Source organism: Muscardinus avellanarius (assembly GCF_963383645.1).
Source record: "Muscardinus avellanarius genome assembly, chromosome: 1".
Classification (NCBI taxonomy): Eukaryota; Metazoa; Chordata; class Mammalia; order Rodentia; family Gliridae; genus Muscardinus; species Muscardinus avellanarius.
This window is the reverse complement of record NC_137786.1, coordinates 223,931,150-224,001,760: the sequence shown is the minus strand read 5'-3', so window position 1 is coordinate 224,001,760 and position 70,611 is coordinate 223,931,150. Positions and strand designations below refer to the sequence as shown.

At 51.4% G+C, this 70,611-nt stretch overlaps 2 protein-coding genes across 2 annotated transcripts in view; one reads left to right on the top strand and one right to left on the bottom strand.

Moving 5' to 3' along the window:
• Window positions 1-10,269, bottom strand: part of RTN4RL2 (reticulon 4 receptor like 2) — a gene marked incomplete at both ends in the record, with an annotated part of 15,743 nt that extends 5,474 nt beyond the window's left edge. Inside the window, 2 exons of the mRNA XM_080712656.1 lie at window positions 4,025-4,506; window positions 10,239-10,269. Of these exons, the coding sequence (XP_080568782.1) occupies window positions 4,025-4,506; window positions 10,239-10,269 (513 nt within the window). The remainder of the gene's footprint in view (window positions 1-4,024; window positions 4,507-10,238) is intronic.
• Window positions 10,270-44,289: 34,020 nt separating this feature from the next.
• Window positions 44,290-66,499, top strand: SLC43A3 (solute carrier family 43 member 3; the record flags this gene model as incomplete). Its single annotated transcript, XM_080691451.1, has 12 exons — window positions 44,290-44,482; window positions 45,020-45,149; window positions 47,081-47,127; window positions 50,615-50,697; window positions 50,869-50,961; window positions 52,949-53,088; window positions 55,405-55,502; window positions 56,790-56,963; window positions 57,154-57,273; window positions 63,303-63,489; window positions 64,061-64,184; window positions 66,395-66,499. 12 exons carry the CDS (start codon window positions 44,290-44,292, stop codon window positions 66,497-66,499), a joined length of 1,494 nt encoding a protein of 497 aa, XP_080547577.1.
• Window positions 66,500-70,611: the final 4,112 nt, after the last annotated feature.

Sequence of the window (70,611 nt, the reverse complement as noted above, 5' to 3'; positions counted from 1 at the left end):
GCCCTGGGCCATTCATGCCAGGGGGTGGGTGCTGAAAAAACACTTTGCGTCCCAGAAGACCCTAGCATCCACCTGAGCTCTCCTCTTTCCAGGCCCTTGCTGACCCCAGACCCTGAGAGTAGATGAAAGACCAGAACTTAGTAACATAATTCATATAGTGCTAATGTACTTTTTTGTGTGTGGTACTGGGGATGGAGCCCAGGCACATTCTACCTCTGAGCTACACCCCGAGACTTGATTTTCATTCTTTATTTTGAAACAGAGTCTCACTGAGTTGTAAAGGGCCTCACTAAGTAGCTGAGGCTGTCCGCAAACCCTGATCCTCCTGTCTCAGCCTCCCAAATGCTGGGATTACAAGCGTGCGCCACCACGCCTATCTTAAACTCAGAGCTTTATGCATACTGACTTGCTCACTGCTGACAGCCACTCTTGGTGGAAGGCATTCTTTTTTATTACTCCCAGTCTACAGATGGGGAACTGAGGTTCAGAGAGGGAAGACAGCTTGCCTAAAGTTACATAATGAACAACTGTTTGGCCACTGACACGGCGGATCAAGAGCTCAGTGGCAGTAGTAATAAAGAATACGCAGGGTGAGTGTCCCTCACCCAAACACCTGAAATCAGAAACACTCCCAAGTCTGAAACTTTTACAGCACCCACATGATGCAAGGAGTGGAAAATTCCACACTGTGAAACTCAGTATCGCGCAAGGGATCGTTTAAAATGTATAAAATTACCTTCGGCCTATGTGTATAGATATATACGAAATAGAAATGAATTTTGGGCATATGTAGATGTAAAGATTCCCCAATCCAAAAATGTCTGAAATCTGAAACACTTCTGGTCCCCATGCATCTTGGATAAGGGCCACTCAGCCCGGAATGGCAATTCCAGCGCCCTGGAGTATGGCGTTCCCTTTTAGCCCTTAGGAAATGTCGTAGCTAAGTAGTAGTATTAAGTACCGTCACAACTGCCAACTTAAAGAGGGGAACGGAGGAGGAGGCAGGTGAAGGGGTTTGTCCAAGGTCACACAGGAGCCAGGATTTGGACATAGGTCTGGCTGACTCTGAAGTTTATGCTTTCCAATAGAAGCCCGCTCCACTGTACTTTGGGGTCCGGTCCCCCCGAAGTGTGGTCAGACTCCGCAGGCTCCAGGGCCAGCTCGCCAGCCTGTGTGGCCTCGGGAACTTTGTGTCCAAGCCCCTGTTGTTCCCACTGTCCCTGCAAGCACGCTGCGTGAGGGTTAGTGTGCGGGGAGAACACCGTGCCGCAGTCACAAGGGCGGTGGTCTAAGGCACTGATGCTCAGAGGTCCTCTGCAGAGTCTTGGGGACCCCAGCCTCTCTTTCATGGTTAAGGAGGAGGTGAAAATAGCTTCAGGCAGGGCTGCGGGTGTGAGGCAAGGTGTGCTTAAGCTAACGCAAATAATTTTTTTTTTTTTTTTTTGCAGTTTGCTGGTCGTGAACCACAGTTCTCCTGCCTCAGCCTCCCAAGTACTGCAATTACAAGGCCAAGAAAATTCAAGAAGAAAGAAAGGGAGGTGGAATCCTTGAAGTTGACCTCAGTCTATAGCACCAGGTTCACATTGGGGCACTTTACCAAAACCAGTGTTAAATAAGGCTGTTTCTTCTCCCCTCCTCCTCCTCCTGCTCCTTCTCCTCCTTCTTCTTTTTGTGGTGCTGGGGTATTCTACTTCTTACCTATACCCCCAGCCCAATTTTTAAAATTCTTTTCCTGTTTGTTTTTGTGGTGCTGGGGATTGAGCCCAGGGGCATTCTACCACCGAGCTACACCCCCAGCCCTATTATTTATTTATTTATTTATTTATTTATTTATTTATTTTTGCGGTACTGGGGATGGAACCCAGGGGCATTCTACCTCCGAGCTACACCACCAGCCCTATATTTTAGTCTTTTTTTGTTGTTGGTGGTGGTACTGGGGTTCCTGGAAGGCCTTCTACCTCCGGGCTACACTCCCAAACCTATTTTATATGTATTTTTTATTTGGAAACAGGGTCTCTTAAGCCAGCGAGTCTGGCTTCGAACCTGCGGGATCCTCCTGTCTCCGCCTCCCAAGCGCGGGGATTACAAGCGTGCGCCACCACGCCCGGCCCTTATTCTTTTATTTTGAAACAGGGTTTCACTGAGTAGCAAGGAACCTCCCTAAGTAGCTGAGGCTGTCCGCAAACCACAATCCTCCTGTCTCAGCCTCCCAAATGCTGGGATTACAAGCGTGCGCCACCACACCCGGCTTATTTTTTATTTTGAAACAGGGTCTCACTAAGTTGCGGAGGGCTTCACTGAGTAGCAGAGGCTGGCTGCAAACCTGCGGTCCTCCTGTCTTAGCTTCCCAAGTACTGGGATTACAAGTGTACACCACCATGCCTAGTTCCTTCTCTCTCTCTTTTAAAATAGCATCTTAACAGACATTTATAGAGCGCTTACTGTATGCCAAGCACTATTCTAAGTGCTTTACAAATTATTCATGTGCTTAATTCTTATAAAATCCCTAGGAGGTGGGTGCTCTTACTACTCCTGTTTTGCAGATGGGGAAAACCGAGGCCTAGCTTAAAAACTGTCACACACTTTTAAGTGGCAGGGTTGAGACCAGTAAATTGCTAAGTGCAGCCTGTGCCGACAAGTGCTTGTGGCTGCTATGATTATGAGGATTACTTATGCAATAATAACATAAGACATTTTCCTAGCACTCTGTGCCCTTTCTCGCCCCATAAGAATACCATCTCCGTGAAGGCAGGGAGTGTGTTGTCCAGTACTCTATTTTGAGCATCTAGCACATCGTGGCTGCTCAATAAATGTTGGTCAAAGCCAGGCGTGGTGGCGCACGCCTGTAATCCCAGTATGTGGGAGGCTGAGATAGGAGGACCACAGGTTCGAGACCAGCCTCAGCAACTTAGGCCCTCTGCAACTCAGCGAGACCCCGTTTCTAAATAAAAAATAAAATTGGTCTGCTGGTGTAGCTCCCCTGGGTTCAATCCCCAGTGCCACAGAAAAGAAGAATTGCTGGTTAAATTCTTATTGGCATTGTTATTATCAGGAGCATCGTCAACGTGGCCCTGATTTTCCAGCCAGGAGGTTGGTGACTAGTGGGCGCCAGCCAGGGATGGAAAGGAGGAGGCGCCTTGGAGGTGTAGGTGGGAGAGGAGCATTAGGACGCTCCTGGCCCCTTCCAGCCAGAGGCTGTGTAGCCAAGGAAGGCTTTCTCTCAGGCGGTTTGGAGGGTGTGTTATTACTTCCTGGGGAAATGGAATGGGAAGATCTGACTGTCAGACAGTCAGCATAACAACAATAATAAACAATAATTAGATCAATAATAATAACAATAAATAACAATTACTGTTACTTCTTCCGTTTCTCAGAGCCTCCGTTCACTAGCTGGGAAACAGAGTCTTACCCGTCCTTCCTTCGTCCCTGGCACCAAGAGGTGAGGTTCAGGAACGGGGCTGTAGAAGGAGCAGGGCCTTTCCCTCTCCCATCCCACCGCGAGTTGGAAAGACTGGGGCCTTTTAGGGGACCCTAGTGGCTTGCCTGTGACGTGGGAGGACCCGGGGGTGGATGCGAAAGGTCTTGGCGCCTGGGGAAAGGCAGAGTCCCCTGAAGGCAAGCACGGGGAAAGCAGAGATCACAGAAAAAGACACGTACGCACACCCAGGCAGACGAGGGGGAGTGTGCGGAGTGGGTGTGTGAAGGGAGACAGACAGAAGAGGCAGAGGGAGACAGATGGGGGAGGCAGGCTAGGGGAGGGGCAGAGAGGAATGGGAAGGGACAGACAGACAGACAGGCAGAGGCAGATGAAGGTTGGGGGAAGAGAGAGAGACAGACAGACAGGCAGACAGGGGCCCAAACTGAGATAGACAGACAGACGGAAGAGACAAGGAAACGGCCTTAGAGAATGTGAACCGGATGGAAACTTGGAAATAAAGGACTGAGGGAGGGGGAGAGGGAGTTGCTGGGGCAGGAGGAGGGCCTGGGGGTCAAGGGCCAGGAGAGAGGGGGGCGCGGGGCTCACCTGGAGGTGGAGCAGGCTGTTCTCCTGAAGGTAGAGGTACTGCAGACTGACCAGGCCGCGGAAGATATTGCCGGGCAGGCTGCTGAGCTGGCAGCGGTACAGATGCAGCGACTGCAGCCGCTCCAGGCCCTGGAAGGTGTCGGGCTCCAGGGAGCGCAGGTGCCGGTTGTCCCCCAGGTCCAGCTCCTCCAGGGCTTGCAGGTGGCGGAAGGTGCCCGGGTAGATGGTGGAGAGGTTGTTGGAGAAGAGCCACAGGGTGAGCAGGTTGGGCCCGAAGGTGCCCGGCCGCAGCGTGCGGATGAGGTTGTTCTGCAAGAACAGCCGCTGCGTGCTGGGCGGCAGGGACAGTGGCACGGAGGAGAAGTTGTTGGCCTGGCAGCTCACGGTGGGCGGGGACGAGTAGCAGGTGCAGAGCATGGGGCAGCTGGGGGCCGCGGGGGGCAGGGCCAGGAGCATCAGCAGGAGGCTGGCCGAGGCGGGACCTGCGGGCACAAGGGCGGCAAGATGGGCTGGGCTGTGCCGGGGTGGGGGGCGCCGACTCTGTGCTCTGGGGGCTTCTGGGTGCAATCTCGGGGCCTTGAGAGGCCTGGCCACTTCCTCCCCACCTTGAAACTCCTTTGAGGTTGGCAAACCTTGCTTTTTGAGGTCTATTAAAAAAGAATTCCGAGAGGACACTGGAGAAAGCCCATGCTACATTTCAAGTTATTTGGTGAATGAATCGCTTCTCATGCTGTTGTCGCCGGTGCACGTTTGACCTTGTTAAGCGATAAATGTCAAAAGACTGTCGAGGCGGCGCTGCCTGCTGCGGGCTCCCTGTCGTGGGGGCAGCCCTATATAGGGTGTTCAGCAGCTCTGAATTCTACCCACCAGGTGCCAGCAGCACCCTGCCCCCAGTTGTGACAACTCAAATGTCTCCAGACATTGCCAAAATGTCCCCCGGGGGAGCAAAGCCAACGCACTTGAGAGTGACGGGAACCGGGGGCCCTTTGTGAATCCAAGGCCCGTGTGAGCCAGCTCCTTGGGTGTCCCCAGGCCCAGCCTGGGAGCCCACCAGTGACAGCGTCCTCCGCTTGGAAGAACCCTGGCCTCTGCATTCCTGGAGGGGGCGTAGTGACCGGGGGCAGGGGGTAACTGAGGCCACCAGCCACGTGCAGAAGGACCAGGTGCCCTCCCCCACCCACTCCAAGAGTGCTGCTCCTCCCGTGCCCCCATGCAGGCAGTATTACTGAGTGTGGAGAGTCTGAGAAGGGGGATTGTAGATCTCAAGCTCTTCTCAGGCACAGTCAGTTAAAACCGTTTTTATTTCCTTTTTTCTTTTGCAAAATAACTTTTGAAGCCGGGTGTGGTGGCACACTTGTAATCCCAGTACTTGGGAGGCTGAGACGGGAGGAGCCGGGTTCCTCGGCCAGCCTCAGCTACTTAGTGAGGCCCTTCACAAATCATTGAGACCCTATTTCAAAATAAAGAATAAAAAATAGAGCTGGGGATTAGCTTGGAGGTATAATGCCCCTGGGTTCCATCCCCAGCAACACACACAAACACACACATACACACACATAAAATAAAATAAGAAATAAAATAATTTTTTTGTGTGGTACTGGGGATGGAGCCCAGGGGCATTCTACTTCCAGGCTATACCCCCAGCCCTATTTTATAATTTATTTGGAAATGGTCTCACTAAGTTGCTGAGAGCCTCACTAAGTAGCTGAGGCTGGCTTCGAACCTGTATGATCCTCCTGTCTCAGCCTCCCAAGTGCGGGGATTACAAGCGTGTGCTACCATGCACAGCTTAAAATAACTTTTGAAGACTGGATGTGGTCCATTTGTCTTAGGATAGAGATAGGGCAGCGGGTGCCGGCAGGCGCAAGGACCAAGGGTCAAGGGCTGATGCCTGTGCTCTGTGCCACAGGCTCCTAGGCCCCGGCCCCCAGTGCAGCAGAGAAAAGTCCTGTCTGGGAGGCTTGACCCCTAGCTTGACCCCCACTCTCTGTCCTGCTTCCCAGAGGACTCCTGGGATCAGTCACTGCTTTGCCTGCAGAGAGGGGAGCCCGCACCCCAGATAGCATCTCCTGGGCTCTCAGTGATGGAGCATCCTGGGCTTCAGGTGGGGGCTAGGCCTGGGAGGGCGGAGGGGCTGAGGCCTGGCTCTTGGACCCCAGGCTCTCCGTGGATCTGGGGTCCCGGGAAAAGCTCAGGCGGGCCCTGTGGGCGGGGCCTCCGGGGCTGTGAATGGCTGTTTCGTGTGGACGCGAGGTGACTGCGTGTGTGAATGAGCCCGTGCGTGTGTGATCTGGGGTAACAGTGAGAGCCAGGTGCTTACTACAGGAGCTGCTGTGGGCCAGGTGTTCACACAGGGCCCTGGTGGCCGGGAACATGGCGCTGCCGTGGCAGATGCTCCCGCCTGGCTCCGGGGGACCCCCATCCCCACGCCCACCCCGGCCCACAGGGTGCGTCGCCCGCCCCTCCCGTGCCGCGAGCTGGCGTGTGCTGGCCGCCCTCCGCGTGTGTGTGAGCGCCGGCCCCGTGCGTGTGTAGGCTGGGTGTGATGTAATAGTGACATTCGTTCACACCACCTCCGCCTTTCTCGGCCCTTCTCACCCCTCCCCCGTGCGGTGTTTCACGATTACTTTCTCCTCCCGGAGTTTTTCAAAGCCACGTGGGGTGCAGGAGCATGGCTCTCGGCCCTCATCTGCACCAGGCAGCGGTGGGGTGGGGGACCCGATGGGTCTCCTGAGCACTGCGGTGTAGGGACATTTCGGAGCTGTGAAAGTCCTCCAGTTTCATCTGGCTCAGGCATCTGTTCTACAGGCGGTGACAGCTGGGGTTCAGAGAAGGCAAACGACTCGTCCAAGGTCACACAGCAAGGCGGTACAGGGCGAGGACCACAGAAGGGCTCCCGAGACCCAGCCTGGGGCACTACCCTTCCTGTTAGGAGTCACCCTCTGAGCTCCATCTCCCCAAGGACTTGGGACCAAAGGAAGCCAAATCCTCCTCTTGAGCCCTAATCCCACCTCTTATCCACAAGCTTACAAGAGTGAGCTCTGATAGCTGCCAGCCCCCTGGAGGATTAGGGAGCTCTTCCTCCAGCCAGCCCAGGAGGGACAGAGGGAAGGAGAGCCCATAGGGCCGGAGGTCAGGGCCCACCGCTCCCAGCACCAGGAGCCTGCTAGCTAGGGGCTGGCTAGGGCCTCCATCCCACCTCTTACCAGGCTCCCTGAGAGTCCCCACCTGCTCCCAGCATTTGGTGCTCCTGGGCCTCCTCACCTGCTGGCCAGGGTGCTCCCTGAAGGCCTTAGAGGAGGGACCCTGACCGGGGGCCTCCTGACAGCTGCTAAGTAGCAGTGACTGTTGCCATTTCTGGCCCTTGCTGCGTGCACAGCAGCTGTAACCCAAGGAGCCTCATCCATAATTCAGGCTGCGGCTCTCGCTGGAGGCAGGGCGGGAGGCGGGGGCTCCAGGCTTCTCTGCCCCTTGGGGGCTGGCTGCAGCGGGGCCTCCCGGGCAGAGGGGCTGGGAAGAGGGCCCCTGTCCTCTCCCACCCGTGGGGGTTTTCCTCCCCACACACCCCTCCCCATCCGGTCCTGACACTTCAACTCCTTCCTGGCCCGGCCTCCTGGGCCTGCCACCCCTGCCTCCCATGACCACAGAGCCACTGCTGGCCTTAGATCTGTGGGTTTCTGGTAGAGACTGGAGCAAGAGGCACGGAATGTCAGCCTGGAAGGGGGGATCCCCCACGGCCACTGGGAGCCACGACCGCCAAGAACTGGGAGGGGAAGGGTCAGTTTCAGAGTGAGCCACCAAGGCCCTTCCAACCCGGTGTCTCCCAGAAGCCTTTAGTCTGTTCCTCCACCACCTTTTGGGCAGAGCAAGACCCCTTCTGCAGCCTCGCTGGCTCCCCCTCTCCCCACCCTCCTGCCTTTGAAGCCAGTGGGTGAGCCTGCTCTTGCAGGGTAGAGAAGGGAGGAAGCCTTATGATAAGAAACTGCTTGTGCCAGGCACTGACCGCTAGCACATGCTAACTTCTTTACCCAGAGGACAGGACGTGACACAACCCCCACCCTCGGGGTGGGGGGGGGAGCAGCACTCTAGTGGCTCCCAGCTTGCAGAGGATGGAGAGGGCTCAAAGATGGGAACCAGCTGCCTCTTGGTCATGCAGCCGGGCGAGGTGGGGCCCAGACGGCAAAGCAGGGGGTGCCTGGCCCTTGTCAGGAGACTCTCTGCCCTCCTGTGGGAGCCCTCCCCCTCATTCACAGAAACCACCTGGAGGTGAGAAAGGCTGTCCTTGAGGCACAGGGAGGACAGACAGACACCGGGCCCAGGTGCCCAGGGCTGCCTGGCCAGGCAGGAGCCCAGGCTCTCCTTGAAGCTTCCCTTTCTAGGGCTCCCGGCTATGGTGGCTCTAGGGAACAGCACCTTTAGGAATCAGGAAGACAGGACTGTGTCCAGCGGCCACAACCGTCCAGAGAGGGGAGTGGAGAGAGGCCAAAATGTGGTATTGATCCCGGAAGGCTGAGGTGACCGGAGCCGAAAAGTATCCGTTCACTGAGGGACCACTCAAGGACTCCAGGCTGTTAGGACTCGAGGACCAAGCCGAGTCCAAGGTCTCAGCCCATAGCACCCTTTGGGCCAGAGGTTCAGTGGGAGAAGGAACTTAAGGTGCAAGCAGGTGGATCAGAGTGCGGGCAGGAGCTTGTGTGTGCCAATGCACGGGGCAGAGCCGCTGGTGCCCGGTGGTCCAGGAACGAGAGGCAGGCCTCTGGCTCTGGAAGGAAGGGCGCAGGGCCCTGGGCACAGGCTGCATCAGGGCCTGCCAGGTAGATGCTGAGGGGACAGGGTCCGAGCAGGGGGCTTGGAGTGGCCATGGCGGCAGTACCAGTGACGCAGGGGGCCGGGGAGGCACTGACGCGGGCGGGCTGGAGGCTCGAAGCTGCTGCGAACAGCTTCGCACTCTGCCAGAATGTAACACCCCAAAATAAGCAGCTACGGTCGGGCGGGTGGCAGGATCCGACGACGGGGCTCAGAGATATAAATGGCAGCACTGAGCCAGCCGGGGTGCCCACCCCGAGAGGCTGCCGCCCACTGGAGAGTCCTTCCCCTCTCCCTCACAGCTGCCCCAGGCCCAGAGCTCAGAGACCCAGGTCTGGCCCATCAGCCACTCCCTGAGACCAGGGATGAGGCGGGCGGGCAGGCGCTTTGGGAATAGAGGGCTTCTCACGTGGAAGTGGTTACCAGAAGCCTCTTTGTCTCATCTCTGGGCGGCTACCCCTCCCGGTCTCCCCTCCTCCGGCCCCCCAGCCCCATCCCATCCCAGCCCCTCTCCCATTTCTGGTATCTTGTCCCCAACCCCGGCTCATCCTTGACCGTGCCTCTTCCTATTTCTGACCTCCTGTCTCTGTCCACCTCCTCCAGCCTTCCCTGGTTTCTCCATTCCCATGCTGGTCTGCGGGGCCCTGGTCCCCATTTTCTTTCCGTTATCTCTAGCGCCGATTTGAGGAGCCTATCCACCCCCGGCTCTGGTGTCCCCTCTCCTGGTCTTCCTCTGGATTTCCCTTTCTTGCGAAGCTTTCCCGTCTAACCTTTATTCCTCCTTCTCCCCTCCCCCATCTCTTATCTCTCTCTGCTGGCTCCCCCAACCCCTCTCTCCATCTTTGACTTCCCTCCTCGGCCCCCCCCCCCGGGGCCCCTTCCCCACCCCGCCCTCGATCTCTGGCCCACACCCTTGCCTGCCACTCAACCTCGGAACCATCCTCTTTCTAGCCCCTCCATCTGTCCTACCAGGGCGGACTCTTTGGATTCCCCACTGCGCCCTGCCTGCCCAGACAGCCCCCTACCCACAACCGCTCGTCCTCCCGGGCGACTGCAAAGTGCTGAGGCGCCGGGCACGAGTTGCTGAGTCGGCGCTTCCCCAGCCGGCCCGAGTCCGAGCGCTCCCGGAGCAGGTGGACAGCGGAACCCGAGCCTCCCTGCCCGCCCCGGGTCCCGTCCGCTGGCCCTCAGTCACGAGCTCCCGTTGCGTGCTCCGGGTGCCCTCCTCCTGTGGGCAGCCCTGGGGGCGGAGGCGCGCCCTCCCCCCGCCCCCGCCCCAAGCTCGTCCCCTCCCAAGCCACCCCACTCGCTCAGCTGCCCCACCCTCTTGCCCGGGAGAGGGGCGCCCCGGGCGCTCCCCAATCGCCTCTCCAGGACGCCCTCCGCCCCCCCGCCGCTGGGTGCCTACCTTGCAGCAGGCGCCTGAGCCCGGGCAGCATCTTGTCTCGACGCTCGGGGGAGGGGGCGGCGGGGGGAGGGCGCTCCCACTCTCTCCCTTAGCCCGCCGCCGGACGGACGGCGGGGACTCCGCGGGGCTCCGGGAGGGCCCGGGAGTCCCCGGACTGCGCGATCCGGCCGCGGCGCTCTACCCTGCGCCCCCCGGGCTGCGGGCCTCGGGAGGAGCCATCGGCCCCGACGGGACAGGGCGGGGCAGGACGGGATGGGGAGGGCTGGGGCTGGCCCTCGACGCCCAGCGCCCGCGCCCCCCCAGCAGCGCGCCGCGCGCCGGAGTCCGTCTGTCCGCGCGTCCGTGCGCCCCGGCTGCCTGCCGAGGGAGAGTGGGGACAGCGAGGCAGCGCCTCCCAACCACCCCCCCTCCTTCCCGCACTCGCTGGCTCCTCCCTCGCTTCCTAGGCCGACTTAACCCTTTCCTGGCCACTAGGAGGCGGGAGCGGCTTTCTAGACCACTCCATCCCCGCCCCCTCCCAACCTTGGGGGGTCCGGAGGGCTGGGCTGGGTCGCCCTCGCGGCGCCGCGGGGTCTAGAGAACTCCTTTCTCGAGGGGGTGCGGTAGCGTTAGGGAACCCCATGGATTTGTCCGGTTCCCCCCCTTCCAGCTTTCCCGGAGGAGATGGGTTTCTGGGTCATTCATTCACCGGTTTCCCTCGCCTCCCCCCACCTCCGGCCCCCCGCGTCCCTCGTGGGACCTTTCTCTCCACTGCGCGGGCTCCCCAAGCCCAGAGTGTGCAACTTTTAGAACAGTGTCTGCGGGACTTTGTGTGTGCAAGGTCGAGTGCACCGGAGCGCGGTGCGGGTCCCGGGGAGGGGCCGTGGGTGGGCGCCCCGACGAGCCCGGAGTGCCCGCCAGCCTCGGGTCCGCGCTGGTGGGAAACACGCCGCTGTGTTGGATTTTGCGCGAAAGCTTGGGATGGGCGGCCAGGGTGTGCGCGCGCGTGTGCGCGCGTGTGCCCCTCACAGCGTTTACGAGAGGATGCAAGTTTGAGCGCGCGTGCGAATTCGTGCGTGTGTATGTGGCCACGCCGCGTGTCCGAGAGGGGATATCTCCGCTCACGCGAGCGGACTGGGGAGGGCCCGCCGCTGGGGAGGAGTCTCTTGGCTTGGCGCGAACTTCTGCCCTCTTTTATAGAGGGGTGGATGCGGGTCTCGCCCGGGCCCCTCGACCCCTGATCCCCGAGTGGCCTCGTTCTTGGGGAATCAGCCAGTGTGTGACCTAAGCGCCCCCTTACGAAGGCCAGCGTGCCACTCGCGCTAGTCTAGACCGAGCCCAAGGTACTTAGCATCCGGTCCTCGAGAGCCACCCCGGCAAAGGATAGGGGGGCACTCGGTTTGGCGAGGTGGAGGGGGGCCCTTTGGGGACGGTCGCCAAGCAGCGCGGGCGGGGGGGAGCGTGCGGCGGGCGCCGAGGCCATCCGCGCGCAGCAGGGGAGCCCCTGGCCCCGAGCCTCCCTCCTCGGCCCCAGCTCTCCGATCGGGCATACAGTCGGCGCCGCATACATGCCGGCCTCGTCCTTCCCATTCATCCCTGGCTCCTTCTCTCATCTGCCATTCTTCCCTCGTCGTCGTTCGATTTCTCATTTTCTCCCCCCACCACTCTTATTCATATTTTATGATCCCGTCTCTGTTCTCTCCCTCCCTCCCTCCTTTCTTCCTTCCCTCCCTCCCTCCCGTCCTCTCCTCCCGTCCTCTCCTCCCTCTGTCCATCTGCGCCTTTGTCACGGTCTCCTCTTGCTCTGCCTCTTCTCGGGGGTCCCCCTCTGTCTCCCCATCTCCGTGTCTTTTTGTCTCCCCCCCTCCCTGCCCTCTCCATCCGCTTCCCGCGCCGGCCGCTCTGCACCTCGCGCTCTGGCGCCCCCTGCTGGTCCCCACCTCTGCCCTTCGGGGCTCCGGGCCTCTCCCGGCCCCTCCGTTTCCTCTCGGACCCCTCTGGTCCTCAGGTCGGGTAGAAGGAGAAAGGGGCGCCCCTGAGGCTCCGGTCCCCTTCCGAGCTCCCTAAGCCAGGGCAGCGTCCCGTTTCCCCGGGACGCACCCTGCGGCCGCGCCTCGGGTGGGGGAGAGCCGGGTGGGGGCGGCGGGGAGGGAGTGCGGGGGGCTGGGTGGGATTTGGCGTCCTTCCCCGGAATGAGCCGCGGCACAATCTGTCGCTGGGTTTGTTTGCCGAGCTGCCTCCGGAGCGCAGTGGGGCCGGCTCCCGGGGAGCGAAATATCACAAGATGCGGAGACAGACGCTGAGGGGCGGGTGGGCGGCGGGCTGACTCAGGTGTGCCGTCATCGCTCCCCGGGCCCCGCTCTTCTGGGAGGGGTGGGCGGGGACCCCCGGCCCCCGAAGCGTGGTAGGGGAGCCCCCATCCCGGGAGGAGCTGCAGGGAAGGGAGTGCTCCTCCCAGTCCTCCTCGGCCAGCTTTGGGTATTCCCTACACAGCCCCATCCCCTCGGGACGCGCCCTACCTTACAGGTGTCGCCGTTCCCGCTAATTGTCTGCGGACCCCCGCCTCCCCGCACTGGACCGCCAGAGTTTTGAGTGCCAAGGAACTCTCTCACTGCGTGTCCAGCCCCAACAGGTGCTCAGTGGACACTTCTGGACGGCTTGCGGGGGTGTGTGAGGGGTGAAGGCTAGTCCCAGGAAATGCCCCAATGTCTTTGGCGCTCCTTCTAGAGTATGCTGACCCCCTGCTCCCCCTCTGCAACCCCCACACCTCCATCCCCCCACAGGCGGGAACGGAAAACAGCTCCTCCTGGAGTCTGAGCGTCAAGTCTGTAGGTGACCCTAAACAATTGGCTTCCCTGCCTTGCGCCTCAGTTTCCCCCATTTGTACAGTAAGAGTACACCTCCCACTCACAAGGCAGCACTAAGCCTCCCGCCACTGGAGCTATGTTGAAAAGTGGTAGGAGGGCGTGCGTGGGGACAGCTGGTGCCATGACTGTTGGGTGGCCGTCCTCTGGTGGCGAGGGATAGCGCAGTGGGCAGACGCCACTTCCGGCGAGCTGGGCTTCTGGGGTTGAATGTTTGAGATCTGCGGGAGTGGGCTGATGGCGAGTGCAGTGGAGGACTCCGCCCTAGGGCGTGTAGGCCCATCTCTGGCTGGACCCTTGGCTGGGCCGGGGCACTTGGTCCTCGGGCCTTGGCTGCAGAGCCGGCCTGCCCTCTGGTGGCTGTGGGTGGATCTGCAGCCCCGCCAGAAGCCAGCGATCTGTAGAAATGGGTTGATGGACCATGGACTTTTCCGGAGAAGAGGGAAGACCCGCTGGAGACTAGTGAGCTCTGGAAAGGAGATTGTATAGCCGAAGCAAGATATTGGCACACATTAAGCTAGTGTCATTGTTATTCTTCTTGTTCTGGTACTGGGGATTGAGCCCAGAGGCATTCAACTTCAAGATACACCCCTAGCCCTTTTATTTATTTATTTTTAAAATAAGGTCTCATAAATTGCTGACAGTTTTGCTGAATTGTTGAGACTGGCCTCAAACTAGGGACCTTCCTGTCTCAGCCTCTCAAGTACTAGGGTTACAGACAGGCAGGTGCCATCGCACCCAGCTTTACCTGAGTCTTTCTCTCCCGTATGAGTTCCCACTGATTAACAGCACCGCTCTACCCCTTGGCTTCCGCGGCCCCTATTCCCTCTGGTGGCCCCATCTACGGAGGCCTCGGAGGTCCTTGACTCTTTCGGTCACCTGCACTTCACTGTGCAGGACGCGTGGCAGCTGGTGTATAAGGTGGGGTGGCCGGGTGGTCAAAGGCTCACATCTCAGCCCTGCAGCCCCCGGCTGTCTAGAAGACCTCAGCCCAGCGGCCTGGCTTTCCTAAGCCCCTGGTTTTCTCATCTAGTAAACGAGAGAGGGGGGCAATACTAATCCCCGACTCACGGGGTTGTTTGAGAATTCACTGATAGAAACCACGAAAGAACCTAACAGGGTATCGAACCCTGTGCTCAGCAATGCTACTAGTGCTGTTTTGACATCTGCCTTTAGCTTAGCCATGGCCTAGAGAATCTTCATTGCAGTCTGGTGGCAAAGAGCAAAGTTGTGACCTGAGGTCTCATCAGGAGGGAGTGACAGAGCCCATTTTGGAAATCGGCCCCTTGTTATGACATCCTCCTCCCCACCTGGCTGGCCTGGACGTCTCCACTCTCCCCAGGGCTGCCCAGCAGTGGTGACAGGCCCTGGCCCAAGTTAGACGTTCCAGCTGGACTCTGCCTTTGAAGGCTGCGAGGCCAGGGACAGCCTGTCTGGACGTCAGATTCCCCGTTACCAACAGCAGCATCTTGGCCTCAGGGTTCTTCTATGGCTTCGTGACACCTTCATTTCTTGGTGAATTCCCAGCTGGAAGCTGCAGAAATGGAGCCCGTCAGCTGGATCTCGCGCTGCCCCCACCTTCCCACCTCGGAGGAATGAAGGCCAGCCTCAGCGACTTCACGAGACCCTCAGTGGGCTGGGGGCGCTTCTCGGAGGTAAAATGCCCCAGGTTCAATTTCCAGTGTGTACACACACACACACACACACACACACACACACACACACACACTGTAGGAAGCTGCAGAGATCTAATTCCAGGTCCACATGAATCTTTCTTTCACGAGGCTCCAAGCCGGTTTTGATCACCATCAGGATTTTGACGGGGTAGAAAGTTGGCTGCGTAGAAAGTTGGGTCCCGTTGTTTCTGCCAGAGTTTCCCTTTAGATGAACTTTTTCTTTTTCTTTTTCTTTTTTTCTTTTTTTTTTTTTTTCAGGTCTGGGGATGGAACCCAGGGGTATTTGACCTCCGAGCTACGCCCCATGCCCTATTTTTTATTCTTTATTTTGAAACCGGGTCTCACTGAGTTGCGGAGGGCCTCACTAAGTAGCCGAGGCTGTCCGCGAACCGCGATCCAACAGGTCTCAGCCTCCCGAATGCTGGGATTACAAGCGTGCGCCACCACGCCCGGCTGAACTTTTTCTTTTTAGATTCTAGGTTGAGAACTCACTGAGGGCAGTGTCCACCTTATCTTTGACTCCTATTTATTTTGTCCACTTGGCACCGCCATGGTGGATAGCAGCACTCCGCAGAAGTCACTGAGCCGTCAGATGTCAGACACGTAGTCTGCCAGGGGAGCTCCTGGTGCAGGCGTTAGGGGGCACGTTGATGCTCTCCAGGGGGAGCGAAGAAGTCTGGAGTGGAGAGAGGGGATGGGGAAGGACTGGGAAGCCCTGCCCAGGATGGCTGTTAGATGGGCTGCCTTCCATGCTCTGCGTCTAGGAACCCAGGCTATCTATGCAGCAGAAGGCTGATGACCCCGCTTCCCTGTTGCGCTCACTCTCCTTCCCCCACCTCCTTGAAGACACCAGGTGGGGCTGAGCTGCTTATGGCGGCAGCGGCTCAGATGAGTAGCGCTTTTTATTTTTTTTGCGGTACCGGGGATTGAACTTAGGGGCATTCTACCTCCGAGCTATACTCCCAGCCCTATTCTGAGTTCCTTGTTTGGAAACAGGGTCTCACTAAGTTGCGAAGTGCCTCACTAAGTTTCTGAGGCTGTCCTTGAACCTGCGATCCTCCTGTCTCAGCCTCCTAAGTACTAGGATTACAAGTGTGCACCACCTCACCTAGCTCACTCACTTCCATTATTTATATAGTAAGTGGATGGGGCAGAAAAATGTCTTTCCTTTCATTATATGGGTCAAAGCCACTAGATGAGAGAGAGAGAGAGAGAGAGAGAGAGAGAGAGAGAGAGAGAGAGAGAGAATTGTAGGAGGAGGGCAAAGAGAAGAATTATAAGCCCTAGCAGGGGGACAGCAAGCCTCCTGCTACCAACAGGGGGTCTGGGCCACAGCCCAGCCCAGGCCCGTCCTACTGACAGATTTCCCTGTCTCTCAGCTCACTCTCCTCAATTAATCTGAAGGCTACTCTTCCCAGGGTAGAGTTCTGATCATGCGCCAGCCTGTGCAGAAGCCCCCGTGGCCACCTCCGCCTGGCAAATGGTTTGTGTCCGGGGACTGCAGAGTGTTCGCCCAAATTTATCAGCTGCGTCTCAAGACTTCAACAGAAACAGGCGAGGAATGCGGATGACTGCTCCGCCGGAGAGGACAGGCAGAGAGTAAACAAATGCTTGGAAAACAGTTCAACCTATTTGTGATCAAAGAGATGGAAATGAAGGCTGCATCGGGATAGCGTTTCAGACTTATTAAATTAGCGGATTTTACAAACACCGTCACCGCGCTGGCAGGGCTGGATGGAGCCTGCGCTTCTACATTTCTGGGAGCGGTGTGCAAAATCCTGCAAAAACAATCTAGTAAAATATAACAGGGAGCCGGGCATGGTGCTGCACACCTGTAATCCTAGTACTTGGGAGGCTGAAACAGGAGGATTGCAAGTTTGAGGCCAGCCTCAGTAATTCGGCAAGACTCAGCAACCTAGGGAGACCTTGTTTCAAAACATAAAATAAGCTGGGCGTGGTGGTGCATACCTGTAATCCCAGTGCTTGGGAGGCTGAGACAGGAGGATTGTAGGTTCGAGGAGAATTTCAGCAAGTAGTGAGACTCTCATCAACCTAGTGAGACTGACTGTGTTTCAAAATAAAGATACGATAGGGCTGCGTGCAGCTCAGAGGTAGAATGCTCCTGGGTTCAACACCCAGTGCCACAAAAACAAACAAAAAATAAGAAAATATAAGGGACCGGGAGCCGGGCGTGGTGGCGCACGCTTGTCATCCCGGCATTCGGGAGGCTGAGACAGGAGGATCGTGGTTCGTGGCCAGCCTCAGCTACTGAGTGAGGCCCTTTGCAACTAGTGAGACCTTGTTTCCAAAAAAAATAAATAAATAAATAAAGGATAAAAAAATAGGGCTGGGGTTGTGGCTCGGAGGTAGGATGCCCCTGGATTTCATCCATAGTACCACACACACACACACACACACACACACACACACACACACACACACGGACTGGGGTGTAGCTTGGAGGCAGAATGCCCCTGGTAGAATTCCCAGGACCACACACACACACACCCACAAGTGTAGCAATAACCTGGAAAATACTATTATTTTTTGACCTACTAAGCTCTTTTCTGGGAATTGCATTATTACTGATATGCTGATACATATTGCTGATTTATATTACTAGAACATATATATGTACAATATATACATACATACACATATACACACAAATATATACAAACATATCTATATCTAATCTATCAATCATCTATCTAGCTCTCTGTGTATATACATACCACCTCTGAGCTCCACTCTCAGCCCTTTTTATTGTTTTATTTTGAAACAGGGGCACACTAAGTTGCTAAGGATCTCATGAAGTTGCCAAGGCTGGCCTTGAACTTGTGATCCTTCTGTCTCAGCCTTCAAAGTTCTGAGATTTCAGGTGTGTGCCACTGAACCCAGCTATATTAGTAATCATAATAATATTATTATTATTATTTGTGGGTCTGGGGATGGAACCCAGGGGCATTTGACCTCCAAGCTACAACTTATTTTTTATTCTTTATTTTTTATTTTTCATTTTGAAACCAGGTCTCACTGAGTTGCAGAGGGCCTCACTAAGTAACTGAGGTTGTCTGCAAATCGCGATCCTCCGGTCTCAGCCTCCTGAATGCTGGGATTACAAGCGTGCACCACCACGCCCAGCTATATTAGTAATATTATTAAGAGAACATAATTTAACAGTCAAAAAGCCTCCAAGCAGCTGGGTGAGGGGCAGACACCTATTATCCCAGTACTTAGGAGACTGAGACAGGAGGATCACAGTTTTGAGGACAATCTCAGCAACTTAGCCAGACCCTGTTTCAAAATAAAAAATAAATGGGGCTGGGGGCATTGCTTGGAGGTAGAATGTACCTGGGTTTAATCCTCAATACAAAGAAGAAAATTTAAAAAAGGATTTGGGTACACCACTGGCATGATCCTCTTCCATTTCTCCAGTCAGGGAGATGGTTAAAAAAAAGGTTAATCTGGCTGGGCGTGGTGGTGCATGCTTGTAATCCCCACGCTTGGGAGGCAGAGACAGGAGGATCGCGCAGGTTCAAAGCCAGCCGCGCCCGCTGGCTTAGGAGACCCTGTTCCCAAATTTTAAAAAAATGTAAAAATAGGTCTGGGAGTGTAGCCCGGAGGCAGAAGGGCTTCCAGGAACCCCAGTACCACCAAAAACAAATACACACACACACACACACGCACACACACACACACACACACACACACACACACACACACACAATAGGTCTGGGAGTGTAGCCCAGAGGTAGAAGAGCTTCCAGGAACCCCAGTACCACCAAAAAAAAAAAAAAAAAAAAAAGGTTCATCTATTCAATGCAATATTATGCCGTTGCCAAAATGATAATTATAAAGAGTATGCAGAAACATGGAAACTGTTTATAACATCACGTTTGTTGAGCAGAGGCAGGAGACAAAATTTGCATGAGCACCGATTGCCACCATGCAAAGTCATATTCATGTTGACAAAGTCGGGAGGAGAATATGCAAAAATAAACATCAGCGGCGGTGGGGAGAATGACGGCCGGCTTCCCTTGTTGTCTAGCCGTCTTCTTTGTTAATATTGTCGCAATGTTATGCCCACAACGGAATGAGTTTTATAAACACAACCTCTTCTCTTGCTTATCGAATAAAATAAAAACTCCGTGGTTTACGATCCCTATAATAATGTCAGCGATCAGATTTAGCAGGTGCTTACTACACTCCGGAAAGTGAACAGAGCACACTGCGCTGTGATTTCACCCGGTTTCTCAACCACCCAGGGAGGTAAGACCGATGATCCCCATTTTTACACATTAGGAATCTGAGATCCGCGGAGGTTGGCCCACCCGCCTAGCCTCACATGGCAAGTGATGGAATTGCCCTTCAGCTCCGGCCTGTCTGATTCCATGCTGAATTCAAGAACTGGCTGGTATATCAGTGCTTAGAGAAATGCAGTCATGGATGTATGGCCATTGTGATTTGGGGGACAACTGTGGCCTCATACATCATGGCCTATGTTTATTATTATTATTATTATTATTATTATTATTATTATTATTAGTGGTACTGGGGGTGGAACCCAGAGGCTTTCTACCTCTGGGCTATACTCCCAGACCTTTTTTTTAAAATATTTTATTTGGAAACAGGGTCTCACTAAGTTGCTGAGAGCCTCACTAAGTAGCTGAGGCTGGCTTCGAAACTGTGCAATCCTCCTGTCTCAGCCTCCCAAGTGCGGGGATTACAAGCGTGCGCCACTACGCTCAGCTTATTATTATTATTATTATTATTATTATTATTATTATTATTATTATTTTGTGGAACTGGGGATTGAATCCAGGGGCATTCTACCTCTAAGCTACATCCTGAGCCTATTTTTATTCTTTATTTTGAAACAAGTTCTCACTAAGTTGCAGAGGGCCTCACTAAGTAGCTGAGGCTGGCCGAGATCCTCCTGTCTCAGCCTCCCAAGTACTGGGATTACAACTGTGTACCACCATGCCCTGGTTGCTTAATTTCTAAAAATTTCAATCAACACACTTTTTCAGCATTCAAATTTCCACTTTAGCATTTTCTTAAGCAAGAATCCCCTGGGAACCATCTGTTTAGTGTGTTGGTTATATTTTTCACTGCACAATAAAATAAAAACATTAACAGTATTAAAAAAAAAACACCCAGTCATCTTGTACACCCTTCTTTGGAAAAAATTGAGCTACTCATTGATACCACACAGTTGGCCCCAACCACCCATTCCAGTCTCAGCCCCACCACCCCTGCCCTACATCCATTTCTGAGGCCTGAATCAGCACCAGCAGGGTCCGCTCTGCCTGTACTCCCCGGCGCCTTGCTCAGTGGATGCATTCAGACCCACCCTACAAACCCCAACCTTCCCTTCCCAGGCTCAACTCTTCCCAGGTCTTGCCTGAGCCATGTCCAGATTAAAGAGAACACCAGATCCAGAAGTCTGCCCACGATAATTAAGTCCTTATTTCGAGCTCCCAACAGGCTTTTACTAGGAGTTTTGTATACATGATTTCTGCTGGCTTTTTAGAATGATCCTGAAGTAGATATGATTTTTTTAAACCTCTGCTTTAGTTTTATTTATTTATTTATTTATTTATTTATTTATTTATTTATTTGCAGTACTGGAGATTGATCCCAGGGGCATTCTACCTTCAAGCTACACCTCCAGCCTTATTTATTTATTTTTTTGTGGTACTAGGGATGGAACCCAAGGGCCTTCTTCCTCTGGGCTACACTCTCAGACCTATATTTTATTTTGAAACAGGGTCTCTTAAGCCAGCTGTGGCTGGCTTTGAACCTGCATGATCCTCCTGTCTCAGCCTCCCAAGCGCAGGAATTACAAGCATAGGCCACCACACCCGGCTCTAGCCTTATTTTTTAGTGTGTGTGTGTGTGTGTGTGTGTGTGTGTGTGTGTGTGTATGTATTTCGGTGATACTGGGGGTAGAACCCAGAGGATTTCTACTTCCGGACTATACTCCCAGACCTATTTTATATTTTATTTGGAAACAGGGTCACACTAATTTGCTGAGAGCCTCACTAAGTAGCTGAGGCTGGCTTCGAACCTGTGCGATCTTCCTGTCTCAGCCTCCCAAGCGCGGGAATTACAAGCATGCACCACCACACCCAGATTTTTATTCTGTATTTTGAAAAGGGTCTCACAGAGTTGTGAAGGACTCACTAAGCATCAGGAACTGGCCCAAAACCTGTAATCCTCCTGTCTCAGCCTCCCAAGTACTGGGATTACAAGTGTGCACCACCAAACTTGGCTTAGTTAGTTAGTTTTTAAACTGAAGCAGAGCCAGGCATGGTGGCACACCCTTGTAATCCAAGTACTTGGAGGCTGAGACAGGAGGATCCAGGTTTGCAAACAGCCTCAGCTACTTAGTGAGGTCCGTTGCAACCTAGTGAAACCCTGTTTCAAAATAAAGAATGAAAAATGGGGATGGGAGTGTAGCTCTGTGGTAGAATGCCCTGGGTTCAATTCTCAGCACTGCACACACACACACACACACACACACACACACACACACACACACACACACACACACGGAGACATACACACAAAACAACTAGCCCACTGCAGCTAAGGCTTTTGTTCATGCCACCTGGTGTATGTCCCCAAAAGCTCATGTGTTAAAGCCAGGTCCCCAGGACAGCAAGGTTCAGAGGTGGGGCGAGGAGGAGGGAGTCACTGGGGATGAGTCTCTTTGAGGACTCTATCTGTCCCTGGCCTCTTCCTCCCCCCTTTCTTTCTGTTTCTCAGCTGTCATGAGCTGAACAGCTTTTCTCTGCCACATACTGCCACCATGATATTTCTACCCTGGGGCTGGCCAACCATGGACTGAACTTCTGAAAGTTCTGGACAAAATAAATTTTTCCTTCTCTAAATTTATTATTATTATTATTAATTATTATTATTATTATTATTATTACTATTATTACTAATAATTATTATTACTATTGTGATACTGGGGATTGAACCCAGAGATCTTCTACCTCTGGGCTACACCCCCAGATCTATTTAATATTTTGTTTGGAAACAGGGTCTTGCTAAGTTGCTGAGAGCCTCACTAAGTGGCTGAGGCTGCCTTCCACCCTGCGATCCTCCTGTCTCTGCCTCCCAAGTACTGGGATCACAAGTGTGTACCACCATGCTCAGCTTCTAAATTTTTCTTGATGGGTATTCTGAGCTTCGTGATAAAAAGCTGACTAACGCAGCAGGTGAGTAACAGAGCCAGGATTAGAGCCCGGTGCTGCTGAACTCCAAAGCTCTTGATCATAACTACCACCCTGTTCCTAGGTCTCAGTAATGATGAGGGATACACAACAGGCCAGCAGTCCCCTCTCCGGTGTCCTCCAGAGCAGGCCTCTGAATTGCTTGCTTCTTCAGGGTGTGGGGAAAAGAGGCCGTCTCATTAATTATAGGTGGGGGTGTTAATTAGTATGACTCCTTTGGAAGACAATTTGACAAATAGCTATTAAGCTTAAAATGCACATACACTTTGATCTAGAAATTCACTTTTTAGCGAAAGATCCCACAGTGATTCTTGAGATGTGCTCAGAGACATCTAGGGATGGAGAGCGAACGCAGCCTGATTTGTAGTGGCGCATGATATAGTAGGTATTCTCTAAAAATCATCCATAGGGTATCTGTGACATACATTTTAGTACAACCTTATATAGCCATCAAAAAGAATGAAGGTCTATATATTCGTACATGGAACAACACCAAAGATATTAAGAACAAAATACGATAAAATCCAGGTGTGGTTGTGCATGCCTGTCATCTCAGTGCTTGGAAGGTTGAGGCCTGAGGATCGCAGGTTCAAGGGCAGCCTCAGCAACTTAGCAAGACCCCATTTCAAAACAAAATTGTTTTATTTATTTATTTATTTATTTTTTTGGTGGTACTGGAGGTGGAACCCAGAGGCTTTCTACCTCTGGGCTATACTCCCAGACCCATTTTATATTTTATTTGGAAGCAGGGTCTCACTAAGTTGCTGAGAGCTTCACTAAGTAGCTGAGGCTGGCTTCGAACCCGCGCGATCCCCCTGTCTCAGCCTCCCAAGTGCGGGGATTAAAAGCGTACGCCACCACACCCGGCAAAACAAAATTGTTTTAAAGTTTGGGAGTGCAGCTTGGAGGTAGAATGCCCCTGGGCTCAATCTCCAGTACAGAGGAAGAAAAGAAGAAAAGTAAGGAAAAAGGAAGAAAAGAGAAAACAAAAATAAGGTGGAGATCAATGTGATAGTGTGCTATTATTTGTGTCAAAAGCCTTCAGGATGAAACTTATTTTTTATTATCATTATTATTTTTTGCGGTACTGGAGATAGAACCCAGGGGCATTCTGCCTCCGAGCTACACCCCCAGCCCTATTTCTTATTCTTTATTTTGAAACAGGGTCTCACTAAGTTGTGGGAAGGCACAATACTGTGCTTACAATTTCAGTCCTTCCATTTTCTTTTCTTTTCTTTTCTTTTCTTTTCTCTTCTTCTTCTTCTTCTTCCTCTTCTTCTTCTTCTTCTTCTTCTTCTTCTTCTTCTTCTTCTTCTTCTTCTTCTTCTTCTTCTTCTTCTTCTTCTTCTTTTTTGGTGGTACTGAGGATGGAACCAGGGACATTCTACCTCCAAGCTACACCCACAGCCCAATTTTTACCCTTTATTTTATTTGTGGTGCTGGGGATGGAACCCAGGGTCTTTCTTCCTCCAGAATACATTACCAGACCTATTTTATATTTTATTTGGAAACAGGGTCTCACTAGGTTGCTGAGAGCCTCACTAAGTAGCTGAGGCTGGCTTCGAACCTGTGCGATCCTCCTGTCTCAGCCTCCCAAGCGCAGGGATTACAAGCGTGCGCCGCCACGCCCGGCATTCTTTATTTTGAAACAGGGTCTCACTGAGTTGCAAAGGGCCTCACTAAGTAGCTGAGGCTGTCTGCGAACCATGATCCTCCTGTCTCAGCCTCTCAAATGCTGGGATTACAAACGTGCACCACCATGCCCAGCAAGGATGAAATTTAGATATACTAACTTAGATATAATATGTACATATATGAATACACATGTGGACAAGCTCCAGAAGGACTTGGAGAACCATTGTGTACAGCCACACTGTAAAAAGAGCTATGCAGAATTATGCATTGGAGGAAATCTAGTCGGGAGAGGACTAGGGACCAGTCCTGCAGCCAGGTGAGCGTGTGCAGCAGATCATACTCGAGCCTTGGGCTAATTTGAGGGGTTTGGGGATGTAAGTAATAGAGATTGCAGAGGATCTAACCCCCCTCATGCCAGCCTCTCTGGGCATTGCCTCTGATGAATGGGAGAATTGTAATTTTTTTTTCAATTTTCTTTTTTTTTAATTTATTTTTTATTGCTGCAAGAGAATTGTAATTTTTTAATTTAAATTTTTAGCACTGGGATTGAATCCATGGCCTTGATTATGCCAAACCCCTGTTTCACTGAGCTGCCAACCCAACCCTGCAACCTGTTTTTTACACTGTAACCTTTTGTACTGTGTTTTTAAAAAACATATACATGTATTATTACCTATAAATAATTAAAAATGAAAAAAACAAGCAATTTCCTGTTGGAGGCCAGACCCACCCGAGAAAGACTGAGTCTCCTCAGCCTTAGTTGGCCCAGGTGGGAACGGCGGGGGATGTCAGGGCCTGAACCCCTCTTCCACGGCACATTCGGGTTCTAGGGGCCCTCTCACTTTACCTCTTTTCAGTAGAAGAATTCATGACCAATAGTCAGAGGCAGGTTTTTTGATCAGGACCTATTTCAGTATTGCATTAGTTAGTTTTTGCATCGCCGTGACCAAAATCCCTGACAGGAGTGACTCAGAGGATGAAAGGTTTATTGGCTCATGGTTTCAGAGGTTCAGTCCAAGGCCGGCCGACTCCAAGGCAGAATCATCACAGCAGCGGGGCGTGGAGAAGAAAGCTGCTGAGGGTAGCCAGGAAGTAGAGAGTAAGAGGGGACAGGACCAGGGACAGACGGAGTCCTCAAGACTAGAGCCCCAGTGACCCACCTCCAGTCACCCCAGCTCCTACAGTTATCTCTCAGTAAATCTGTTCACTTATTAACCTACCGATGAATTTTATGCATGGGCCGAGTTAGAGCCCTGATTCAATTATTTGGCCTCTGAACATTTCTGCATGGCCAGCACATGAGCTTTTCTGGCGGACATTCCGTGTCCAAACCCGGAACAGTGTCTTCTCTGAACTCAAGTCCTCTCGCCTGCCTAGGACTTCTCTTTCTTATTCTAAGGTGGGCATAATACTTATTTCGTCTTGTGGCTGTGAGAGAGATTCACCCAAGTGGATGGTACGTGAGGGTAGAACAGAGCAAAGGGGACGCCCTCTGTGACCTTGGCAAAAGGCACACAGCGTGCCTGCGAGGGCCACATGCTTCTAATCAGCACCGAGGGCGTGGAAGGAATGTCCTTCACCAATTGGAATATTTTGGGGGTGCAAGTTATAGAAAATACACCCCTAAGCCCAGCATGGTGGCCCACACTTGTAATCCCAGCATTCGGAAGGCTGAGACAGGAGGATCGCGGTTCACGGCCAGCCTCAGCTACTTGCAACTCAGTGAGACCCTGTTGCAAAATAAAAAACTATAAAATAGGGCTGGGGGTGTAGCTCAGAGGTAGAATGCCCCTGGGCTCTCTACCAAGTACTGCAAAAAAAGAAAAAAAAAAAGAAAAAGAAAACATACCCCTAACTGGATTAAATAATAAGAAGATACATTACCTATGGCACATACAAGAACATCTGAAGGTGAGGGTGCCAGGGTTGGACTTGGTGGCTTGGTCCTGTCACCAAGGACCCGGGATTTTGCATGCTGCGTGACTCTGTTTCTGTGCAGGGTGCTGGCTGGGTACCATTTTTTTTTTTTTTTTTTTTTTTTTTTTTTTTTTTTTAGTACTGATGGAACTCAGGGACCTTCCACTGCTGGGCTATACTCCCAGACCTATTTTACATTTTATTTGGAAACAGGGTCTCACTAAGTTGCTGAGAGCCTCACTAAGTAGCTGAGGCTGGCTTCGAACCTGTGCGATCCTCCTGTCTCAGCCTCCCAAGCGTGGGATTACAAGCGTGCGCCACCACGCCCAGCTACAAATATGTATTTATAAAAGGGATAAATTTGATGGTGGGAAGGTCGGGGTCACAGGGAGGGCACATGTGCCAGTCCTGGGGTCCTGCTCTGAGGGGTGCCTGGGAGATGGGGTGAGAACCAGGCATGAGCAGGGGCTTCCTGCAGGAGCCAGGCGCTGAGGACCCAGCGGCCCCTCCTGCTGAGGGGTGAGGCGCGCTGGCCTCCGATCTGAGGTTTCATGTCACTTTATTTTATTTTGTATTTTTGGTATTGGGGGCATTCTACTTCCTGTGGGCACTGTGAGGTCTGGCCATGAGATCATGCCCAAAGAAGGCCAAGAACAAAAGATCAGAAAAAGAAATATGCCCCTGACCACTGCCCTGCCCCGAGATGACCTGGCCATCAATCAGCACACCAACCATCAGCTTATACGACTTTCCCTGCTCCCTGTCCCTTCCTTGTCCCATAAAAAGCCCCTAGCCTATAAGGAGGTAGGCTTCGGACTCCCCTGGGGTCTCCCCACTTCCCCCAGTCAGTTGCCTCCCTCCAGATTTTTTTTTTTTTTTGGTACTGGGGATGGAACCCAGGGGCATTCTACCTCCAAGCTACACCCTCAGCCCTCTTTTTTTTTTTTTTTTTTTTACTTTGAAACATGGCCTCACTGAGTTGCAAAGGGCCTCATTAAGTAGCTGAGGCTGGCCTCAAACCACAATCCTCCTGTCTCAGCCTCCCAAATGCTGGGATTACAAGCGTGCGCCACCAGGCCCGGCTTCTTCCAGGTTTTATTCCTGAAGAAAGCCTGTTCCTTCCTGTTGGGTCTGGCTTTCTTTGTCCCTATATCCCCCAATACCTCTGAGCTACCCCACCCCAGGTCCTATTTTATTTAATTAATTTATTTATTTGGTGGTACTGGGGTTCCTGGAAGTCCTTCTACCTCCGGGATACACTCCCACAGGCTACACTCCCAGACCTATTTTTTAACTTTTTTTTTTTTTTTTTTTTTTAATGTGGAAACAGGGTCTCTTAAGCCAGCAAGGCTGGCTCCGAAGCAGCGCGATCCTCCTGTCTCCGCCTGGCTTACTTTATTTTGAATCAGAGTCTGGCTAAATTGCCGAGGGGCTTGCTAAGTTCTAAGACTGGCCTTAAACCTGCAATCCACCTGTCTCAGCCTCGCTAGCACTGAGATCACAGGCGTGCACCGTGCGCCCAGCCCGCCTGTCTTCTAGATCAGAATTCCTCTGACCCTTTTGCTTAGGTCTCTTTGTCTGGGGGCCAGCTTTATCTGAACCCTCCAGATTTGTCTGCAGGTCTCTCTTTTCACCTTCATATAGTTGAAAGGCTGACCCTGTCAGAGGTGAAAAGAAACTCTGATAAGCTTTGGTTTGGAGATATATGCGTTGAGGAGCCAGGCAGGCCTGTCCACAGACAGCCCACGCCACAGGGCACTGCAGGCTGCGCTGGGTGGAAAAAGCCCTGGGATTGAGGTGCCGTGTGCAGACAGGCCTCCTTCCTCCCTCGGTGCGGCATGCCGGCCGCCCTGCCTCCTGGCTTTGGGAGAAGGAAGGGCTTTTATCTTGCTGCTTGCCATCCAATGGCCTGGTGAGATCACACAGGAAGTATCCCGAGCCTGTGTCTGCTCTTCCCAAGCCTCAGGCCTCAGTCTGCGGCTTGGAGTGTAGGGATGGCTCCCCAGCCCAGCCCTCTCACCTGCTCAGGTTGGGCCTGAGCCCGGCCCCTTAACTGCTCAGTGCATCAGAGGAAGTATCACTTCCCCTGGGCCCAGGCACCTTTCAGATGTGGGCTGATAAAGAGCAGATAACATTTCTGGGGTTACGCTGGCAGGTATCTTCTTCTTGCTGAGGATTCCAAAGTGAAACCAAAAGAAAGGGTAAACCCAAAGCCAGACAGACGTGGTGGTGCACACCTGCAATCCCAGTACGTGGGAGGCCGAGACAGGAGGATGGTGGGTTGTAGATCAACCTTAGCGAAAGCCTCAGCAACTTAACAAGACACTGTCTTAAAATGAAAAACAAAACAAAGTAAAAAACTAAATGAAGTCGGATGTGGTGGCGCACGCTTGTCATCCCAGCATTTGGGAGGCTGAGACAGGAGGATCGCGGTTCATGGACAGCCTCAGCTACTTAGTGAGGCCCTTTACAACTCAGTGAGACTCTGTTTCAAACTAAAGAATTAAAAAAAATTGGGCTGGGGATGTCATTTGGAGGTAGAATGCCGTGGGTCCTATCTCCAGTATCGCAAAAACAAATAAACAAAACGAATGAGCCAGGCCTGGTGGTGCACACACACTTGTAATCCCAGTACTAGGGAGGCTGAGACAGGAGGATGGCAGGTTTCAGGCCCGCCTTAGTGACTTAGTAAGACCCTGTTTTAAAATAAAAACCAGCCGGGCGTGGTGGCGCACGCTTGTAATCCCAGCGCTTGGGAAGTTGAGACAGGAGGACTGCGCAGGTTTGAAGCCAGCCTCAGCTACGCGTAGTGAGGCTCTCAGCAACTCAGTGAGACCCTGTTTCCAAATAAAGTATAAAATAGGTCTGGGAGTATAGCCTGGAGGTAGAAAGCCTCTGGGTTCCACCCCCAATACCACCAAATAAATAAATAAAAAGCAAACAACAAACAAATAAACAAACAAAAAATACAATAAGCCAGGCATGGTGGTGACCACCTGTAATTTCAGTACTTGAGAGGCCGAGACAGGAGGATGGCAGGTTCCAGGCCGGCCTTAGTGACTTTGAAACCCTATTTCAAAATAGAGAATAATTGCCGGGCGTGGTGGCGCACGCTTGTAATCCCCGCGCTTGGGAGGCAGAGACAGGAGAATCGCGCAGGTTCGAAGCCAGCCGTGCGTGTTGGCTTAGGAGACCCTGTTTCCAAATAAAAATAGGTCTGGGAGTGTAGCCAGGAGGTAGAAGGGCTTCCAGGAACCCCAGTACCACACACACAAAAAAGAGAATAATTAATAATAATAAAAAAAATGGCTGGAGTTGCAGCTCAGAGGTAGCATGCCCCTGGGTTTACGCCCCAGCACCAAAAAAAAATAAAAAAATAAAAAAAATAAAAAAAATAAAAAAAAAAATAAGGGACAAGTCCAGTCCCAAGGACTCTGCCTTCCTCCCTCCAGATGGGAGGTCGACGGTGTCAGGGAGACATGCAGAGGCACTTGGCTTTGCAATTGGTAGAGAATCCTGGAGATACAGGAGGTTACTCTGCCTCTTCCTGTTCTCATGACACACAGCAGCATCCCAGGGCCCTGTTCAGCCCTGAAGGATGGAATCTGAGGCTTGGGGGGAGCAGGGAGGAGAGGGCGAGGCCCCTACCTCCCACTGGAGCAATCTTCTCACAGGCACTTTTGTGCCTTCAGTAGGACAAGGAATTGTGTCCATTAACAAGGAATTGTGTCCATCTTGAGGAAACTTGGGCCACTTATGTTGAGGTCTCCTAAGCTCTTCATGAGCTCTCCAGGGAGGATGGCCCTCCCCTCTGGCGGGGCTGGGGTGGGGGGAGTTCCAGGTCCTGCGAGATTGAGCCTCCCAAGTTCTGGGCCCGGCTGGGTTCTGCTCCCCCTGGGAGAGGGGGGAGAGGGGGGTAGGAGACTAGTGTTGGGGTGTAGGAGAGTGTTATGAAAACGAAGAAGCTCCAAATCTCAGCGGTTCCCCAAGGAACAGTTCGTGAAAGAGGGAAACCTCTAGGCGGCTCGGCATCATGAAGCCCGCAGCCGTTCAGCTCCAGAGACTGTGACCTCGCCTCGCGAGGCCCTTACGAGGAAGGGGCTGTTTGATTAAGTCTCGTGTTGTGGGGAGCTTCCAACGGCATTTGCTTCTTCAAGACACAGAAGACCAGGTTTGAAGTTGGCAGGTCTCCAACCTTGAAAATTTTGGTTTGAGGATGGATGACTCTTACACCGTGGGAGACTAAGGGGGGGGAAAAATCAGGCACAGGACGAGTGCTTCCAAGAGTGTATCTTTGAGGGTGGAGCTCAGGGACATGCAATCCATTTTTAAAATTAAGGTGTATTGCAAGCCCGGCGTGGTGGCGCACGCTTGTCATCCCAGCATTTGGGAGGCTGAGACAGGAGAATAGTGGTTCGTGGACAGCCTCAGCTACTTAGAGAGGCCCTTTGCAACTCAGTGAGACCCTGTTTCAAAATAAAGAATAAAAAATAGGGATGAGAGTATAGCTTGGAGGTAGAATGCCCCTGAGTTCTATCCTCAGTATAAAAAAAATGTTTAAAAAAATTAAGGTTTAGGCTGGGCAGTGGTGGCGCACGCTTGTAATCCCCACGCTTGGAAGGCTGAGACAGGAGGATTGCACAGGTTTGAAGCCAGCCTCAGCTACTTAGTGAGGTTCTCAGCAACTTAGTGAGACCCTGTTTCCAAATAAAATATAAAATAGGTCTTGGAGTATAGCCTGGAGGTAGGAAGCCTCTGGGTTCCACCCCCCAGTACCACCAAATAAAAAATAAAAAATAAAAAATTAAGATTTATTGTACATACAGTTAAGGGCAGAAAGCTTAAGTGTATTGCGTGATGAATTTTCATATATGTGTAGAGATATGTAACGGTACTTCAAAGAAGAGAGAGAGAGAGAGACTCCACCAGGATCTTTCTCATCAAAAGGAACAAACCCACCCTCCTCCTTTACATGGAACTGACCACTCTCCTAACTTTAAAAAAATTTTTTTTGGATACTGTAGATTGAACCCAGAGCATTCTACCTCCAAGCTACATCCCCAGCCCTTTTAATATTTTATTTTGCAACATGATCTCGCTAAGTTGCTGAGGCTGATCTTGCACCTCTGACCCTCCTGTCTCAGCCTCCAGAGTACCAAGATTACAGGTGTGCGCCCCCAGGCCCAGCTACACCCTCCTGACTTTTATCACTATTAGTTGGTTTTGCCCATTCTTGAAATTCACACAAATAGAATTGTACATTATACAACTTTTTTTTTTGCATCGAGTTTCTTGTGCTCAGCATCATGTTGGTGAAAAGCTGTGTGTATCAAGGGTTTATTTATCCATATTCCTTCTATTGATGGGCGTCTAGCCTGTTAGCCGTGTGTGTGTGTGTGTGTGTGTGTGTGTGTGTGTGTGTGTGTGTGTTACTGGGGATTGAACCCAGGGCATTCTACCTCTGAGCTGTACCTCCAGCCCTATTTTATTTTTTATTTTGAAACAGGGTCTCTGAGTTTCTGAGGTTGATCTCAACTCTGTGACCCTCCTGTTTTGCCCTCCGAGTACCGAGATGCAGGCCTGCACCACCACGCCTGGCGATGTTTCCAATTCTTGGCTATTATGAATAAAGCTGTTATGAAAATTTTTGTACATAATTAGTTGAGCAGATATACTCATTTCTTTGGGGTTAGTATTGTAGGTGGAATGGTTCGATCATGGAATAGCTTTTATAATGTGCTGAGTTAGTTAAGCCTAATTTGTGTGTGTGTGTGTGTGTGTGTGTGTGTGTGTGTGTGTGTGTGTAGCACAGTACTGGGGATGGAACCCAGGAGCATTCGACCTCCGAGCTACACCCCCTGCCCTATTTTTTATTCTTTATTTTGAAACAGGGTCTCACTAAGTTGCGGAGGGCCTCACTAAGTAGCTGAGGCTGTCCGCAAACTGCGATCCTCCTGTCTCAGCCTCCCGAATGCTGGGATTATAAGCATGCGCCACCATGCCTGGCTTTCTTATGTGTTTTGGTTAGGGGTGGCCATCAGGGAGACTCCTGAGGGCATTTGGAGAGTGGACGGGAAGCAGCAGAAGGTTTGTTCCAACACATTGTAGCCAGCCTGCTGATGGGCCTGAGTGACAGGTGGCAGCCATTGGCTTCTCCTACTCTTCTTCAGTCAGGTGTTTGTTCATTTATTTATTTTTCGGATTGAGCCCAGGGGCATTCTACCTCCAAGCTACACCCCAGTCCTATATTTATTTATTTATTTATTTATTTATTTATTTTTGTGGTACTGGGGGTGGAACACAGGGGCTTTTCTACCTCCGGGCTATACTCCCAGACCTATTTTATACTTTATTTGGAAACAGGGTCTCACTGAGTTGCTGAGAACCTCACTAAGTAGCTGAGGTTGGCTTTGAACCTGTGTGATCCTCCTGTCTCAGCCTCCCAAGTGCTGGGAACACCATGCCCAGCTCCCTGTTTTTATTTTGAAACAGGGTCTCACTAAGTTGCAGAGGGCCTCACTAAGTAGCTGAGTCTGGCTGTGAGCCTGTGATCCTCCTGTCTCAGCCTCCCATGTACTGGGAATACAAGCCTGCACCATCACACTCAGCTGAGCTAGGTGTGTTTGTGGTTAACTTCATGGGGAAGGCCTGGGTGTGGTGGCATGTTCCTTAATACCAGTACTTGGGAGACTGAGACGAGGACTGCAGGTTCGAGGCCAGCCTCAGCAACTTAGTGAGACCCTGTTTCAAAATAAAAGTAAATAAATGAATGAATAAATCAATAGGGATGGGGGTGCAGCTCAGTGGTAGGGTGCCTCTGGGTTCAGTCCTCAGTACAACACACACACACACACACCACCACCACCACCACCACCACCACCAGTGACAGGCCCGATGCAAACTGATGGGTTAAGGGGTCCCTGTCCATTCTCTTGGGGCTCCAGATCACACGTATGAGGTCCAGCCAGTTTTGATCTCCTGCACTCCACCTCTGTTCATGGCTGCCTGAACATGCAAGTTCTGCTTCCCTGGCCGGTCCAGTGGCTATTTGTTTGACTCAAATAGAAACTTCTGGACACTTTGCAAAGTGACTGATTCCAGTTCCGCATCTTCTCCCTAACTTGATATTTTCTCTCCTTGTAATGTTCCCCAACCTGATAGGTGAGTGGGTATCTGCTTTTTTTTTTATTTTTTTGGTGGTACTGGGGTTCCTGGAAGCCCTTCTACCTCCGGGCTACACTCCCAGACCTATTTTTTTATACTTTTTTATTTGGAAACAGGGTCTCCTAAGCCAACGCGCGTGGCTGGCTTCGAACCTGCGGGATCCTCCTGTCTCCGCCTCCCAAGCGCGGGGATTACAAGCGTGCGCCACCACGCCCGGCCTAGCGGGTATCTGCTTTTGTAGGGAACAGTAGTGTAGTGTTGGAATTGAAACCAGGGCCTTGAGCACGCTAGTGAAGTGTTCTATCACCGAGCTATACCCCAGCCCTTTCTGCGTTAAAAAAAAATATCTAGCTGGGCGTGGTGAGGCATGGCTGTAATCCCAGTACTTGGGAGAGACAGGAAGACTTCAGATTTAAGACCAGCCTCTCAGCAATTTATAAGACCTTGTTTCAAAATGAAAAATAAGTAGGGCTGGAGATATAGCTTGGAGGTAGAATGCCCTTGGGTCTAATACCTAGTATCACAAAACAAATACAAACAAACAAAAAACCCCAAACAACAAAATTAAAAACAAAACTCTCCTTCACTTCTTATAGAAGCTAAAAGAAACTGAGTTGAGCCATTAGAAAAAAGAGAGGAAAAAGAAAAAGAAAAGCTGGTGTGGTGGCTGAGACAGGAGGATTGCAGATTTGAGATCAGCCTGTGCAACTTAGTGAGACTGTTTTCAAAGAAAACATTAAATAGGGGTGGGCAGAAGCAGAATGCCCTTGGGTTCCATACCCAGTATAACACACATACAGATACCCACACAAAAATAAAATAAATAAATACATAAAAAGCTGGGCATGGTAGCATGTGCCTGTAATCCCAGTACTTGGGAGGCTAAATCAGGATGATTGTAGTTTTGAGACTAGTCCTGGCAATTCAGCAACAGCCTCCACAACTTAGTGAGACCTCCACAACTACACCCCTAAGACTTAGGGGGAATCTTAGGGGTGTAGTTCAGAGTTAGGATGACCCTGGGTTCAATCCCTAGTACTAGGGGGGAAAAAAAGAAAGAAAGAGAAAAGAAAGAGGTTCTGTCATTTGTGGCAAAATGGGTGGCCTGGAGGACATCACGTTAAGCAAAATAAGCCAGACGAGCACCACATATTCTCTCTCATATGCGGAAATGAAATGAACCAGCAACGAACCCCCCAAAAGTCAACCTGAAAGAAGATAGTGACACTATCAGGAAGGGTGCTAGGGGGAAGGGGAGCGGGTGGGAGAAAGGTGGCTGGATTTGATAGACACGCGTGTGGAAATACCACTCTGAATCCCATTAATAAGTACAATTAACACGCATTCATAAAAAGGAGTGATTTGAGAACACGTTGGCACTCAAAGGAAACCAGTCTGATTCTGAGTGCTGTCTCCACCAGTGATGGATTGCAGGGTCCCGGATGACTTCTTATCTCTCTGAGTTTCAGTGTTTTCCAGCTATGAAATGAATTATTAACTATCGCTAACAAGTATCGATTGCTTACCGCAGGCCAGACACTGCCGAAATTCTCATGTGGTCACGCGTTGAATTCTCTGCACATAGGTTGAGGTGGGTGCTGCCGTCATCCCCAATTTGGAGGAGGAGAAACTGATTTGGAGTGTGTCCACACAGAGCTTCTCCACAACAGGGCCAGGGGTCAGATCCGATGGTCTGGCTTCCCGCCCGCGCTCCTCGCCCATCCATGGCCCTCCTCTCTAAGAAAGTGCAGGATGAAACGGTCCATAGGCATGGAGACCCTGCAAAGGGCGGCACAGCCGGTGTTATTGCTTCTTCTTCTCCAGTGGGTCTCAGTGGGAAATTGCTTCTCAGTTCTATTAAATTGCAGGAATTAATCTAAACAAACAAACAAACAACAACAACCAACAACAACAACAACAACAACAACAACAAAAAGCCAGCCACGGTCATAATAAATGCAGGAAGAAGAGCCAGGTGTGGTGGAGCACGTCTAAAATCCCAGGACTTGGGAGGAGGAGACAGAAGGATCAATGGTTTGAGGACGGCTTCAGCAAGCAGTGACACCCTCATCAATCTAGGGAGACCCTGTTTCAAAAACAAAAAGAAGATAGGTCTGGGGGTGTAGCTGAGAGGTAGAATGCCACCTGGGTTCAATCCCCAGTAACCCTCCCCGCCAAAAAATGCAGCCAGAAGGGTAGAGTCTTCATAAGATCCAGAAAAATCCAGAGCATTCTGTCCGGCGGATGGGACATGCAAATGGCTCCCTGCCTTGGATATTCTGGTCCTTGGCAGGTGGGAGGCTCTTAGAGGTATGTTGGGCTTTACCTATGTGTCAACCCATCAACTCTCTTCCCTCTGACTTTGTACTAAACAAAGAACCTTCTAGTATTGATTTCCTTTCCCAAAAGTCTATCCTTCCTGAAAGAGATTGTGCTGACCAGTCAACCTCAGGATTCCCGTCTGCTGGGTGGTTTCGCTTCGCAGTGTAAATTAATAAATTGCATTTCAGGTTCATCAATCAGTCTTGTGAGTTTGTCTAGGGTGGGTCATTTCCTCCATATCTGATCACAATAATAACCTCCTAGGAAGGGGCTGAAGAGAAAGCAAAATCAGGGTAGCGTAAGAGAGATAGTAGTATGAAAAGGTATGCTGTAGCCGAGTGTGGTGGCGCATGCCTGTAATCCCTGTACTTGGAAGGCTGAGACTGGGGGGGGGGGGATCGCAGGTTCGAGGACAGCCTCAGCAAATAGTGAGACTCTCGGCAACCTAGTGAAACCCTGCTTCCAAATAAGAAATAAAATTGGGAGTGGGGTAGTTTGAAGGTAGAATGCCCCTGGGTTCAGTTCCCAGCAACACACACACACACACACACACACACACACACACACACACACACCAAAAGAGATATGGTGTGAGAGCAAAGACTACAGAGAGTAGACTTCTGTTTGAGGACAAGAGAAATCAAGGAAGACTTCCTAGAGGAGCATGACATTGGCAAAGAAAGCAAAGGACTCCTACAGAATGATTAGAACGCAGGCCCTGGAACCTGCTGGGCTGAACTGGACATCTGTTTCTCTCACTTACTTGCTGAGTTACCAAGTTGCTTCCTTCCTCTGGGCCCCTCATCTGTAGAGTTGGCCTGCTCACAGTGTCCACCTTATGGGGTAACTGTGAACACTGTTGAGAATCGATGGAGAATCAATGCCGGGTCCCAGTTCTCCGATGCTCAAGCCTCCTTGCATAGAATGGCACAGGGTTCGCATTTAACCTAAATACATCTTGTATGCTTTAATACATCTTGGTGCTTGGAATCACTTCTAGATTACTTAAAATGACTAATAAAATATTAATGCTATGCAAATAATTGTATTGTTTAGGGAATAATAACAAGATAAAAAGTCTATGTGTTTAGTAGAGATGCAATTTTTTTTTTTTTTTTGTATTGGTACTGGGGGTTGAGCTCAGCGGTGCTCTTAGTTGCAGCCCAGCCCTTTTTATTTTTTATTTTTGCAGCACTGGGGATGGAACCCAGGGGCATTCTACCTCCAAGCTACATCCCCAGCCCTATTTTTTATTCTTTATTTTGAAACAGGGTCTCGCTGAGTTGCGGAGGGCCTCACTAAGTAGCTGAGGCTGTCCATGAACCGCGATCCTCCGGTCTCAGCCTCCTGAACTCTGGGATTACAAGCGTGCATCACCATGCCTGGCTATTTTTTATTTTGAAATAGGATCTTCTTACTAAGTTGCTGAGGCTGGCCTTGAACCCGCCATCCTCCTGTTTCAGCCTCCCAAATACTGGGATTACAGGAGTGCATTACCACTTCTGGCTCTGAATATTTTGATCTGCATTTGGTTGACCCCGAGGATGCAGAAACCACAGATAGGAAGAACTGGCTTCCAGGATAATGCCTGGCCCAAAGTGGCACTCACGTGAGCGTCACCATTGTCGTCACTATTTCTCATTCAGGAGAATTCTAGAAGGAGACACAGCTGAGGCAGCCCAGAAAGGCGGAGGTGAGCCAGTTTGCATTAAGACTCCCAGGGCAGAATGTTCTTTGCAGTATAGGGCTCCTTCTTCGAGAGTGATCACGAGCTATCCTGTGGTTTTGCAGCCCACACGCTGAGCTGCTTGCCCGATCTATTAAAAATCCATCAGCCCCAACTTCCGTGATTTCTGCGTCACTGGCAGGTCATCTCTGCTCCCAAGCAGAAGCTTCCAGGGCTGGCTCACCTTACAGGTCTTTTCTGCCCTCTCCTGTATGGGGAGGGAGAGGGTCTTGGGGTGGGCCTCTGCAAGGAGTCTCAGCATGGCTGATAGGTGTCTGCGTTTGCTTCACAGAGCAGTGTCTCCGTGAGGAAAAGATGCTCTGGGTGGCCCGGCTCGGGAGCCCGGGAGCCGGGCTGGACCCCAGTCCTCTTGCTCCTCCTCCCATCACCCCCTGGTCCAGATCTCCAGCCCTCTTTGGCATCATGGAAACCCCAGGCTCTATTTCCCTTTTGCTTTTTTTTTTTTTTTTGTAGTACTAGGGATTGAACCCAGGGGCATTGTACCTCCGAACTATACCCCCAGCCATATATATATATATATATATATATATATATATATATATATATATATATATATTTATCCTTTATTTTGAAATAGAGTCTCCATAAGTTACAGAGGGCCTCACTAAGTAACTGAGGCTGGCTGCGAACCTGCGATCCTCCTGTCTCAGCCTCCCAAGTACTGAGATTACAAGGGTGCACCACCACAGCTGCTTCACCTTTGCTTGTCCTGGAACAAAAATGGAGACATTTTAGCCAGATGTGGTGGCACAGGCCTATAATTCCAGTACCAGGGAGGCTGAGACAGGAGGATCGCAGGTTTGAGGCAGAGACAGGAGGATCGCAGGCTTGAGGCCTCAGCAACTTAGTGAGACCCTGTTTACAAATCAAAAATAAAAATAGGGCTGGGGTAGAGCTCAGAGATAGAATGCCACTGCAGAATCCCCAGCAACACACATACACGCACACACACCACACACACACACACACACACACACACATTCAGGACTCCTGTCTCCTCTTCCTGGATCCATTTCCTCTTCTCAGGACGTGCACATGTGTAGGCATGGGTGGCATGAAGACAGATCCATGACTGAGCAGAAAGGCATCACTTCTCTCTCTCTCTCTCTCTCTCTCTCTCTCTCTCTCCGCTCTCTCTTTCACTGAGGATTGAGCCCCAAGGACATTCTGCCTCTGAACTATACTTCCAGATATTTTTATTTATTTGTTTTTCTACTTTGTTCTTAGCTTATTTATTTATTTTTTTATTTGCGGGTCTGAGGATGGAACCCAGGGGGTGTAACCTCCGAGCTATACCCCCTACCCCATTTTTTATTCTTTTATTTTGAAACCAGGTCTCACTGAGTTGCAGAGGGCCTCACTAAGTAGCTGAGGCTGTCTGCAAACTGCGATCCTCTGGTCTCAGATGCTGGGATTACAAGTGTGCGCCACCACGCCTGGCAGTTTATTTATTTTTTTTTTAAAGGAGGGATTTTTTTTTTTTTTTTTTTTTTTTTGTCTTTTTGGAATCAGGGATTGAACCCAGAGCACCACACCTGCAAAGCAGGCGCTTTGCCACTGAGCTACATTACATCCCGCCCCCCTTTTTTTCTTTCTCTTTTTTTCTTTTTTCTTTTTTTTTTTTGGTGGTACTGGGGATGGAACCCTTCTACCTCTGGGTTATACTCCCAGGCCTATTTTTTTTTAATATTTTTTATTTGGAAACAGGGTCTCTTAAGCCAGAGAGGTTGGCTTCGAACCTGCGCCATCCTCCTGTCTCCGCCTCCCAAGCGCGGAGATTACAAGCGTGTGCCACCATGCCCGGCCATTTTTTTCTTTTATGAAACAGGGTCTCACGAGGTTACCAAGAGACTCACTACATTGCCGAGGCTGTCCTCAAACCTGTGATCCTCCTGTCTCAGCCTCCCAAGACCTGGGATTACAGGTGTGCACCACCGTGCCTGGATTCCCCTCTTGTTTTAATCAATCATTTCTTCTGAAAGGACTCCCCACCCCCATTTCTATCAGTAATAGTTGATACCGCCACCAATCCAATTTCAGGCTGAGGCTCTGTCCAGTGCTTGGGGAGGAGCCGTGGGGGAGGGCAGGTGTTCACAGACTTCTCAGCCTGGTCCTTGGAGCTGCAGGTACAGGTGCACAGGGCATTCTGTTCTAGCAAAATATACCAAGTCACCTGTGTATGATCACTCAGTGAACATGGACGGGTTGCTAGGGAGGGAGGATGGACAGCAGGAGGTTCTGATTCTCTCTTGGTTTCCCAGTAATTAAACACGTTTTGTTAGCATCAATAGCTGCTATTTATTAATCAGCTAGTGGACTAATTGGTCACTTGTCATATGTTTAATCCATACAAGAACCTGATTCCAGTTTTCGAGACGAGGAGAGATGAGCGATTGGCCCCGTATCAAGATTCTTTTTCTCTTCTTCTTCCTTCTCCTCCTCCTCTTTGTGGCATAGCTTCAAGAAGATGGAAATCCCCCCCCCATCAAAATAAAAGAGAAAATATTTGCATTTATCTTTTGCCCTTTGAATTCCAAAACGGGCTCTGAAGCCCCTTTCGAGCCTGTAGGTGAGAAAACTAAACATTTTGATTTGCAGGAGCCCAGATCATGAAAGGAAAGTTAATTTTGTATCTGTTTGGCTTGTTCGCAAGCCTGGCAGTATCAGAAATCAGAGCCCTTGATGCTACTGGTTCACATATAAAAATCTGGAAAGGGATGGGGAGGGGGTAGGAAAGCGTGTGTGAGCAGCTAAGGTGGCAGAGATGGTCCTGAGGTGATCTGGAGGAGGCTGGAGGAGCAGGTCAAGGGAATGGGGGCTGTACTGGAGGCCACCACCGAGCACTAGAGAAGCAGCCTCCTCTTGAGCCAGTGGGGTGATCTGGCACAGCTCAGTCCTATCGTCCAGCTTGCCAAACCATTTTTCCTTAACCTAAATAAAGAAACTCACCTCTCGCTCTTGCCATAAAAACACCCTTAGGGTCCTGGCTTTCTGGACACGCTGGTGATAGGAGAGAGAAGTCCCCAGGCACCAGTACTTGAGTGGGATGCAAGGGACCCAGTTCTATGCTCCCCCTTCTGCCCAGCGCCATGTCCCATGGTGGGTAGCCCCAGTGCCTGGCCCAGCCCTTACCAGCTGGCTGACTGGACCTCTGGCCTTTGAGAGGCTTTGAGCAGTTTCACAGTGGCGTTGCTTGTAATACCAGCATTCGGGAGGCTGAGACTGGAGGATGGACAGCCTCAGCTACTTAGGCCCTCTGCAACTCAGTGAGACCCGGTTTCAAAATAAAGAATAGCTGGGAGTGGTGGCGCATGCTTGTAATCCCTGCGCTTGGGAGGCTGAGACAGGAGGATTGCACAGGTTCGAAGCCAGCCTCAGCTACTTAGTGAGGCTCTCAGCAACTTAGTGAGACCCTGTTTCCAAATAAAAAAATATATATATATATATAAAAGGTTGGGGAGTATAGCCCGGAGGTAGAAAGCCCCTGGGTTCTACCCCCAGTACCACCAAAATAAAGAATAAAAAATAGGGCAGGGGATGTAGCTCAGAGGTCAAATGCCCCTGGGTTTCATCCCCAGAACCGCAAAAAAAAAAAAAAAAAAAAAAAAAAACCCAAACCAAACAAAAAAAAAAAAAAACCCCACTAGAGCCAGGTGTGCTGGTGCACACTTGTATTCCAAGCACTTGGGAGGCTGAGACAGGAGGATTGCACAGGTTCGAAGCCATCCTCAGCTACTTAGTGAGCCTCTCAGCAACTTAGTGAGATCCTGTTTCCAAACAAAGTATAAAATAGGTCTGGGAATATAGCCCAGAGTTACAATGCCCCTGGGTTCTATCCCCAGTACCGAAAAAAACCAAAAAACCAAAAAACCCAAACCAAACAAATAACAGTGCCATCGAATAGAAATTGTGGAAATCAGCTCCAGCAAGGTGATGTCCACACGAGACATGGTGAGCAACGGCGCATGGCAGAAGCCAAGGTGGGAGCGGTGTGTGGTGATGGAATCAATAGGACCCGATTGATTGAAATGGCTGCCATCCAAACATCTCCACTCAGCTGGCTGGCCTGGCCTCCCTTTGCCTGTCTCTGGTTCCTGAATGTTCTTGCTTTCTTAAAGGGTCTCTGTGCTTTTTGAATGCACCGTGTCCATCTCTGCCTGGAAGAACGTTTCTTTGCTCCAGAAATCTTGGGCTTCTGCGTCTGTCCCCTTCCACCCTGCTGGACAGTGGGCTACTTGAGGAAAGGCGTTGAATCTCCTCTCTCTGCATCCTGGCGCGGAGCCGGGCATTTCACGTGCACTTGGAGAACCACAATAAAAGATGTGGGGTGAGGGGGGAGGAGGCGAAGAGAGAAGGGATGAAGATGTCGAGTGGGCCGGCAGGCCTTATTCTAATCATCCCGCTCTCTGATGTGACACATGAATCCTCCTTGGACCCGGAAGAAGAGTGATCAGAATAGCCTCGGCCTCTGCTGGCTGCCGGAACTCGAGCTGAGTAAAATGGGAGGGGCGCAGAGAATATTCGAGTATTCGGCCCCAACAGCTTCAATAGGACTAACTGATTTCTAGAGGCGGTGTCAGCTGCAGACCTGGGTGGGGCACGGGGCGGGGCACTGAGAGCTGCAGCACTTGGTGGCCAGAGTCCTGGGTGGCCTGGCCCAAGTCCCCACCCCAGTCCTGATGCACACAGGCAGCCTGCAGGCCATCGGGTCTGTCTGACGCCCTGCCAATTTACATTCTTAAATCTCTGTCTCTTGGCTTTGACTGTTTCTGTTCTTTCCTTATTCTCCCCACTTCCTTATCCCTCGGATCCTCAGGAGAGCGACATATAAGCCCGTGCAAAAGCTAGGGCTTGCATTAATTTCAGTATCTTCGTGTCCTGCAGTAAAACAGAAAACCTTGCATCTGAAGTCCTGCCTGCCCTGGGCTTATAACATATCTATGTTTCTCCCCCCCCCATCAATGTTCTTTTCCTTTCTTTCTTTCTTTCTTTCTTTCTTTCTTTCTTTCTTCTTCTTTTTTTTTTTAAAGAAAAGACACATTTTTCCATAATCCCCACATAGCTGTTAAGACTGGAAGCGTTAAGAACACACGTTTGGGAGTTGGGCATAAGAAGAGTGTTGCCACTTTTTAGAGTGACCTTGGGGAAGTTTCTTAAGGTCCCTTCCCAAAGCTGCTTCTCTGGCTACAAATAAATAAATAAGTAAATAAATAGTCTGCAAATTGTAGAAAGGAAAAAAAAAGAAAAAAACCTCTGCATGCTGGGTGTGGTGGTGCATGCTTGTAATCCCAGTATTTGGGAGGCTGGCAGTTGGCAGACAGCCTCAGCTACTTAGTGAGGCTCTTTGCAATACAGTGAGACCCTGTTTCAAAATAATTTAAAAAATAGGGCTGGGGGGTGCAGCTCCGAGGTAGAAGGTTCTTGGGTTCCATCCCCAGTACTGCAAAACAAACAAAAACAAAAACAAAAAACCCTGCAGTGGGAAAACCCCCTGCTCTGATGCGTGCGCCTGCCCCTTGACGGTTCCTGTGGCTCAGGTGCTGTCGTCTTCAGAGTCCGCATCCACAGTCCGCCTTGGGTTCACCCTTGCTGTGAGCCACAGCTGCCCTTCCCCAGTGACCACGGCTCTCTTTATCACTGTGTTTAGGTAGTGACCTGGAGGACACTTCCTGGTTCGGGCCTTAACCTTTATTTCTTCTTTAAAAGGGGGAGGAGGTGTGCTTGGCGTGGTGGCGCAGACTTGTAATCCCAGTTTTCGGGAGGCTGAGACCGGAGGATCGCAGTTCGCAGACAGCCTCAGCTACTAAGGCCCTTTGCAACTCAGTGAGACCCTGTCTCAAATTAAAGAATAAAAAATAGGGGCTGGGGGTGTAGGTCGGAGAGTACCGGAAAAAAAAGAAAGAAAAGAAAAGAAAAAAAAGGTGGGTTAGGCAAGGGAATCGCCTGAGTTCCTGGGGATCCAGGAAGCTGGGCAGGGAGGGAGCGAGGGAGGGGGTTCTGCACGCTTCATCTAATATGCCAGAAGCTCTTCCCCAATGGAGCTTCTGAGGAGGAAAACCGGGCGCAGGCCAGGCCAGGCCAGGCGTCAGCGGGCTCGCCCAGGACTGGAGCGATGGCAACGCAGCGGGGTCGGCCCACTCTGCTGATCACAAGCTCCGATGGGCAATTATATATGTCTTTGATTAATAAAAAATGGGGCGATGAATGAATAGTTAATCAGTGCAGGCTGGCGGGGAAAGCTCTTTCAGAACCTGGGCTGGGGGTGAAGCGGGAGTGATTAAAGGGGTCCTTGGGGGTGAAGAGCCAGGAGTCCCCCCTCCCGCCCTGGGGTGGGGGAGGGTTTCTGAGAGCCCCTGCGGCCTACTCCCGGGCCCCCCCATTCTGTGGCGGGGGCTCCCCGGCGGCGCTGGGGCAGGAGCCCCCGGGGAGGAGGAGCTGGTGTGGTCTCGGTGCGCGCAGTCTGGTCTTCCAGGGAGGATCCGAGCTTGGGATGGTATCGAAACTAACCTGGGGTGGAGGAAAAAAAAAAAAAAAAGGGAGGGGGCCGGGAGGCTGGAAGCCGGTGGGGAGGGAGGGAGCGGAGCCGGCCCGCGGGCTGGAGGGTCTCGGAAGGAGGAAGAGCGCGGGGACCTCCCCAGGGGCGCGGAGACGCGGAGGGGAGGAAGTGATGGAGCCGGAGGCCGTCCCTGCGCCCTGGGGCGGCGCCGGGCGGGGAGGGGCGGCGAGAGGCGCGAAGCGAGGGTAGGACGCGGGCCGGGCCGCGGTGTGGCCTGCGCGGCGACCGAGGGCTGCGTGACCTTGGGCCAGTTCTCTAGGTCCCCGGAAGCTTTCGTTTCATGGGCGGTAAACCGAAGCGCGCCGAGCGCCAACTTTGCCGGTGCTGGTGAGGATTGGGGCAGGCTCGGGGCAGAGTCCCGCGGCCCCTCCGCCTGCCCCGGGCCCGTTAGTTGCTGCTCTGGCGGACGGGGTTCAGGCTTTGAACCCCCCACCCCACCCCCAGCTCCTCTATCCCCACCTGTAGCCCAGGCGTTCATTAATCTTATCTGTGACTCAGGTTGCGGTTTAGACCTCCTGCCTCATCTCCCACCCAGGCGTTTACTCAGTGCGAGGAACGGGGAAGATGGGTGATGTATCCCCCCAAAAAAATTATTTTGGGGGGAGGGGAATGGAACTCGGGAATGAACAGTCTACCCTGAGCTACATGCCGGGTGAACGGGTGCAAGTATTGACCCTCTTGATTTGCTGCCAGTGGCCAGGATCATCCAGCTCTTTCTTCACCCCTGTACTCCTCTTCCTTCTCCTCAAAACCTCCTGTTCCAGGTAGCCCCTGCCTTATTTTACAGGTTCCAGAGATTTGCCTACTGATGGTTTTTGCCCCGGTGCAAGACAGTTGGAACCGGACGGTTCCTTGGAAGGGAAGCGCTTGCCAAAGGAATTTTCCAAGTGCGCCAACGCCTGGACCTGCGGCTCCTGTGGTCAGTGGCGAGGACTAGGCAGGCCATGGCAGGTCAGGGCCTGCCCCTTCGGGTGGCCACCCTCCTGACGGGGCTGCTGGAGTGCCTGGGCTTCGCCGGCGTCCTCTTCGGCTGGGCCTCCCTGGTGTTTGTCTTCAAAAAGGAACAGTACTTTAAGGAACTGTGTGAACCCCACGCGGGGCCCCTGGGCAACTTGAGCAATGCCACGGAGCAGGCAGGTAAGGGCGCCGTGGCTCCTCCTCCTTCTCTTCTTGTTTTGGTGCTGGGGCTTGAATCCAGGAATGTTCTACCTATGAGCTGTTCCCCCGCTCACCCCTCAGTCCCTGGAAACAGGGCCTCTCTAAGTTGCTGAGGCTGGCCTCGAACCTGCGATCCTCCTGTCTCAGTCTCCTGAGTACAAGGATTATAAGCAGGCAACAGCATGCCTGTAGGCCAGGGCTTTTCCAAAGATGTGGAGCCTGGTCCATAGGGGGTAGGAAGGAGTCAGAGGACTTCCTATGGTGCCAGCCTTTCTGTGGTGAGAGGGGTATCAGCAGGTCCCCCTCCTCTGCCTAGAAGACACCAGGGAAGGAAGGCCCGGTTCCCCAGAGTTCACTCTGCGCAGCCGTGTTTTAACTCAGCGAGGGGGGGGGGGCTTTCCACCAGGGAAGCCGTCCAATGGAGGGAGCCAGGCTGGGTACCCTCCTGGCGGGAGGCTGGCAGGATGGAGGCTGGGCCCCTGCCTCGGTGTCTCTGAGAATCTGTCCCTCATCCAGACTGCAAAGCCCAGGACGAGAGGTTCTCACTCATCTTCACCCTGGCATCCTTCATGAACAACTTCATGACCTTCCCCACCGGCTACATCTTTGACCGGTTCAAGACCACCGTGGCCCGCCTCATAGCCATGTAAGTCTGAAGGCCCAGCGGGGCAGAGGCAGGGAGAGGAACTGTGAAGGCAGCAGCTGAGCAGGGAGGGAAGCCCAAGCCCGGGAGCTGGACCGCCCTGCCAGGCCCCGGAGTGACAGCGACAGCAGGCCCAGGCGTGGATGGGGCCCTTCCCACCGCGGCTTCTTGCCACAGGCTGCTTTGAGCAGAAACCCAGGCCGACTTCCTGTGAGGTTTGGCCTGGGGCCAGAGTTACAGTATGTTCCTCACCACCTTCCTTTACTTCCCCACTTTTATCCTCACCTCCTGCAAAGCCTCCATTCCTCCCTGGCTTTAATCTTCCTCCTCAGCCCCATCGCAGTACAGTTAAGAAGGTTTTCTGGCGGGATCCCAGGCCCTCATGGCAGGCGGGTCAGAGAGGACAGGGGAGCCGATCTCACTTCCGCAGTGTGCTGCTGCGTCCCGATCGCGGAGATCATGACCTGGTTCATGATAAGCAGTGGCCTGCTGGGGCTGATACAGCCCAGAGGAGGAGCCCCGTGGAGCCATGTGTACAATCAGCTGTCACAGGGAAGGCTGGGGGGCTGGCCGCCTGGGCGAGGACATAGCCAGAGAGAAAAACAGGATCCTAAGCTGGGCATGGTGACACAGGCTTGTCATCCCAGCATTTGGGAGGCCGAGACAGGAGGGAGGATCATGGTTCGTGGCCAGCTTCAGCTGTTTAGTGAGGCCCTCCACAACTCAGTGAGACCCAGTTTCAAAATAAAGAATAAAAAATAGGGCTGGGAGTGTAGCTGGGAGGTAGAATGCCTCTGGGTTCCATCCCCAGCACCACCAAAATAAAACAAAACAACAACAACAAAAAAAGAAAAACAAAAAACAAACAAACAAAAACAACAAAAAACGGGGTCCTTACAAGTTCAGCCTTCGGGAGCGCAATCACTGGATCTCAATCTTTCTCAGTCTTTAGAAAGGCTCCCTGTCCCCTCCTCCTTTGTCTTCTCCTCCAGCTTTAGGGCACCACTTTTATTATCTAATGTTTTTTTTTTTTTTTTTTTTTTTAAGACCTTCAGCTAGCTGGGTGCGGAGGAACATGCCTTTAATCCCAGTATTTGGGAAGGTGAGATAAAAGGGTTGCAAAATTGAGGCCAGGAGGCCAGCCTCAGCAATTTAGCAAGACCCTGTTTCAAAATAAAAAAAAAAAAAAAACCAAAAAGGGCTAGAGGAAGAGTGTAGCTCAGAGGTAGAATGCCCCTGGGTTCAATCCCCAATGCGAAACACACACACACACACACACACACACACACACACACATACACACACACACACACACACACACACACACACACACACACCCTACCTTCGATTGCTAAGGGATGCTTATAACTTTGGGATTGTTGTGGTCCTTAAATCACTGTACTCTAGAATTTGCACTTGGACTTGGACTTGACTTGGAGTCTAGCTCAGTGTAATCCTTTCCTGTATAGAAAAGGCAACTGAGACCCAGAGAAAGACGGTACCATGGCCAAAGCCACACAGCAAGCAGGAATTAGAACTCAAGGTGTTGGTTTGCAGGCCAGGCACCACTCCCTTTCTCCAAGGGTCTGGCCCTTGGGACTTCCAGGTGGAAGAGCCGGGCCCTGCCTCCTTTGCTCCTGGCTAAGTCCAGAGCCCGTCTGGTCCCAGCTGAACTCATTATCCAAGGTTTCTCAGTCCAGCCTTGGATAATGACCCAGGATGAGCAAAGCACCCCATGTGGGAGGTCGGGACCCCATCCCCAATTTCTCGGGGCTTCTCACACCCAGAACTAAGCCTTTCTGGAAGCATTCATGCCTACAGAATTCCTGGGCTGAGGATGCGCGGTGCCCCAGACTTGGAGGTTAGCTGAGCAGAATCTCCTCTATTGCTTGGGTTTTCCTCTCTTGACAGTGTCCCGCTCTTCTGTATTCCAGATTTTTATATACGTGTGCCACCCTCATGATAGCCTTCACCTCGGCAGGTGAGTGCTGTCTAGCTTTGGGATGGATGGGGCAGGTGCAGAAGGGACCGGGCAGAGCCCAGAACCCTGTGTTTATTTAGAGATGCAGCTGGAAAGAATCCCTGGGAGATACCGCATCATTGCTGGTCTGTGAAAATAGTTTATCGACTGGAAAAAAAAGTGGGGGGGGGGAAGGAAGGTCAGTGGAAAGGGATTGCTTCAGAGAGTCTTTATTCACGAGATTACATCCTTCTCGTGTGTGTTCAGATGTTCTCTTTAGAAAAAAAAAAGAAATAATAATATGTATGACAGTTTTGAAAATATCCTTACTTAGCAGGGTAAAAGCTGACAGTCCCAAACAATACTAAAAATACTTTCAGCCAGGTATGGCGATACATGTCTTTAATGCCAGTTCTTAGGAGGCTGAGACGGGAGGCTGGGAGGAGTGCCCTGGCAGAGGCTGGCGCCATGCCCAGATTAACTGAGTGGGAAGTGGGCCTGGGGCATCCTCCTGACCCTGGGCTGTGCTGGCGCTTTGGTGATGCCACTGAGATACGCCTCCCAACATGCGCCCCAGGGTAAGACCCCGTGGCTTGATTTTTGGGTTAGGAAATGAATTCCAAGTGCATAACTCTTGTGTGTGGTTGCTGTATTGAAGCTAGATGACGTCACGGGGTCAGGGGTCATCTCCACACGCCAACACGGAGCCTGAGGGTTCTGGAACAAACAGATCTCACGAGATAGCCTGGCACTTCAAGCCCATGACTCCAAACCGCCCTAATCCAACAGGCACCGTCTACGCTCAAAGCCTGTCAATGATTTTCAAGTGTCTGACAGAGGAGGCGGTGGCTGGGTGGTGTTTGCTTCACGTTAGTGAGTCCTTTGAGCAACAAACAAGCCCTCTCTTCCTCTGCAAAAATAAGTCTTTTTGTTTTGTGTCCAGGCTACAATGACACTTTTATAAAAGCCACGTCTTGTAGTGCATTTGGAGAGATGGACATTTTTTTTTTTCGTGGTACTAGGGGGTGGAACCCAGAGGCTTTCTACCTCCAGGCTATACTCCCAGGCCGATTTTATATTTTATTTGGAAACAGGGTCTCACTAAGTTGCTGAGAGCCTCACTAAGTAGCTGAGGCTGGCTTCGAACCCGTGCGATCCTCCTGTCTCAGTCTCCCAAGCGCGGGGATTACAAGTGTGCGCCACCACACCCGGCTGAGATAGACATTTTATAAATACAGAAATTGAATGATACATAGTGAGTCTTCTAAAATTAGCTGTAGTCAGGGAGGGCTTCTCAAGTTTTACAACAATAAGCTACTTGAGAGGATTTTAGTTTAGTTGGCTATTGATTGATTGACTTCTGTTTTTTGAGTTCTTTATATATTCTAGATGCTAGTCCTCTGTCGGAGTAGCTGGTGGGATTTTCTCCCATGATATAAGCTCTGTCTTTACACTCTTAATAGTTTCCTTATAAATAATGTTAGATACATATAAGAGGTACCACTCTGAATCTCACTAAAATGTATAATCACAATGTATCAGCAAAAATTTCTTAAAAATTGAAATAAACCAGGTGTGTGGCACACACCTATAATCTCCTTACTTGGGAGGATGAGACAGGAAGATCAGAGTTTGAGACTAGCCTCAGCAACTTAGTGAGACCCTGTTTCAAAATAAAAATTAGAATAGGGCTGGGGGCATAGCTTAAAAGTAGACTGTCCTTGGGGTTCAATCCTGAGTATCTAACCCCATATACACACAAAAGGAAGAGTAATAAGAAAGGAAGAAGGTAATAAAACTTTTAAAATAGTGCTTTAAAAAGAGATGTCTAGAGCCGGGCGTGGTGGAACATGCTTGTAACCCCAGCATTTGGGAGGCTGAGACAGGATTGCGGTTTGTGGACAGCCTCAATTATTTAGTGAGGCCCTATGCAATTTAATGAGACCCTGTTTCAAAATAAAGAATTAAAAATAGGGCTGGGGGTGTAGCTTGGAGATAGAATACCCCTGGGTTCAATCCTCAGAACCCCCCCCCCCCCACACACACACACATACACACACACACACACAAACACACACACACACACACAAAGGATTCTAACCCTAGTACCATAAAACAAAACATCAAAAATGAGAAAAAGAGTTTGTTAGGAGAACAGACATACTACATTAACAAAGACTGAATCTTTTGGTGGAAAAGTTTCTGGCGTTTATCACTCTCACAGACCCTTTGATTTCATGAACACAGACATGGATGTGGGGTTTAACTCACATTACTGAGGGGAGCAGGTCTCAGGCTTGAAACTTGAGGTCAACTGCAAATAGTTACAACGTAATAATGTTTTTCTTTCCTTGAATTTACTTTTACATTTACTTGCTATTCATGACAATTTACTGGCTATTCATGTTTCTATTTACAGTAGTGATACAAAGTATTCTTTAAAAATAGGTTTCTTTGGGATTAAAGCAAGGAACACGTTTCCTCTATTGGGGTGGGGGCTGGGAGTGGAACCCAGGGCGTTGCTCATGATAAACATCGGCTCTGCCCCCCCCCCCCATTTCCCTAAAGCAAACATTTTAACAGATAATAGGACAGGCCTGGGTTTTGGCCATAATCACAAAGGTGGGCAGAAGTCAGCAGTTTGGGAAAGGGCTCCCTCGCCCCGGCCCTTGAGCTGTTCAGTGATTACCCAACACTTAGAGACCCCTGGCGGCACTTCCAGTGTCTGTCCGTCTTTTCAAGGGCAAAGAATATGCTTCCCTTAGCCGGGAGTGGTGGCCCACGCTTGTAATCCCCGCGTTTGGGAGGCTGAGACAGGAGGATTGCACGGGTTCGAAGCCAGCCTCAGCTACTGAGTGAGGCTCTCAGCAACTCCAAATAAAATATAAAATAGGTCTGGGAGTATAGCCCGGAGGTAGAAAGCCCTTGGGTTCCAACCCTAGTACCACACACACACACAGAAAGAATATGCTTCTCTCTACCTGCATTCCCAATGCCAGGGAGGAAGGGCTCCAAGTTTCCTGACAAAGAGAAGACCATGGCCGCATCCTCACTCAGCCCTCCGGCACCCCCAGAAGGCAGGAAGAGTAGAGAATGCGGTTCTCACTTAACAGACAGGGCGACTGAGGCACAGGTTCAGAGACCAGCTCCAGCTCAGGGTCACGCAGTGCATCAGAGGCTGGGCTTAGCCACGGGGTTCCTGGGCCTCTTCTCCCACGGTGTTGCAGGTGGACAGGCAGCGGCACTTGCGGTCTGCACAGCCCAGGGCCGTCCGTGGAGGGGGCGGGGTGGCTCAGGAGAGCTCCGCAGATACAGTTGAGAGAGCCTGGTCTAGTTCCCTAAGACCCCAGAAGGGCTTAGGGAAGGCTGGCTGGAATTGGGGCTCTGACCCCTGGGGTTGTGGGGAGTTTGGAGCGGGTGGCAGCAAGGGTCTCCTGCAGGAGAGGGTATGGGGGTTCCGGGTCTGCGTGGCTACGCCACTGCCCTCCTCTGCCTTTGCGGGTTTCAGGCTCTGCTGTATTGCTGTTCCTGGCCATGCCTTTGCTCGCCGTCGGGGGTATCCTGTTCCTCATCACCAACCTGCAGGTGTGGGCCTGCCCCGATTCCGGGCTGTGTGTGTGTTGGGAGGGGGGGTCGGGATCCTGGAGGGGAGGAGAGGCACTCTTCCACACGCTCTTGGCTACTCTTGGGGTCGAGGGTGGGTTTGGGTCCTACCTGCTCCATGAATAAGTTGGTGATTCGAGCTCATGGTGCGCCCTCCAGGTTGGGAACCTGTTTGGGAAACACCGTTCGACCATCATCACCCTGTACAATGGAGCCTTCGACTCCTCCTCCGCTGTCTTCCTCATCATTAAGGTAAGGTGGCAAGGGTCGACATTAACCGGGCACTTACCTACGCCAGCCCCTGGTCGTGTGACCTGTGCGTGATCCCCTCCTCCGAGGTCGGTCGGTCCTCTCTTACCCCCGCTCTAAGGATGAGGCTCAGAGAGGTGAAGGTGCTTGCGGAAGGCTCTGCAGCTGGTGGCCGCGAGACTTGAACTGGAACTTGAACCTTTCTGGTTCTAGACGCTGAGCTGTTGCCATGAAACAGGCTAGGGCCAGGCGTGGCAGCCACCTGCTTGGGCCAGGCTTGGCAGAGGCGGGAGGGAGCCCTTTGGACTGGCGTGTTTGCTGACCTGGGCTTCTGGTTCAGATGAGGAGGTACAAGGGGCAGACACAGGGGCCTGCCAGCCCTGCTTAGGCCTGCTGGTGGGTGTCAAGCGGACGAGCTGTTGACAGTGGTTAGTGGTTCATTAACAATCTTTTTTTAAATTTTTTATTTCTTTTGGTGGATACTGAGGATGAAACCCAGGGGCATTATACTGCTGAGCTACACTCACAGCCCTATTTTTTTTCCCTTGTAATAGGGGTAGAACCCAGGGGCTTTTCTACCTCTGGGCTATACTACCAGACCTATTTTATATTTTATTTGGAAACAAGGTCTCACTAAGTTGCCGAGAGCCTCACTAAGTAGCTGAGGCTGGTTTTGAACCTGTGCAATCCTGTCTCAGCCTCCCAAGCGCTGGGATTACAAATATGTGCCACCATACCCAGTGGCCAGCCCTTTTTTTATTCTTCATTTTGAAACAAGTTCTCACTGAGTTGCAAAGGGCCTCACTAAGTAGCTGAAGCTCTCCATGAACCACGATCCTCTTGTCTCAGCCTCCTGAATGCTGGGATTACAAGTGTGCACCACCACGCCCAGCTAGCAACCATTGTGCTTAACAATTTCAATCCTTTAATTCATTGCTAGCAATTTTATCTGGGAGGTGACCTGCCCAGCTCAGGGGATGAATTCTGATTGATTTAAATCAATCATGATAATCTCTTTCCCTTCTGCCAGTAATGGGTAGAGGTGGGTATAAGATCCCACTGAGTTGCTGAGGGCCTCAGTAAGTAGCTGAGGCTGGCTGCGAACCATGATCCTCCTGTCTCAGCCTCCTGAGTGCTGGGATTACAAGCGTGCGCCACCACGCCCAGATTTCGCTGTTTCTTTTTATGTAGTTGTTTTGGTGCCAGGGACTGGAGCCAGGGTCATGTCATGTTAAGGACATGCTCTACCGCTAAGCTACACCTCCAGCCTCCACACTGACTTTTGAAATATAAAATTTACCATCTTCACCATTTTTAAGAATACACAACTCAGTGCCATTAAGTAAATTCACATTGTGTGGCCGTCATTACCATCCATCTCTAGAATTCTTTTTTTTTGTGGGCTTGGGGATGGAATCCAGGAGCATTTGATCTCTGAGCTACACCCCATGCCCCATTTTTTATTCTTTATTTTGAAAAAGAGTCTCACTGAGTTGCAGAGGGCCTCACTAAGTAGCTGAGCCTGTTCGCAAACCGCAATCCTCCAGTCTCAGCCTCCCGAATGCTGGGATTACAAGCGTGCGCCACCACGCCCGGCTAGAATTCTTTTCATCTTATACACTTAGAACTCTGTATGCATTGAACATTAACTTCCCATTCCTCTTTCCCCTGGGCTCCCAGCCCCTGGCAACCACTGTTGTACTTTCTGTCTATGAATCTGACTACTCCAGGTACCTCATGTAAGTACAATCATACAGAATTTGTCTTTTTGTGATTGGCTTTTTTCCCTTAGTTTAATATTCTCAAGGTTTATCGATATTGTAGTATGTGTCAGAATTCCGTTTCTTCTTTGAGACTGAATAGTATTCCACTGAATGGACATACCACATTTTGTTTATCCATTCTTCCATTGATGGACACTTGGGCTGTTATCGCTAAAGATGCTATGAACATGAGTGTTAACACTGACTTTTCTTTCCTTCCTCTGCAGCTTCTTTATGAAAATGGCATCCCACTCAGGGCCTCCTTCATCTTCCTCTCTGTCTGCAGTATCTGGCATGTCGGGCGTACTTTCCTCCTGATGCCCCGGGGGCACATCCCCTACCCACTGCCCCCTGACTACAGCTATGGGTAAGGACTGTGGGTCAAGCCTCCCTTCTGATCTAGGATGGGAGCAGAGGGTAGAACGGATAAGGAAGATCAAACCCATCACAGGAGAAGTGTGTGCAAACAGGCATGTATCTGCTAGGTATTGCTGCATAAAGGCTATCCCAGACACTGAACATTTATTTATTTTACAACCAATGGTCTAAAACACTGAATATTTATTATTTTTTATAATCTTGGTAGCTAATTCTACTGACCAGGGGAAGACTTAGATGATCTTTTCTTTCTTTCTTTTTCTAAATTATTTATTTATTTATTGGTGGTACTGGGGGTGGAACCCAGAGGCTTTTTACTTCCGGGCTATACTCCCAGAGCCATTTTATATTTTATTTGGAAACAGGGTCTCACTAAGTTGCTGAGGGCCTCACTAAATAGCTGAGGCTGGCTTTGAACCCGCGCGATCCTCCTGTCTCAAGCGCAGGGATTACAAGCGTGCGCCACCATGCCCGGCTTATTTTTGTTTTTTGATTGAGCCCAGGACCTTGTACATGGTAGGCAAGTGCTCTACCACTGAGCTACAGTCACAGCCTTTTTGTTTTTTTGTGGAACTGGGGGTAGAACCCTCTGAGCTATATCCTGAGCCTATTTTTATTATTTATTTTGAAACAGGGTCTCACTAAGTTGCAGAGGGCCTTGCTAAGTAGCTGAGGCTGGTTCCGAACCTGTGATCCTCCTGTCCCAGCCTCCCAAGTACTGGGATTATTAGCGTGCGCCACCATGCCCGGCCTCAGAGCTCTTTTAATTTTATTTTGAGACAGGGTCTTGTTAAGTGGCCCAGGCTGGTCTGGAACTTGTGATCTTTCTACCTCGGACTCCTGAACAGCTGGGATCACAGGTGTGCGCCACCGCGCCTGGCTCTTAGCCGGTCTTGATGGGTTATCCGGGGCTCGCTGGTCTAGAATGGGCTCCCTCGCAGAGGGCTTGGAGTGACAGAGGTCTGGGTCACGTGGCTCCTCCTCCTGCAGGCTCCGGCGCTTCTCGGGATGATCTCAGGGTTCTCAGGGTTGAGTGCGGAAAGGCACAAGGTTGCTTGAGGTTTTGGTGAGAACTGGCACGCTTCATTGCTGCAGTCTCTTGGCTGGGGCAGTTCACAAGGCCAGCTCAGGTTCCGGAGGTGAGAAATAGGACCTGCAAAGCCCCATTGCCAAGGCTGGAGATACTGATGAGGTAAGGGAAAGTGACCATTTCTGCACTCCACAGGAAAATGACTGTCCTGTGCCGCACATTTATTGCTGGCCCCCAGGCCCCTCTCTCCACACTAACCACAATCCTCTCCATTTTCCAAAGGGCAAAAATTAGTCGCAGGCAGAGTAAATCAGCAGAGGTGGGACTGGAGCCCAGGCTCCAAAACAAAAAACAAAACAAAACAAAAAAACCAAAGTAATTATAAAATAATTAAAAATTAAAAAATAAAATAAAAAAAACTAATTAAAAAAGAGAAAAAGGAAAGAAAAGATAATCTAAGTCTTATCCTGGTCAGTAGAATTAGCTGCCAAGATTATAAAAATATAATAAATGTTCAGTGTTTTAAGCCATTGGTTGTAAAATAAATAAAGGTTCAGTGGGACTGGAGCCTTCTCTTCCAAAGCTTCCAGCCCTTTCCAGATTTGGCTGCATATTAAAATTGCTAGAGTGCTGGGCATGGTGGTGCACGCCTGCAAACGCTGTACAAAGGAAGCTGACACAAGGAGATTGTGTGTTCAAGGTCAGCCTCAGCAACTTGGCGAGGCCCTCAACTCAGTGAGACCTTGTTTCAAAATCAAATAGGGCTGGAGGTATAACTCAGAGGTAAAATGCCCCTTGGCTCAATTCCCAGTAAAAATAAAAAAATAAATAAATAAAGCAGGGCATGGTGGGGTGGTGAATACTTGTAATTCAGTACTTTGAAGGCTTAGACAGGAGGATCCAGGTTCGCAGCCAGCCTCAGTTACTTAGTCCACTTGCAACTTAGTGAGACCCTGTATCAAAAATAAAAAATAAACAATCAGGCTGGGGGTGTAGCTCAGAGGTAGAATGCCCCTAGGTTCAATCCGCAGGACCAGAAAAGAAAATTACTAGAATCACTTGGAGATGATTTTTGGAAAATAATGGAAGGCTGACTCTCACCCCCAAACATTCTGAATTCTGATTCAACTGGCCTGGCCTGCACCTGGGCTTTGGGGCTGCTGGAAAGCGGTTCCGCTGTGCAGACGAGGGGTCCACTCTGCTGTGCCCTCCGATCTGAATCATGCATTCAGCTGACAGCCCCCGGCCTGGCTGCTGGGGCTTCTGTTTCCACAGCCAGTGCTCTGCGCGTGGTATCAGGAAGAATGAGAAGAAACCAGTTGAGCCTGAGAACAGGGAGCTGCAGTCAGAGGAGCTGTCTTCACCCAATGGAGGTGAGCCCTGCGGTTAGCCGGACTCCTCACACCACCTGGCCTTTCCCGACTCGCCGAGCTCTCCCCCCAGGGACTCAGAGTCAGGATAGGGTTGGGAAAGAGACCTTAAGGACCCTGTCAACCCCATCACTTTACAGAGGGTCCAGAGAGGGCAAGACCTCTGTCTTTCTCTCTTTATATAAAAAAAGCATTGGTGCGTTGTAGTTGTACACGGTAGCGTGAGTCATAGTGGTACATTCATAGACGCGTGCCGCGCTACCACATCCGTTTCTTTCCCCTTCCCCTCCCCGGTGTGAAGAATCATCGCTTTTGGGAAGGAAACAGACTTTTGTCTCTCTTGCCTTCCTTCTTTGTGTTCCTCTTTGCTCTCTTCCCACCCACGGAAGCCTGCCTTCCAGTACCTTCCACCCCTCCCCCACTGGCTCCCGCACTTGCCCGCGATGCCAGCGCCGGGGCTGGTTTATGCCCGCATCTCTGCAGGCCTCCCGGCGCTGCCCTCGCCACCGCCCCATCTCCACCGCTGCCTCCTCCATTAGTTTTGGGTCTTTGGTTACATCTATCACAAAACCACTGCTGGCTCCGGTAGAAATAGAAACAGGGGGATGGAGGGAGGAGAAGGGGAGCTGCAGGTCAAAGCATCCAAGGTAGCAGAGATGCAGGATGAACGAGCCTAAAGGCCTATGTGCGTCGTGGGGACCGTACTTAATAAAATCGTATTTGAGATTCCTCCTAAATGAGTAGATTTTAGCTGTTCTTGTCTCTCACACACACATAGAGAAAAGGAGAACCACGTGAGATGATGGATATGTTAATTTTGCTTCACTATAGAAACCATTTTACTATCTATATGTATCCCATGACATCATGTTACATACCTTAAATACACACAATAAAATGTATTTAAAAGACAAAGAGAGAGAAAGGATAATAGGACTCTGGGAAGCTCATAAAATCAGAGGGGAAAATGAACTTGTGCGGATCCAGGAGGGGCAGGATACCTTGGACATCCCAGTCCAGAGCCCTGGCCAGCCTGGCTACTCTGGGGAGGATGAGCTAACTGGTCAACCTTGGGAGAGACACAGAGCACTGCATTCCAAGTCCCATCTGGAGTGCGAAGAATAGGGCGGGGGAAGAGTTCCCCGAGAAGCGTGAGATGGGATGCTGGGGTCCAAGGAAAGGGCGAAGACTCAGAGTCAGTAGAGGGTGAGTGTGGACCCGAGACTGCCCGTGGAGGGGCATCTGACCTCCTTCCCTGGTCATTCCCGCCTGTTCTTCCTCCTGCAGCAGAGCACCCAGGGCTGGTGCCGCGCCAGGAGCCCCGCTCCTTCTGGCGCTACGCCCTCTCACGGCGCTTCGCCTGCCACCTGCTGTGGCTGTCTGTGATCCAGCTGTGGCACTACCTGTTCATCGGCTTTCTCAACTCCCTGCTCACCACCTTGGCTGCTAGGGACGTGGTGCTAGGTATGTGGTGGGGTCGGGATGCATCCCAGCTGGGGGCGCAGAGCCCCAGGGCCATGGGGAGTGGGTGCTGAGCCCAGCAGGGCTGTGTGTTCCTTCGAGGGAGGGCCTGGGGGGGCACCGGGAGGAGGACGGGCAGCCGGGTCCTGAAGCGGCCCGGAGGTCTCATCGCCCACCCCTCTGCTCTCTATAGTCAGTGCCTACACCAATGCGTTCGCCATCACCCAGTTCTTTGGAGTGCTGTGCGCCCCCTGGAACGGCCTGCTTATGGACCGGCTGAAGCAGAAGTACCAGAAGGAAGCCCGCAAGACTGGTGAGATGGGAGGAGGGGCGCCTCCTGCACCCCCCACCCCGTGCCCGTCCTCTCTCCTTTCCTTTTTTTTTTTTTTTTTTTTTTGCGGTCCTAGGGATGGAACCCAGGGGCATTCTACCTCCGAGCTACACCCCCAGCCCTATTTTTTATTCTTTATTTTGAAACAGGGTCTCACTGAGTTGCAGAGGGCCTCACTACGTAGCTGAGGCTGTCCATGAACCGCGATCCTCCAGTCTCAGCCTCGCAAATGCTGGGATGACAAGCGTGCGCCACCACGCCCGGCTCAATGATGATCATTTTTTTTTTCTTTTTGAGAAGATTCTATTGTGTTCCATTGCCTATTAATAAATCAGACTATTTGGGTTTTTTTTTTAGGTACTGGGAATGGAACTCAGGGGCATTCTACCTCCAAGATACACCCCTAACCCTATTTTTTAATCTTTCTTTCTTTATTTTTTTCATTTTCATATATATATTTTTTAATCATACATCACTTTGGAATACAACACTTGAGAGGATGTACAAGCACATATCATCCAATAAGCCCTCATCCAATCCCCACCCCATTCCCTCCCCCTCCATCGATCCCATGCTTAATTGGTAATTATCTTTGATATATTTGTTTACCCACCTCATGAGTTTTAAAGAGATTCCATCCCTCCCCATCCCCTCCCCTCTGATTGGTCACCTTAATTGCTTCTCAAAAGGGCCTTTTCTACTACTCAACCTCCTCCTGTTACCCCTTTCCTCCTAGTTCTTGCTAATTAGGGGAAGCATCTGGATTTTATTTTCTGTGCTATTTCTATGTGCATGCCACATTGCAAGTTCCGATCCCACTCTTGACGGCCCCAGTAGTGGCCTGGCCACCCAGAGGACTCTGATTCTGACCTTTCTGGCTCCAGCACCGGCTTTGTCTCATGGGAGGCCCTGATCCTGGCCTCACTGGCCCCCGCACAGAACTAACCCCTCGGCTGGCTCTGCTCCCGGCCTCAGAGTCCCCAGCACTGGCCTAGCCTCACGACAGGCTCCAATCCCGGCCTCGCTGACCCTGGCACCGGCCTAACCGCTGAGCAGGCTCCTATCCTGGTCTCGCATGTCCCAGCTCTGTCCTTGCCTCACGGTAGTTTCCGATCCCAACCTTGCTGGCCCTGGCACTGGCCTTACCCCTCGGTAAAGTCCGATCCCAGCCTCGGAGGTCCCAGAACCAGTCCTGCCTCATGGCAGGCTCCAATCCCGACCTTGCTGGCCCCGGCACCGACCTTACCCCTTGGCTGGCGCCGATCCCTGCCTCAGAGGCCTCAGTAGCAGCCTTGCCTCATGGCAGGCTACGAACCCGGCCTCTTTGGCCTCGGCACTGACCTCACCCCTCGGCAGGCTCCAATCCCGGCCTTGGAGGCCCCAGCACCGGACATACCTCAAGGCAGGCTCCGATCCCGGCCTCGCTGGCCCCGGCACTGGCCTAACCCCTCAGCAGGCTCCGATCCTGGCCTCAGAGGCCTCAGCACCAACCTTGCCTCGCAGCAGGCTTCGATCCCGGCCTCGCTGGCTCCGGCACTGGCCTAACGCATCAGCTGGCTCTGATCCCGACCTTGGAGGCCCCAGCACCAGCCTTGTCTCACGGCAGGCTCCGATCCCGGCCTCGCTGGCCCCGGCACCAGCCTAAACCCTTGGCAGGCTCTGAACCTGACCTCGGAGGCCCCAGGACCGGCCTTGCCTCACGGCAGGCTCCGATCTGAGCCCCCTCTTCACTCAGCAGGTTGTCCCACATTCCCAAGGTGCGTGGTGGTAGTATTCTGCTTCTGAGGTAATTTCTTCAAAAGTTCCAGGTGTATTACGTCAGATCTCTGCCTCCCCTGAGTACTTGCCGCTGCCAGTGCGACTGTCTCCACCATTTCAAATCCTTCCAAGCTCTTTTCCCATACCGCATAATGTCCAGTGTTCCTAATCATGCGCGACAGTAGCATTCGACCTTTGGGGTAATTTCTTCAGAGGATCAGGGTGGGTTGGATCAGATGTCTGCCTCTCCCAAAGACAAGTCTCCACCGCCATCTCGGCCACTGCTGCCGCCACCACCTTCCTCCTAGGTCTCCGCTAGACTCTCTCCTTACAGGTGATGTCCAGGATTCTTAAAGATGTAGAGAAGCCTCAGTCCTACTTCACGGGGAATTTTTCCAAAAGTTCTACTTCAGATGGATATGTTTTGTCTGCATCTCCAATATTCTAGCTGCCGCCGTGGCCATCTTAACCCCTCTCAAATATTTTTCTTTTTTCTTTTCCCTTTTTAAAAAAAAAAGAGAGAGAGAGAGAAGAGAGTATGTGTGGTTTTGGGAGGATGTGGGATCAGGCACTGAGTAATGATGAAAATTTTTTTTCATTCTGGGTGTGTGGGGTGGGGGTCGCCTAAGGATGCCCCGCCCATTACCACCCACTTGATCATGGTCGGGGCCTGGTGGCCCCGACCTCAGGGTCCTTCCGGGTGGGGAAGGGGTTGCCTAAGGATGCCCCACTAGTGCCTGTCACCCGCCCAGGGTCGGGGCCTCAATGATGATCATTTTTAATAATTTAAACATGACAATAATTTGAGCTGGGCATGGTGGCACGTGCCTATAATCCAAGCACTTGGGAGGCTGAGACAGGAGGATTGCGTAGGTTCAAAGCCAGCCTCAGCTACTTACTGAGGCTCTCAGCAACTTAGTGAGACCCTGTTTCCAAATAAAACAGAAAAATAATAGGTCTGGGAGTATAGCCTGGGGATAGAAAGCCCCTGGATTCCATCTCCAGTACCACAAAAACATGACAATTTTTAAATGACCATCATTTCTTAAAATTTTCTAATACAGAAGCTATTCAAATTTCCCTAATCATTTCATACACATCTTATTTTTTATTTTTTATTTTTTTTGCACTACTTGGGATGGAACCCAGCCGCATTCTCCCTCTGAGCTACACCCCCAGCCCTATTTTTTATTCTTTATTTTGAAACAGGGTCTCACTGAGTTGCAGAGAGCCTCACTAAGTAGCTGAGGCTGTCTGTGAACCTCCATCCTCCTGTCTCAGCCTCCCGAATGCTGAGATTACAAGCCTGGTTCTCATACACATCGTTTTACAATTGGTTTGTTTAAGTGAGAATCCATGAAAGGTCCACATAGTATATTTGGTTGATATATCTTTATATCTTTTAAAATCTCTAACAGTACCCTTCCCCTCCTTTCTCATTGTTTATTTGTTGAAGAAACAGAGCTATCTGTTCTGTGGAATTCCCTGCATTTTGGACTTGGCAGGTTTTTGGCATCATTTGGAAGTGTTGCTAGGACTGGGTTTTTCCTATAAACAGGCAGATCAGAGGCTTGGAGGAGACTTCCTCTGACTTTGTTTTTGGCACGAGTCACTGAGAGCTGGAGCTGTGGTCTCCTCTGTCTCCTGTCTGCAGGCTCCTGGTTTCTCCTGTCTCTCTTCTGATGTTAAGATTGATCACCTGTTCAGATATGCTCAGTCTGATCCATCCATTATAGTTTCTCATTGACCTAATGATTTTAGCAGCCATTGATTACCACTGCCTAGACCCATTATTTTATTAGGATTGTAAAAAAGTGACTTTTTATTTCTATCATTTCTCCTAGGCCGATGCTCAACCACTGAGCTATACCACCGGCCCTTGTCATTATTCTTTGGTTGTTGTTGTTAACGAATTGAGCCCTGGAGTGTTCTGCCTCTGAGCTACACCTCCAGCTCTATTTTATTTGGAAATAGGGTCTCACTAGGTCGCTGAGAGTCTCACTGAATTGCTGAGGCTAGCCTTGAACTTCCAAACTTCTTTTCTCAGCCTCCCAAGTACTGGCATTACAGGTGTGCGTCACCCTGCCCAACCTCACCATTATTCCCGATGTTCAAATTGTCCCATCTTTGGTCACTGGGAATCTTTTTTTTTTTTTTTTCCTTTGTGGCACCTATAGGGATGGAACCCAGGGGCATTCTACCTCTGAGCTACACCCCCAGCCCTATTTTTTATTCTTTATTTGGAAACAGGGTCTCACTGAGTTGCAAAGGGCCTCACTACAGTAGCTGAGGCTGGCTGCAAACCACGATCCTCCTGTCTCAGCCTTCCGAATGCTGGGATTACAAGTGTGCGCCACCATGCACTGAGAATTTTACTAATCCAGCATCTGTGTCGTTTAGACACAGCTCCATTCTTTTTATTATTTATTTATTTATTTATTTATTTATTTATTTATTTATTTATATTTTTGGTGGTACTGGGGATGGAACCCTTCTATCTCCGGGCTACACTCCCAGACCTATTTTTTTATATTTTATTTGGAAACATGGTCTCTTAAGCCAGCGAGGCTGGCTTCGAACCTGCACGATCCTCCTGTCTCTGCCTCCCAAGCATGGGGATTGCAAGCGTGTGCCGCCACGCCTGGCTCTTTTTATTTTTTTAATTAATTAATAATTTTTTTGCAGTACTGGGGATGGAATCCAGGAGCATTCTACCTCTGAGCTACACCCTAGCCCTACTTTTTATTTTTTTACTTTTTTTTTTTTTTGGTCGTACTGGGGTTCCTGGAAGCCCTTCTACCTCCAGGCTACACTCCCAGATCTATTTTATATTTTTATTTGGAAACAGGGTCTCTTAAGCCAGATTGGCTGGCTTCAAACCTGAGTGATCCTCCTGTCTCCGCCTCCCAAGTGCGGAGATTACAAGCGTGTGCCACCACACTCGGCTGTCTTTATTTTTTGAAACAGGGTCTCACTGAGTTGCAAAGGGCCTCGCTAAGTAGCTGAGACTGTCCATGAACCGCGATTATCCGGTCTCAGCCTCCCAAATGCAGGGATTACAAGTGTGCGCCACTGCGCTGGGCTGCTCCATTAGTTTTAGATGGCGTCCTTTCTTTCTAGCATAGTGGGGGGTTCAAGTTTATTTCTTTAGGAACATTTCCTGCCTCGAACTTGAAATTGGCCACTTCTCTAACAGGTCCTGAATCCTTTTAACGGGAAACCATATTTAGAGAGTGCGATCTGGATGCTAGGGTTTCTAATTGCACCTGTGTGGCCACTGCTTTTAGGCCTTGGACAGAATTAAGATAGATTTGTAAGAAAAAAATATATCAAGAATACTTAATACTAGCCGGGCATGGTGGCGCACGCTTGTAATCCCAGTATTTGGGAACCTGAGACAGGAGAATCACAGATTTGAGGCCAGCCTTGGCAACTTCCAAGACAGTTTCAAAATAAAAAGGGCTAGGGCCGGACGTGGTGGCGCACACCTGTAATTCCAGGACTTGGTGGGGGGTGAGGCTGAGACAGGAGAATCACAGGTTCGAGGACAGCCTCAGCAAGTAGTGAGGTTCTCATCAACCTAGCGAGAGACCTTGTTTCCAAATAAGCCATAAAATTGGGTTGACGATGTAGCTTGAAGGTAGAATGCCTCTGGGTTCAATCCCCAGTACCCTCCCCCACAAAATAAATAAATAAAAAGGGCTGAGATAAAAATAAGTTAAACGGGCTCTAAAGTACAACATCTTCAGGTTCAATCCTCAGTACCAAAAAAAAAAGGTCGTTCCCCGTGCACACTGCTGGGCCTTTCTGGGCTCTGTCGCTCTGCCCCAGCTTGCTCTGCAGCTTAGCCGCTGTCTGCCTCTCCACTATGCATCTGTGGCTTCCTGGATGCCGTGTCCCCCACTGATGGCCATTTGGGGTGGCTTCCAGTCTTTTGCTATTTCCAATTGTGCTAGAAAAAAATACCCTGGTCTGAGTTGCAGGGGCACGAGCCTGTTTCAGGCCATTGCGATCACCTGTAATAAGGTCATGGTGACCTAAAGTGGGAGATGTGAGCGGAGATGGGAGGGGCGGACATTGGTTTGGTGTTGGGCGGTGTGGCATCGCTGTCGTTTATGGGGGGTGATGGGCCCGTGGGAGGAAGGATCTGACGACCGTGCACCTTTCTGCTTGGAGAGCTGGCTGGACGTGGCGCCTCCCTTCTCCAGTCGGTTCTGCCGGGCCCCCTCCAAGCTCCTTTTCTTTTGGACCAGGGTCCCCTGCCTGGGCCGCAACCCTCTGCTCCACCGTGCCCTCGCTGGCCCTGACGTCGCTGCTGTGCCTGGGCTTTGCCCTCTGTGCCTCGGTCCCAGTGCTGCCCCTGCAGTATGCCACCTTCATCTTGCAAGTGGTCAGCCGCTCCTTCCTGTACGGGGGCAACGCAGCCTTCCTCACCGTCGCGTAAGTGCCCCGGGGTTGTGTTTCCTGCTGGGGCAAAGGAAGCAGGCGGAGGTAGGAAGCTGGGGGTGAGGATGGGCCTGAGGGGGTCAGCAGGACAGCTGGACTTGGGAGCAGGTGGAGAGGGGGTGATGCTTGGAAGCAAGGCTGGTGAGAGGGATAGAGCCTTTGCATAGCTGTTCCCTCTGCCCGGCGAACTCCTATTCACCCTTCAATGCCCGCTTCTGTTCCAACTCTCTCAGGGAAGAACTGGAAAAAAGTATCTTCCAATTTTCTTTGTGCCTTTGAATTTCATTCTTGCTTCCTTATACATTGCATGCATCTGTCTTTTCCCTATGACCACCCCAGGCACAGCCTCTGTATCCCTGCTGTTTCCCTAGGACCACACAGTGCCTTTTCTGTTCTGCAGATTGAATGCCTGAACAGAAGGGCAGAGGGGAGGACCATGTGGGTGGGCAAGCCCAAGCCAGGGAACTCGGGGACAAATGTCTAACACAGGTACACAGAGACAGGGCTCCTGCTTGGAGGGAGGGCCTCTGATGCTCGCTGGAACCCTGTCTATTTCTCGCCTCAGTTTCCCCTCAGAGCACTTTGGAAAGCTGTTTGGGCTGGTGATGGCGCTGTCGGCCATTGTGTCCCTGTTGCAGTTCCCCATCTTCACCCTCATCAAAGGCCCGCTGCAGGATGACCCTCTCTACGTGAGTACTGTGCGCAGGGGCTCTCTGGGCCGCCACTCTCCAGAGGGGGCGCCAGCCCTGGACCAGCGAGGAGGCCCAGGTGGGGGCGGTTCCGCGGGGCTCCGGCAGGGGGCGCCCGAGAGCAGGCCCAGCGCCCGGTGCCCTGGCCGGAGCAGCTGCTGTTCTGCACTTGGTACATCCGTGGTCTTGCTCCTCAGATCAGGGCTGGTGGGGGCACCCCACCTTGTGCTGGGTGTACCCGAGGCCACAAGAACAGCAAGCCACAGCTCCCAGAGAGTCTGGGTCATTCAGAGACTGGGGAAAAATTGTTTGTGGTGTAGAGACACGTAGATGTATTCTGGAATAGAATGCAGAATCCTCATAGAATTTCAAGCAAAAGCCTAAGACTTCAAAGGTGGTCCCTGCTTTTGAAAGACCCTTGCAGATGGGAGACCCTCAATCAAGCCTTGGGATATCGAGTCCAAGTACACACGAGAGACTTTTTCCTTGATGCAAAAGCAAAAGGTTTATTAAGGAGCCAGTGCACTGGGGCCGACTCGTATAGGAGTTCAGCCCCGAGCGACTGAAACTGAGGGTATTTATAGGGAAAAGACCACTAGTTAGGGGGGATTGGGCCACATTGCATGCGTTTACAGAAAATTACAGAATCATTTGAAAAGTACATTCTGTAGTCAAATGTTAGATAAGATACCAGGTGTAGTCAGCAGGTTCCCGGCACAGGGCATGCTGACCCGGTCAGTATAGATAAGATGCTAGGTAGGTTCCTGGAACAGGGTGGGCTTATTGCATATTTCTCATTCTTGAGCCTATACTTCTTAAGCTACAGTAAAAATATTTTTCTTTTAACTATTAGCTGGCTGCTAGGGGCTTATAATTTTTCTTTTAAAATGGAGCCTTTCACTTTAAGTGAGGCAGGTCCTAGCCTCTCCCTGGGGCTACAACTGCATTGCAGTGGGGGGTGGGGGACAGGAGCTCCAGGCATTTGCTTCTGTGTCCTGTCACCTGGAGGAGGCTCATAGGCCCAGCCCCTCGCCAGCTTTTTGTAGAACCCAAGACTCAAAGATGTTACGTGACTTACGTGTTCACAGGCACACGACTAAGGAGCTACAGTTTTTCCACCTCAAATTCAGTGTTCTGACCTCTGCCTGACTCCTCATTGGCAGAGTAGAAAACAGAAGTTTCAATCCCTCACTAGAGCCAGGCATGGCCGTGCACCCCTATAATTCCAGCACTTGGGAGGCTGAGACAGGAGGATCACAGGTTCAAAGCCAGCCTCAGCAACTCAGTGAAACTCTGTTTCAAAAATAAAAAGGGCTGCCGGGCGTGGTGGCGCACGCTTGTAATCCCCGTGCTTGGGAGGCGGAGACAGGAGGATCGTGCTGGTTCGAAGCCAGCCACACTGGCTTAAGAGACCCTGTTTTCAAAAATAAAAAAAAGTATAAAATAAGTCTGGGCGTGTAGCCCGGAGATAGAAGGGCTTCCAGGAACCTCAGTACCACCAAAATAATAATAATAATAATAATAATAATAATAATAATAATAATAATATAAAAAGGGCTGGAGGTGTAGCTTGGAGGTAGAACACCCTGGATTCAATCTCCAGTGACTGATAAACACACACACACACACACACACACACACAAACACAAACACACACTCACACACATGTCACTTGGATAAAAAGAAAGGCTAAACTAGCCAGGTATGGTGGTGCACACTTGTAGTCCCAACAATCGGAAGACTGAGACAAGAGGATCATGGTTCGTGGCCAGCCTCAGCTACTTAGTGAGGCCCTTTGCAACTCAGTGAGATTCTGTTTCAAAATAAAGAATAAAAAATAGAGCTGGGGGTGTAGCTGGAAGGTAGAATTCCCCTGGTCTCTATTCCCAGTGGGGGGGGGGAGGAGAAGGGCTAACCTGGGGAAAATTCCACTATTTGAAATCAGGCGACCCAACCTAAGGCCGGGGTGTGTGGTCGGGCAGGTGCCTCCCAGCTTCCCCTGTGCCCTGGAGCAGTCTCTCCAGGCCCCGTCCCCTGCCCTGTGGAATGGGTACATCTCCCCCACTTCCTAGGGCAGAATGAAAAACACCTGGAGTCCTTCCTCCAGGCATGGTGGGAGGCAGCTTGCCAGCCAGCTAGGATCCTGGCCCCTGTGTCGGTCTTGGGGGCAGCTTGGAGCTGCTGGACCGGCCTCCTTCCTGTCCCCCCAGGTGAACGTGACGCTGGTGCTCGCCACCCTCCTGACCTTCGTCCACCCCTTCCTGGTGTACCGGGAGTGCCGGGCCGCGACAGGAAGCCCCTCTGCGACCATGTAGTCCAGAAACCTTCACCCAGCAGCCCTGAGATGCTTCTAATCTTTCTCCGCCTTCCAGGACCCTGAGTCCACTAACACTGCCTGCCTGGGCTACTTGTATTGAGTAGCCGTTACTTTTTTTTAGTGTGTGTGTGTGTGTGTGTGTGTGTGTGTGTGTGTGTGTGTGTTAGAGAGGGAGAGAGAGAGAGAAAGAGGTGTTTAACTGCCACCAAGGACTTCTGATCATCAAGCAAAGAACTTTGGTTGTCAAGTGGATCAGTACCGTACACACCCAAAGCAAAGACACATGGACATGCTCCTTGGTTCCAAAGCTGGACGTGACTCCCTGGCCGCGGCCGTGGCTGACCCTTGAATGCAAAAGAGTTTGGGGAGGAGGGCCCTTGTGATCGACAGCCCACGCGCGCGGAGCCTCTGCTGCTGGTTCCTTTCCAGGCGAAGTTGGGCGGTCACAGGCACTGGCGGAAGCCCCCCCTCAGAAGCACGTCTTGTCCACCAGCTGAGCAGGAAGAGGAGCAGACGGGGCGCGCGGGGGGGGGGTGCGGTCCCCGGGCCCGAGTCCCAGCCCTCTGGCTGGTGACTATCCCTGGATGACCTCGGGCTGGCCCTTCTCCCCTGGGTAGAGTGAGTGAGGGAGTGTGGGAGCTGAAGCGTCCTGGCGCTAATGTCCTGGGAGGTGTGGAACAGGTGACCCCGGGGCCTTGGCAGTCACCTGACCTGCTCCCCACAAGGACATCTGGCGAACTCTGCTGGGGGTGTTTTCTTCTCCAGGAAAGGAAATAGCTCTTTACTTTGGGCATTTTATACAAAAAAAGTTATCGAGAGGAATAATTTTATAGAAAAATAAAGGCTCTGTGTCTAAGGCAATTGCTGTTTCTACCTCTCTGGGTTTGGGGTGTGTGTGTGTGTGTGTGTGTGTGTGTGTGTGTGTGTGTGTTCTTGAGGAGGGAGTGTGTGCGGGAACGGAAGTAGAGGAAGCTGGCTGCGTGTGGGGAAGCTTGCCATGGAGGTGGGGCAGGAGTCCTCCGTCTGGGACCCAGGTCGAGGGGCCTGAGCGCAGAACCTCCCCCCTCGTCTACCCCATGACTGTCAGCCTCAAGGGAATCCCCCCTCTACAAGTCCTGCTAGAAGCAACAGTTGAAATCAGAAGATTTCAACCATGTGTTGGCTCACGCTTGCAATCCCAGTACTTGAGAGGTTGAGACTGGAGAATGACAGGTTCAAGACCAGCCTCGGCAACTTAGCGAGACTCTCGGCAACCTAGTGAGACCCTGTTTCAAAACAAAAGGGCTGGGGGTGCAGCTTAGAGGTGGAATGCCCCTGGGTTCAATCCCCAGTACAAAAAAAAAAAAAAAAAAGAGAGAGAGAGAGAGAGAGGTCTCCGTTTCTTTGTGTGCGTGTGTGGGGTCACTGAGGATTGAGCACAGGGCATGGCTGCCTTCAGCCCTATTTTATTTTTATTTTGAGACGGGGTCTCCCTAGGTCAATGAGAGTCTCACAATTTGCAGGAAGGTCCCAGTTTCGGCCTCAGTTCGGCCTCAGTAGCTGGGCAAACCCCGTCATCTGTATAGTAAGTTAATCATTTCTCTCCTCGAGGGCGATTGTGAGAAAGTCTGGTAATTGCTCTGGCCCAGCACCTGGTGGAAACTCGTGGCGGAAGCTGTGAGTCACTTGTATTTACTCCGGGCCAGCTAGGAAAGAAGGGCAGGAGAGGCAGCCGAGGGCAGCGGGGAGGGGCGGAGCCAGCAGACCGGCATGTTCGTTCCACTCTATGAGTCACTCAACAAACGTTGAGGGAGCGCCTACTGTGCGCCCCAAGGGTCTGAAGCCCAGCCCTTTCTTCTTCTCGTGGGTTGCCAAGGGCTGATTTTGGCGGCCTAGGGACCTGGGTCTGAAGGTAGGCGCCAGGGTCCTAGGGATGGCTTCGACCTGTTACTTTGCTCAGAAATGGCTCTCAAGACAAAACCCAGGCTCCAGGCTGGCGCTTGGCAGTGTGATCCCAACCCCTCCCCTGCCCTTGAAGGGACAGACGCCACCTTGCTGACCAGGCCTCTGGGTCTGTGTGGGCGGCTTGCCGCGCCTCTGCCGGGGAGATTCACCTGGTCTGCTCCGCCTGCCTCTACCCTGCTCACGCCCTTCCTGGCGACAGAGAACCGCAGAATCGCAGAATCACCTTCTCTCCCAGACAACGAGCTCCAGGAAGCCGGCCTGGTAACTGCTTATTACCAATGTGCTTACCATTATCCCGAGCCGGATGAATGGCCACTGGGTGAGTGGGTTCTTTCTTGTTCTGACCTCAGAGTGATTGGAAGGAGAGGAAAGCACCCGGGGTGGGGACTTTAAAACGTGGTGTAGTTAGCCGGGCGTGGTGGTGGCGCACGCTTGTAATCCCCGCGCCTGGGAGGCCGAGACAGGAGGATCGCGCAGGTTCGAAGCCAGCCTCAGCTACTTAGTGAGGCTCTCAGCAACTTAGTGAGACCCTGTTTCCAAATAAAATATGAAAAAGGTCTGGGAGTATAGCCCGGAGGTAGAAAGCCTCTGGGTTCCACCCCCAGTACCACCAAAAAAAAAAAAAAAATGTGATGTAGTTGCGCCGGGCGTGGCGGCACACACTTGTAATCCCCGTGCTTGGGAGGCCGAGACAGGAGGATCGCGCAGGTTCGAAGCCAGCCGCGCTGGCTTAAGAGACCCTGTTTCCAAATTAAAAAAAAAATATAAAATAGGTCTGGGAGTGTAGCCCGGAGATAGAAGGGTTTCCAGGAACCTCAGTCCCACCCCCCAAAAATGTGGTGTAGTGGGAAGAACCTGTGTTTAACCCCAGCTCTGTCACCTCCTGTGAGGCCTTGGTTGGGCTGCTTCATCTCTGTATCTCAGTGTCTTTATCGTTATGATGGGAGAAGCAGACCCGCCTGTCTCCCGCCTGTCTGGGCTGGCGAGAAGTTAGGTCAGGAGCCGAGCGTGGTGGCGCACGCTTGTAATCCCAGCACTTGGGGGGCCGAGACAGGAGGATCGCAGCTTTGAGACCAGCCTGAGCAGTTTAGCAAGACTCAGCAACCTAGCAAGAACCTGTTTCAAAATAAAAAATTATAAAAGGGCTGGAGAGGTGTAGCTAAGAGGCAGAATCCCCAGGATTCAATGACCAGTACCAAACATACATATGTGCATACATAAATCCATGCATATACACATTTGCGCGGAGTTTGGCGCCCAGTGGTCATTTCGTGAACTACTAAGCAGATGAACGGGTAGGTGGTCTTTCTCTCTGTTTAGTGTTCAGGCGAGAGGCTGGTACATGGACCCCGGGGACTGTACATTGTGTTGGACGCCACCTCCCCCAACAACTCTCTCTCCACTGCTCAGCAGCAACGTGGCTTGGGGTTTGACCTCACCTGCCCTGGTGTGCCCAGGCTAGCCGTGGTGGTATCACACTCCTCACCAGAGACTGGTTCAGGAGCCCTGACAGAAGACAATTGGTATAAATTATCCTCCTGGTGTCCTAAGAAATCCCAGATGGAAGCCAGGCGTGGTAGTACTCGAGTATGCTGGCACATGCCTGGAATTCCAGTACCTGGGAGGCTGAGACAGGAGGATTGCAGATCTGGGGCCAGCCTCAGCAAAGGGCTAAGCCAGGCGTGGTGACGCAGGCTTGTCATCCCAGCATTCTGGAGGTTGAGACCCGAGGATCGCGGTTCACGGACAGCTTCAGCTACTTAGTGAGGCCCTTCGCAACTCAGTGAGACCCTGTTTCAAAATAAAGAATAAAAAATTGGGCAGGGGTGTAGCTCGGAGGTCAAATACCTCTGGGTTCCAGCCCCAGCCCCGCAAAAAAAAAAAAAAAAAAAAAAAGAAGAAGTGTGGCACACAGTTATAATCCCAATATTTGGAGGCTGAGACAGGAGGATTGTAGGTTTGAGGCCAGTCTCAGCAACTCAGTGAGATTCTGTTCTAAAATATAATAAAATAATCTGGGTGTGATGGTGCACACTTGTAATCCCAGCAGTCGGGAGGCCGAGACAGGAAGATGGTGGTTCGCGGACAGCCTCAGCTACTTAACGAGGCCCTTTGCAACGCAGTGAGACCCTGTTTTAAAATGGAGAATAGAAACTAGTACTGGGG